General features: G+C 40.3%; 1 protein-coding gene and 2 pseudogenes across 1 annotated transcript; 2 read left to right on the forward strand and 1 right to left on the reverse strand.

Moving 5' to 3' along the window:
• The first annotated feature begins 17,255 nt into the window (after positions 1 to 17,255).
• LOC135701231 (uncharacterized) lies at positions 17,256 to 19,317 on the forward strand (annotated as a pseudogene).
• An 8,173-nt stretch (positions 19,318 to 27,490) lies between these two features.
• LOC135701216 (uncharacterized) lies at positions 27,491 to 59,065 on the reverse strand. Its single transcript, XM_065221985.1, has 4 exons — positions 58,661 to 59,065; positions 28,687 to 28,797; positions 28,132 to 28,578; positions 27,491 to 28,043 (listed from the first exon to the last, which is right to left on the reverse strand). Exons 1-4 carry the CDS (start codon positions 58,808 to 58,810, stop codon positions 27,885 to 27,887), a joined length of 867 nt encoding a protein of 288 aa, XP_065078057.1. The 5' UTR covers positions 58,811 to 59,065; the 3' UTR covers positions 27,491 to 27,884.
• On the forward strand, positions 51,265 to 52,372 carry LOC135701223 (uncharacterized; annotated as a pseudogene).
• Positions 59,066 to 72,089: the final 13,024 nt, after the last annotated feature.

Raw genomic sequence — 72,089 nt, forward strand, 5'->3', positions numbered from 1 at the left:
GTGCGTGGATTGAACCAACCATCGCACTCTTCGGGGGATTCCTGTATGAAAAGACAAGGTAAATGCTCCTTATTTGTAACGTCCTGATTGTGTGTCCATCTTCTAAACAAATTCTGGTGGTAAGCGGTTTTGCATGCATATAGCCAACCATGCTGCCAAGCGTATTATGAACACCGGCTGAGTATTACATCATGCTTTGTTTGTAATGCTGTCTCATTCCGACGGAGCATTTAAAAAACGAAGCGTGAGAAAGGGCACCGTTGAAATGGGAATGGTTTTCACAAATCAACTGACCACTTCCATTCTAGCAATTTAAATTTACCAATTTTCCAGGCATGGGTCATTTTTTAATCATGATCCAATAAAATAACCCACGAATAAATTTATTGGATTTTTATTTTTGTATAGTTTTTTTTCAGATATCTAATATGCAGTAGAAATAAATCAATCGAATTAAATCGTCATGGATGCACAGAAACTATCTCGGAAAATACATAAATAGTTTTGTATTTCCTTAAAGATCGTCGATTAACACCATAATTTAATCAATCATTGCCATTTTTGAACTCCTACCGATTGGATTTTCGCAAAACTTTAATGATTATGGTGCATCAATAAGTTTTGATTAGTTTAGCCATTACTCGATAATGACCAATTTCTCATAAAGTTTTGCATAGCTTCCTTGTACTTATTGCAGGAAGGAGTAAAATACAATTTCAATTGTTTCCCCTACACTGATATATTAAAATATTCTCATTTTGCTTAAAATTTAATCAATTTGACCTTAAACTCAGTTGAATCATATCAAATGATTACAAATTAATTATCTCTTTCTATAAAAAATCATCTTATTTTAAACCCAGTTTTATCATGGTTGATTTAAGTGAAAGTTATTTTGTTAGAATAAATTTTAATCATTTTTGATTAAATTTTAATCTTTTTTGATTGAATTTTAATAATTTTTGATTGCATATTAATATTCTAAAAGAATAAAACTTAATACTGAAAAGATATATTTTTATCTCAAGTGATTATTTCGAATTTATCATGCATGACTAGTAGACTGATGCAAAATTTGAAATGTTCGCCGACGTAATCATGGCTAGGACTGAATTAGGTGAAGCTAGAATTTGCATACTTTTTAAGCTTTTTTTGTTTTATTTATTTTTGAGTGTATGCACATGACGATTAATTTTTCATTTAAACGAGCAGTTTTTGGACGATCTTCAACCAGTGATTTTAAGAAAATGAGGCAATAAATTTCGGAATTTTTACGCTTCTTATAAATACAACCCTATTTTCTGGAAGTTCTAAATAAAAATCTCAAAATATTCCTCCATGGTAAAGTTCAAGTGGTAAGAAACGTCATTTTAATTTGCTAGAATGATCCATTATCCTCTGTCTGTACCTTGGGATCTATTTGACCCAGGTCACTTTGAAAGGCTGTAAGTTTTCTATTTATCGATTTTCTTTCGTGGCTAGGTGCGTCCACCGGAGCTCTGTAATACCATAGATTTATTTCTAAGACTAGGTGTAATCTGCTCCAAAAATCTTGAAAACGTATTTATTGGAAACATTTTAACACTCCGAATACGATGCCTCCAAATACGATGCGTGTAATGGCAATTTTGCAATGGCATAGCTTAGCCACGCTTAGCCATTTCTTGATGAATTTCAAAAATTGTGGTACCACTAGAGTTCCTAGGATCTTTAAATTATTTTGATCTTAAAAACATTGAAAATAGGGTCTTTTACTTTTGACGTAGGACTACGTCTTTGACTTCTATATGGGGGTACACTTTGTGAAAACCAAAAATGGAACATGTAACAAATTAAGAAAGATTTTGAACGTTAATAACTCAGCTGACCCTGGTCCAATTTCAATAATTTTATCACCAATCGATCAGAAATATGGCTACGCATCGATAACAATGCTTCCGAATGTTGATTTTTAACAACATTGAAACTCTAATGAAAAACTGGTAACTGTCCAGCATTGTCCAAAAGCGTCGAATTAACTAACAAATCCACCAATTATCTACATGCATATGCTGCTTCCCCAGCACAGTCGTCAGAGAGTAGTAAGTAGACGAAACAAGTCGAAGTGGCATTTGCCTCCGATCCTCGGGCGCGTGCGAATAGGGAGGATGGAATTGCGTAATATTTTGCACACTCATCGCCGTACTCAGAACCACACGCTCCCAACGACCGCACCACTGTGTGGTGGTGTTCGGTCGTCGAAATTAGTAGCAGCAGTAGCAGTGCTTTCGGCGTGTGGCGTTGAAAATTGTTCTCCAGTAACAACGAAAAGCTGCCTGCAAGCAACGAGCTGCAGAGCCCACATAAGCAACCATTAAAGGAGGAAGGAGCTGCACCGCTATGCTATGGATCGGAATCAGTAGCTCTTCGTGAGTCGCTGCGGGTCGGTCATCTATGCCAAGCGTGTCACCCTCGCTCCACACGACATACAGCTCGACAGCCTCATCCGTGTTGAACACCCAGCTCAACCATCAGGGCCACCAAAAATTTGTTAAAGAGTATTATTTGGACATTGGTCAAGGTCATCAGTTCCCGCAAGCAGCTAGCAATCAAGGCTCAACCTGTATATAGAAGGTGTGGAATTGTAGGCCTGAATATATTGGTGCAATTAGTTTTTCCTCGGCTTTCATTCCGCACGAATCGTTTCTTTCGTTTAACAAGGGTGATTGTAGTGACGTCGAAAAGATTGTTTCAATCGGCGCTTACATATGAAATTAAATTTGGATTGTAGATTTTTTTGTATGTTACCAAAATTTATGAATAGTTTGCCACTAAATGTTGAGATAATTTATTGATTATTGAATTATCACACTGTATACCATGATAAAGCAGCTTGTTTGTGAGTGTTTGCCTGTTTTCAAGCAAGGAGTTATCATAAAAAACAAATCGCCCGCTGGTATTTCCCGGCGACTTTACAAATAAATAAGTGAAATAATATTTCACAAAATTGCTTTTCGAGTGTTAAGACATCGTCTCCCGCAAAGTTTACATTTTTCCCTCTACCAACACATACATCAGGGCTAGATAGATCTCCACAGGATCTATAGAATCCACGCAATTTCAAAAAACCAAAATGCACAGCATTACGAAAAGAGGTCAGGTTTCGACCAATAGCAGATAGATTTTCATTCTAAACAAGCCAAACGGTTAAAAATATATCTACCAACCTGCTTAAATGAACATTTAGTTAATTTTCAATAGGTCACTATTGAAAAATACCAAACGTCCAACTGTTGCAATGGTGATCAAAATTATCACCGAATGTCTGAAAACAGTGCATTCCCTAACACAGACTTAAAAATCGAATTCGATGCGGTTCCACTGAACGGTGCTTATTCAATCACCGTAAGTGGTGGTGTCCAGTCCAGTACCAGCAGCAGCAGGAGTGCTTTCAACAACAACAACAACGAAAGGCTGCAGAGCTGCAGAGCTCATATGAGCAACCATAGAGAAGGAGGAAGAAGTCCCACCGCTAGGCTAGGATCGGAATCAGTAGCTCGTCGTGCTCAGCTCAGCATTACTCAACCATCACTACAAAACGGTCCTTTTCAGGACCACCATAAATTTGTTAAGAGTATTATTTGGACATTTGTCAAGGTCATCAGTTCACGCAGGCAGCTAGCTATCAAGGCTCAACCTGGTCTCTATATAAGGTGTGGAATTGTAGGCCCGAATGTATTGGTGAGATTAATCATCTTCCGACCATTTTCCAGAACACGCTGGTAGGAAGTGTTAAAAATCCATATAGAATTTGAGAGAAGTGGGAATAATTCGCTTTGGGTGTATATTCAGTCCCCAGAAAGCCAATAAAATCAAATTTGTGAGAAAATAAGCTCCCACGAGTTCAATCTCTCGAAGTTCCTCCTTTTTTACATATTCTGCACAAACGATACTTTCCGCCCCGCCCCATTCATATAATTCGGAAGGAAATCCTGTGAGGGGTGAATTGAATACACTTTAATACCAAAATGCACAAAACTTAAAAATTCATATATAACAAAAAATCAAAATACACCTTTTAAAGTCGGGGTAGATGAATCGAAAATACTCAAGTTGACAGTCCCTTGGATTCTCTTAATCAACTATCTCTTTGAAATAAATACTACAAATTTGATACGCTTACAAATAAAAAACGGAAAGAGTTAAGATAATTGATGATTGATCAATTGAAAAACTAAATGTTCACATTTGTTCCGTCCACTAGTGGTCCTACGTCAAGCTTCCGTTGGTGCTCCTAGGCACAGACCCTTCTACTTCTTTTCTTGTGCATGACGAACTAGAGCGGGAAAAACTCATCACTCTGGTTCATTAACCCTCCGTTACTCGCGCTGTTGTACTTTGTACAACACACATGAGTTTTCTATTGCCATTTTGTTGATGAGTTACCAATCGATCTGAAACCAATGAGTATTCCTCAAAAAACTTGTTTTCATCTAACCAAGCCAAACTTTGATTACAGTAAACACCTAAAAAATGCGGATAATAGGGAAAATGTAAATGGAAACCGCGTAAACTGTGACCATATTTACTACGTGGGATTTGACTTCATTGATTACAACATGGAGTATATCGAGATCCTGACCAGATAGAAAGTTACTATCTCCGACAAAGTTGTTCAGGAGCTCATAGCCTTGTCGCTGGCGGACAGTAGTTCAGAATTTTCTCACTACGTAGCGCTAGTATACATGTGAAATTCTCGCATGTGATATATCTCGAGATCCTGACCAGATAAAAAGTTACTGTCTTTCACAAAGTTTTTTAGGAGGTCAACGCCTATAGTTCAGAATTTGCTCACTACGCGACGCTAGTATACACGTGAAATTCTTATATAAAATATCTCGAGTTCCCAACCAAATAGAAAGATACTGTCTTCAGCATAGTTGTTCAGAAGGTCAAGGTTTTTTCGCCGGTGGACAGTAGTTCAGAGTGTTATCACTTGCGGTGCTACTATACATGTGAAACTCTTGCATATAAAATATCTCTAGATCCTGACCCGATATAAAGTAAATGTATTCGGCAAAGTTTTTAAGGAAGTCAAGATATTTTTGTTAGGTGACAATAGTTCAGAATTTTTTCATTATGCGGCGCTAGTATATACGTGCCTTTCTCGCATATTAAATAGCTCGAGATCTTGATCAGCTAGAAAGTTGCTGCCTTGGGCAAAGTTGTTTAGGGGGTCAAGACTTTTTGGCTGGTAAACAGTAGTTAAGAATTATCTCACCACGTGGTGTTAGTACACTTATAGCAAATGCTATATCTTGAGATCCTGATCAGATAGAAAGTTACTGTCTGCGACAAAGTTGTTCAGGAGGGCAAGGTCTTTTGGCTGGTGAACAGTAGTTCAGAATTTTCTCACTGCGCTGTGCTAGTATACACGTGCAATCCTCATATATGCTACACCTTTGGTATACAAAATTTGAAAATGATATTGAGTAATTTGCCTCCTCGTATTTCCATTCAAAATCTTGAAAATGTTCTAAAAAGAACGAAAATTGCACGTTTTTAGGACGTGTCCTTAAACTTATGATCGGAAGTGTACGGTTTTATAAATGTCTCCATGCAACTGAGCAAAAGTGTCTCACTCTCTGAGTTAGTCTCGTTGTCCGTGAATACGTTCTAGACCCTCGATAAGACATTTTGAAATTAACTTTAAATGAAAGGGAGACTCTAAACATTCATTTGGTGGAAGCTTCAGCGATATTGATCTATCTCGTCAGGATCTCGAGATATTTTATATGAAAATTTCACGTATGTTCTAACGCCGCGTAGTAAGAAAATTCTGAACTACTGTCCACCAGCCAAAAATACTTGACCCCCTGAACAAGATTGCCGAAGACAGCAACTTTCTATCTGGTCAGGATCTCGAGCTATTGTATATGCGAAAATTGCACGTATATACTAGCGCCACGTAGTGAGAATTTTCTGAACTACTCCATCAACGAAAAGGTCTTAACTCCCTGAAAAACTTTCTGAAGACAGTACCTTTCTATCTGGTCAGAATCTCGAGATATTTTATATGAGAATTTCACGTGTATAATAGCACCGCGTATTGAGAAAATTTTGAACTATTGTGCACCAAAACATAGGCTTTGATCTCATCAACAACTTTGTCGACGACAGTAACATTCTATCTGGTCATGATCACGAGATACATCACATGCGTGAATTTCACATGTATTTTAGCGCTACGTAGTGAGAAAATTCTGAACTACTATCCACCAGCAAAAAGGTTATGATCTCTAGAACAACTTTGCGAAAGACAATAACTTTCTATCTGGTCAGGATCTCGAGATTTTCCATGTTGTAACCAATTAAGTCAAATCCCACGTAGTACGGACACCGTTTACGCGGTTTCCATTCACATTTTCTCTATTATCCGCATTTTTTGCGGGTTAACTGTGAAAAAAGTGTAGCTTGTTTAGTTAAAAACAAGTTTTTTAAGGAATTCCCTTTGGTTTCATATCAAATGGTAGCTCGGCTGCAAAATGGCAATGTAAAACTCACACTGTTGTACAAAGTACAACGCGCGAGTACTCGTGTTACAAAAGTTGGCGCGAGTAACGGAGGGTTAAGAGATACATATTTGTATTATTCATAAAAGTTGTAGCTAATCATAAAACCTACAAAAAGTTTGTGCATAATTTTACGGAATTCTGTTTATGAAAGAAGTTAGAGGCAAATGAATGTAAATGAATGCACGAAATGAATGTTAATAATTGTCCATGCCTGGCCTTAACCTAACATATGTACTGGTTAGAAGGTTCCCATCTTCGGTAAAGTTGTTCAGATGGATGAGACCTATCCTGAGGTAATGAGTTTAGTTCATAGTTCACGCATCAGGTGGTGCTAGTGTGATCTTCATTTTGAATTGTTTGCCTTTACCTAACATCTTGACTAGATAGAAGCTTCCCGTCTTGGGTAAAGTTGTTCAGATGGACAAGACCTATTCTAAGTTAATGAGTTTAGTTCAGAATTCATTCATCAGGGAGTGCTAGTGTGACATTCATTTTATTTTTTTACCCTAGATAGAATGATCTCCGTCTCAGCAAAGTTGTTAAAATGGACAAGACCTATTTTGTTTAAGAAACAGAATTTACTCACCAGGTCAAGGGGTAATCAACTCTGCACACTGTGCCGAAACACATAACCGCACACCGATCGGCTCGTTAGGGCACACTTTGACTAGTATGACAAAGAATTTAATATAAAACGGCATCACTATTTTGCTGACGTTTTTTTTCTAATAGACAACTACACGGTGAAAACGAAGTGAAGTGACCGGTTGTCACTCACGGTGAAGTGATTGCCGTGTAAATCAAATGGGAATCACTTCGCCGTGAAGTGACATCGGTAATAAGGGTTTCACACTTTGTTGTCAGTCGTTGATCTACGTTTCAGGATAAAATTAACAAATCCATCGGACTAGACGATCAGTTTCCAGATTAGAAGACAAACATATACTTTGCTCGGATCTGTCTTGCAGCCATTGTCCAATTTCCTGCTTTGTGATAAATACCAGCACCGAAATCATCACCAGCAACAGAAATAACTAACTCATGCTCAGGGTCATCCACTTTTGCAACCAACAGTTGCTTGGCGTTTCCGATAGCGACAATATCGGTAATCACGGATCACATGGGTCAATTCCACAGGGTGGCCAGATACCTCCCCGGATGAGCGATCTATAGAACCACTGGTTGTTCACGCTGTTTACTCTTTCAATAAATATTATGATACCCTATTGTACATTCTTAGACAATTTAATACGTAGGCTTTCTTTAAAAAAAAAAAGTAGAAGGGTCTGTGCCTAGGGACACGAACGGAAGCTTGACGTAGGACCGCTAGTGGACGGAATAAATGTGAAGAGCATTTAGTTCTTTTAATTGATCAATTATCTATTATCTCAACGCTTTCCAATTTTGAATTGTAGGCGTACCAAATTTGTAGTAATTTTTTTTTTCAAGGAGAAAGTTGATGAAGATAATCAATCAAAATCACTTTTTTTTTTTTTTTTTTGTCGTCAATCAGTGTAGACCGTTTTACAATTGTTGTCTTAAGTGCTATTTTTACAATTTTGTCTTTGTTTATATTTTTTATAATAGAAAAAGTTAAAACATTACTTCTAGTTGACGTTATGCGACGAATTAAAATATTGCTTTAATTTAGTTTTTGTCATTGTAAAGTCAATGTTATCGCAGTGCTTATTATATGTATCCATCATTTGGTTCAAGGGTCCAAATTTGGCATAATTCGTACGATGACGATTTGTAGCAAATATATTTCTGTTTCGTAAATGCCTAGATGGTGTATATAAATTTAAGGATGACAATAGTTCTATTGAATCAATTCGATGTGATACGATATCGTTTACGAAAGAAATCATAGCAAATTCACGACGTTCTTTTAATGTTTGGATATTTATGAGCATACACCGAGCTGTGTAAGATGGCAGAGGAAATACAGTCCAACCTAACTTGCGGAGTGCATACAATAGAAACTGCTTTTGAACGGACTCTATTCTTTCTTCGTGTGTGATTGAAAAAGGTGACCAAACTATGCTGCAATATTCTAATATCGACCTTACATAAGCAATGTACAATGTTTTTATCGTATACGGATCGTGAAAGTTATAGCAGAAACGTTTTATGAAACCAAGCATGTTGTTAGCTCTGTTAATAATTGTGTTATAATGATCGGTGAAAGTAAGTTTTGAGTCTAAAATAACACCTAGATCCCTGACTCTATCACACTTTTCTACGATCTGGTTTCCTAAAGTGACTGTTATATCGGGTAGCTTTTGTTTTCTACTAATGGTAATGGAGTTACATTTTTTTATATTTAATTGTAGCAGGCTTTTTTGACACCAAGTATGGAATATTTGAATTTCTTCTTTGAATGTGATGATGTCTTTGGCATCTTTTATTTCTAAAAAAAGTTTGATGTCGTCAGCATATATTAAAACTTTCAATTTCTTAATAATGAAAGATATGTCATTGACGAAGAGAATAAATAAAAGTGGTCCTAAATGGGAGCCTTGAGGAACTCCTGAAGTGACATCAACGGGATTTGATATCTTTCCTTTGTATTTTACTATTTGATGACGGTCAGTTAAATATGATTCAAGCCACTTGAGGAGTGCGTAATGAATTCCCATTTTTTGAAGTTTAAAAAGAAGCATGGGTATGTCAATTCGATCAAACGCTTTGCTGAAATCTGTATACAACACTTCTACATGGTTTCCGTTATCCATTGCATTCAAGGAATAGTTAATTAATTCGAGCAAATTCGTAGTTGTTGAACGGCCTTTAAAGAAGCCATGTTGCATAGTAGTTATTCTGTTTTTAATTTGAAGAAAGAGTTTTTCATTTACAATCGCCTCGAAAAGTTTCGGAATGCAAGAGATAATAGCTATACCACGATAATTACGTATGTCGGATTTTTTACCCGATTTAAAGATAGGCACTAAAAACGAGTTTTTCCATATTTTAGGGAAGTTTCCGGATTCCAGTGACATATTGAAAATCCAAAATAATGGAGCAGTAAGTTCAATTGCTAAAGTTTTCATAAAAACTGGCGGAACACCGTCAGGGCCAGGACCTTTAGATGCATCTAAATTGTTTAAACCCTTTAAGATATCATGAACCTTGATTTGACTTACGCTGATGTCACTTGAAAATTCTGGATATGATTCAAAATATTCACGGTCACGGTCCTCTTCTGAAAACGTAGTATATATTTCTTGGAAGAAATTTGCAAACAAATTGCATATATCATCCGAGTTCTCACCTATCCTATCGTCCAAATGCATCTTTGAGGGAAAATTATCAGATTTTAATTTGGTTTTCACATAATTGAAGAAGTTTCTAGGACAAGATTTTATTTCAAGTTCAGTTTTTAAATTATACTCCTCAAATGCCATATTCACGGCCAAATTTAACTGATCGCAAATGTCTAAATAGTATGCCAAAGTTTCTTCACTATTATATTTTTTATAAAATTTGTGCGCTTTTTGCTTTCGATTTTTTAAATTTTTCAGTTCCCTGTTGTACCAAACTGGATGTTTTGCATGACTCTGACGTCTTCTTCTTTTAGTTGGCACTTCTTCAAGAATTATTTCAAGCAACACATTGTAGAATACGTCAACTGCACATTCAACATTTCCTGCAGTTCTTAATATTGCTTGCCAATCGACAATGTTCAATCTATTTCTAATGTTATCATAATTTGCTGAATTGTAATCAAAGATTTCATCAAATTCGCAGTCGTTGGTTCTTTCATTTATGTGAACGAATAGAGAATACTCTATTGCTGTGTGAAACATTTCATTTCTCCATATGGGACTTAACGATTCAGTCACACAGAAATCTTCATAAGTATTTGTTAATAAAAGGTCTAAATAACAATTTTGTTGATTTTTCACATGGTTAATTTGATAGAGTCCTAAATTTGCAATTTTGTCAAAAATGAAATGGAGTGTTTCATTTTCCCCAACGACTGGAAGTAAGATGCTTTCATTGTCCATATCAGAAATAAAGTCAACATTGCGTTGGTTAAAGTCCCCATATATATGAACTTTTACTTCTAGAGGGTAAACTAGACAAAATTTCTTCCGCTTTTCCAAAAAACTTATCATACGTGTCCTTATGAGCATTGTTTGGAGGAAAGTATACCGAAGCAAAGACACGTGTTTCGTCTGCTACCTGCGCGTTTACCCATACATGTTCGAATTCTTTAAATTTAGTAGCCATAATAATTTCTGAATTCAATTGGGTCGAAATCGCTATTAATACTCCACCTCCCGATTTTTTTCCAGACCATTGAAAATTGCGGTCGTCTCTATAAACGTTATAATTGTTACCAAAAACTTCTTCAAAAACTTCTTCACTTCTCACACTATCATCCCAACTTGTTTCATTAGCCATTATGACAGAGTAAGTAGAACTTAATATATTTTTGTTAATTTCATTCATTTTACCGGCGCTTCTCATGCGGTTAACATTTTGGCAATATACCAAAATTTCTGTACTGGTCTGAAGATTAGGTGAAGAAGTTGATGGTAACCTGTCATTCATAAAACTATTATCAAAATTATTTACCCCTGATCCATGTTCCGAATTTGTTTCGTTCTGCAAAGTGTTGTGATCTTCGTTATTTTCTTCCTCTATGGAGTGTGTCAGTTTTGTAGAAAAAACGAGTGCCTCTCCTTGATGTAGAGAAGTCGTCAAGTCCTGGATAATGTCGGGGTCTGCCGGATCATTGTCTTCCTCCAAGGGGTGCGTCAATTTCGTACAAAACACGAATTCCTGCATACACACGCCTCGCATGATGCAGTTGCAGCCATCCCGTTATGCAAGTGCGCTGGAACGGTACGTGGGTATACATCGCACGCCGGGTAGGGGTTTAAGATTTCCCCTCGTTGGAATTGCATCGTGGGTCGATAGTTAGCCTGCGGCGGTCTGGAAAACCGATATTTCGCTGCCGCAAGAAGCTCTCGATCAGGTGGCAGTAGGTTGTTTCTATTCTGACTAACACTGCTGCGGAAACTGTTACGGTTAGTGTTGTTGTTTCGATGATTGTTAGATATGTTATTGTTGTTGTTGTTGCCAAAATTGTTGTTGTTGTTGTTGTGGTTGTTGTTATTTTTGCTGTTGTTGTTGTTGTTGTGGTTGTTGTTGTTGTTGTTGTTGTTGTTGTGGTTTTTGTTGTTATTGTTGTTGTTATTTTTGTTGTTGTTGCTGTTGTTGTGGTTGTTGTTGTGGTTGTTGTTATTGTTGTTTTTGTTGTTGTTGTTGAGCAAGTTTTGTTTCCTTCGCCTTCTAGCCTTTCCAGCTATTTTTTGCTGTATCAAACGGCGTGATTTTCGGTCATCGTACTCGGTCCAGTCTGCCTTCCATACCTTCCTGGTACCAAGTAGACGCCACCCTGAGTCATCGTTGTTGTTATTTAATTCCACCTCCAAGCTGGGGCACGAGTCAGATGGCGATTGCAAAGGTGCAGCGCTCCGTGTTGAGGCTATATTTGCTGACAGTGACTTCAGCTCGTCAAGAATATCGAGTTCCAGCACAGAGTTAGAGCTCATGGTACAACTTGCCGCAATGTCGAGCGACAGCTGGTTCAGTTGATTTATTTCATTACTGATATTTCGGAGCTCGGTTGATATATCTGACGTCACAGTTCTCAATGACGTAGACACACTGTCTTTTGTTGCCATCATAGCTGTATCGAAAAGCGATGTAGTGTGATTTTTGAGGGCAACGACACTGCCAGCTAAGGTGCTGTTTCTGTTAATTGCAGACAGTTCATTTTTTATGCCTACCAGCAGTACCTCCAGGCCTTCGACAGCTTCGTGAACAATTCGAGGATTTTCTTGCTGCATCGCGAAACGATGTGTCACTTCTGTGTTGGTATGCAGTTGCTCCGTTAGAAGTTTTTGTTGAGCCGCTAATTGATTGAATTCTAACTTTGCTTGCAGATGCTCTTGACACGAGTCGCAGCATGGTAGAAGATAAGAATTAAAATCCCCTACTTTTTTATTGTCCTTCCTGCGTAGTGAATTCCTCTGCACGGTCACTCCTACGCAGGCTGCATGAAATGTGCGTATGCAGCCAGTGCATTTCCACATCAGCGAATCAACGGAAGAGTCAAATGAACAAATTTCACAATTCATATTGAAATGAACGAAACCAACAGCTATCGCGCGAAATTACTACAGCGAGAACGAAACGTACGCAAAAAAAGCACAGAACGCACGTGGCTAGGAACGATTAAAAAACGCGTCCAAACCGATTGACGATCGATCGACTAAAAAAAAAAAAAAAAAATCCACCCAAAAAAGCACCCCTGCTTCCAAGTTTGGTTACAAGATTACAACTCTGAAGAGCATTTTGAGTGGTCGATGAGGGCTTGTGGTTCTGAATATGGACAAACAAGCACAGGTAAATTATATTCCAACTCTTTACTGATGTAAGCTTGATGGCCCTGAAAAGGGCCGTTTTATTGAAGAGGACATCCATGGCCACTTACGCTCGGCGTGTTTAGTGTAGGTAACAGCATCACGGACCTCATTTTCCAGGAACACCTTCTGCACACCTCGTAGATCAGACCGGAGATACGTTTGACACCTCCACGGCGAGCCAGACGACCGATGACGGTTATCTCGAAGAACTTTGCGATGACGCTTGGCGCCTCCTTTATCAGACTTTTTCCTTCTTTGCCACGACCAGTCAATTGTTGCTTGTTAGGTGTGAAGGAGTGGACTAGCCACCATCTTCCTACAGCTGCTATTCTGCCGCTCTTCGCATGTCGGTCCCTTAGTCGTTTTTGTCGAAACTGATTTTTTCAATGCAAATGGTAGCTAACTACCCATATTTTCATAATACTGGATGAACTCATCAACTTTGTTCCGAAAAAGTTTGGAAAGACAGTCACGTTGGTTGTCCCATCACGTAAGAAGCAATGGTACGAAGCAAACTTAAAGCGCGATTTTTTCGGCTTACTTAGCTAATGCAGTACAGCAGCGCTCTTTTATATCTTTTCAGGTTAAAGCAGAATGATGTGCAACCAAGTGGTATGGTATTGGAGGCGAACCAGCCTAAGGCTGAAAGCCTCCTAAATAAAGCTAAATAATAATAATAACCAAGTGGTATAAAAGCTAGATAGACTTCTCCCATTATGAGTAGTTTGGTATCAAGTAGGGACACTGGCTCTTTTCCTTTTGCGTACACGGCGAATGAGAACGACCCAAATTTGAGTTTAGTTCACTCATAATCGCCAAAAAAGCAGGAACTCAGCGATGAGTAAATTTGTCTCATGGTTTCCTGTATAACACCAAAAAAATCTGCCAAAAAAAGAAGGAAATTGACGAAAATTTTATTCAGTCTCGGAGTAGTACCAATAGACTGAGTGAATCCAATCTTTACATCTCAAATTCTTCCATCGAAAATATCCGGCCGTGGCGATTCAAAGTTGATCAAGGTTGATCAAAATAATTTGTATCCCTGCTTCCAGTTTGATTACATGAGCATTTTGTGTGGTCGTTGGTTCTGAATATAGACAAACAGGCAGATGAATTCTATTCCTACTCTTTACTGTAATAAGCTTGGTGGCCCTGAAAAGGGCCGTTATGTTGCCAAAGTTGGTGATGATTTAACCTCCGAAACCAAACAGAGTGCGTCTCTGTCACTTCAAAGCGTAAATGACATCCATGGCTGCTTACGCTTGGCGTGTTTAGTGTAGGTGACAGCATCAATGATCTCATTTTTCAGGAACACCTTGAGCACACCTCGTAAATCAGACCGAAGAGACGTCAGACACCGGCACGGCGAGCCAGACGACGGATAATTTGCGTTTGGTTCTGAATATGGCGATGAGTGTGCAAAATATTACGCAATTCCATCCTCCCTATTCGCACGCGCCCGAGGATCTAAGGCGAATGCCACTTCGACTTGTTTCGTCTACTTACTACTCTCTGACGACTGTGCTGGGGAAGCAGCATATGCATGTAGGTAATTGGTGGATTTGTTAGTTAATTCGACGCTTTTGGACAATGCTGGACATTTACCAGTTTTTCAATAGTTTCTTGTTGAAAATCAACATTCGGAAGCATTGTTAGCGATGCGTAGCCATATTTCTTATCGATTGGTGATAAAATTATTTAAATTGGACCAGGGGCAGCTGAGTTATTAACGTTCAAAATCTTTCTTAATTTGTTACATGTTCCATTTTCGGTTTTCACAAAGTGTACCCCCATATAGAAATCAAAGACGTAGTCCTACGTCAAAACTAAGGTTTGCTTTATACACCTAACAATATATATATTTACAACCCAAACCCGATCATTAAACCCTTCAAACCTCCCTCTTGACATATAACAGAACAGCATTCGGAACCTCATGGTTGTTCATCTCGAGCAAATCGATCAACTTTTTTTTTTTTTTCAAAATCCCGATTAATTTTTAGGTAGCCGTCCTCAGCTTGCAGCCGATTGAACAGTTCCACCGCTGCCTCGCAGTTGTTATCGCTGTCGTACTGTTTCATTATTAACGCCATTGGTGTAGTGGTAAGCATGATTACCTCTCACCCCAGAAGGCTGGGTTCAATCCCAGTCGGCGCCGCCGGGATGTTCTGAGGCATAACATCTCTGATCACGCCTTCCTTCGGATGGGAAGTAAAACCGTTGGTCCCCGGTTCATGAGTTGATGGGTCGATAAGTAGGGTCCAGGTGTGGGAGCTGCCTTCCTGGCACGTCGGTAGTATTGGTGCTTAGCACGGAAAACAAGATCGACGGAAAAAAAAACAAACCAAAGGAAAAAAAAATTTATTAACGCCATGGACGTAGAACCACTCGCCTTTAACGCGCTTTACCGGATTTATGAGGATCCAACGGAGTTGAGCTTTGGAACCTGCTTCCGCCAAGGCTACAATCAGTGTTTTGTTCAAGGTTTTGTTGATGTTAAACGGTCCGAATCTTGGATAAGATTTGATGTTATAGGCCAAGTTTGTTTATTCGGGTGGAATTACGATGCTGCGGCAGTGATCTTAGGTTGGATACATCAATTCATCGCGCTTCGTTTTCTTGCAAAATCACAACACTAAAGTCACTAAAACTTCAGGGTTGTCAAACTCATGGGATACTTGATTGTTACGCTTCGACACAGTGATTGGAACAGTTTTCGGCACCGCTAAAACATTCGGCACAGATTGAGGTGTACAGAGTTGATAACCTCTTGCACCAGGTAGTGCTCGTGTGACATTCATATTGAATTGTTTGCCCTAACTTAACATCTTGACTAGATAGAAGGCTCCCGCCTTGGGTAAAGTTGATCGGATATACTAGACCTATTCGATAGTAAACAGTTTAGCTCAGAATTTACTCATCAGTTCGCACTGTTGCTTAACATTTTTTTAGAGATTTTCGGTTTCACTTGACAGCTTGCCTTGATAGAAGGTTTCTGCCTAGGTTTCTGCTGTCTGACAAGTTTTTAAGATCATCCAAAGCAATTACATGTCAATCATTAGTAATCCTATGTATAGAGGAAAAGAACAGTCCCAAAAATTTAAAAAGTGTGATAAAATGCACGATTCCGTCCTTGTCTGTGGAGCACTTACTGCTTCCTTATTATAAGGAATGAGTGCACTAAAGACACCAAGACGATTAGAAGGAAATTCGCACTTTTATCACCCTTTTTAATGAGTGAAAACAAGCTTATTTGTTCAGTTTGGTGTGAAGTGCGCAATTAAACTGTAGGCAATATTTATGTTTTTTTTTTAACAATATATCTTAATCAATTTAGCAAAATACAATTGCTTGTACTCGAAGTGGTACTGCAAGAAGCATTAAATTTTAAATAGATACCACCAAATAATAATCATAGTAACATACACTACACGAATGCATAGAATCATAGTTCCACGACCGCGGCTAGGGCAAAACATGGCAAAAATAGTTCACCAGTTCACTGAGAATTCAAACAAACTTATACCGTAGACAACGATAAAGTCACGCACATAGCTGGAACATTTTGCTCCACGGCAAATGTTGGCAGCTTTTGTAAACAAAGCATATCACGTTGCCAAATCGTTTGCCAATATTTCCGCAAATCTCTGTACTTAGGACTAGTAATCATTATAGTTTAGAAATCACTCCTCATGCATCGCTAGAGCATCACTTTGTTTATGTGTTTTATTTGTATTGACTCCATACTATAAACTTCAAATATATGCGGAAATTACTCACGAAACAGCAAAATCCCAAACAATACAAAACTGTGTCGCTCACATAGCTGGATCTCCTTTTCTATTATGTGTGAAAATGTAGCGTGGTTGAAAAAAACAGCTTAAAAATGTCGTAACATTAATGCCACACAGTTCGAAAAAGTAGAGTAAATTTCTTTTAAATATGATGCACATAAATTGAGCGTCACATATCATATTAGTTTTCATTATACATCGTGAAATGTTCTAATATATTTCATGAAATGCTTGTATACAAAAGCCAATCTTTGTAAACAATGTTGCTTATTTGCGTGGTATGAAACATTAGTTTACGTGGATGAATACTTACATCAAAATTAAGATTCAGATTTTTATTTTCTGTGCACGCTACAGTTTAGTTTGTTTTGGTTTGTGGTAGGTGCCGATAAAAAACGTTAATGTTTTTAAATGTATTGTATCAAACTTGTACTGATACAAGCACTGGTTAGAGAAATCAATTCAAAATGATTTTCACACTAGCACCGCCTAGTGAGTGACTTCTAAGCTGAAGTCTCTACCATAAAATAGGTGAAAATCGAGGAATGATTTAATTTCGGTGTATCATAATCTTTGCCCAGGGTTCCAAAAGTTGCACCTCCAGTTGTTCTTTGGCATACTTGGCAATCCCATCGTACTTCCGTTTGCTTACGGCCAAACGTATTTTCAGCATTAAAGAGCTCTCGACGAGATTGCCGGAACTTGCTTTGTCTGCGAAATCCTTCAGCTTCTTGAAAACTTTCAATGATTCCGTAGCCCATGACTCACCGCCTTCCCTCAACGATTTTAATATTTGAGCTAAGGCATGGTTTCCGTTCGACGAGAATTTTAAACTGCCAATCGCAACATTTTCCCATAGGACCTATAGTCGCTATATTCATAGTCTGGCGGATAGAATTTCGGTCTATCAAAAAGCGGAACCAATTCAATATATTGTAGACCAACAATTGAAAAGGTCCTATCAACTTTTATAAACCAAGCGTTGATTATTCTTTCCTCGACAATCGAACGAAAATTACCGGCATCATCGGATAGGGGAATCTTTCCCCAATCCAAAGATAGTGTTAGTTTGCGTAGACGAGCCTTGAATCACGAGAAAACGGTTTCCAAAATTTTGTTCGCAATAGCTGATGTGCTCTTTTCTGTTGTTGGTCGTGATTTGCTCGATTGGTTCCGCTATTTGACAGCTGAATTGGTTCCCGAGATTCTATCCGCCAGACTATGAATATAGCGACTATAATAGGACCCTCATAGATGGTTTTCCTGCATGCTTTGATCGTTTTTCTTGATTTGTTTTGATTATTTTCCACTTACGCGCTTGTCAGATTGTAAGCAATTGATCTGTTCCACTGTTTTCCTATCGGTTTCAGTCCGGAATAAATAGTCTGGGGAAACGTATATTGTACCAGAATTCATTCATCGATAGGCGGGTATTTTCAAATATCAGTTGTGGAATAATTAATCAAACGATTTCCTCAATTGCACAGATTGCAAGCGTATGGAGAAAAACCAAAAACGGCGTCGCTTGGAAGCTTCGGAAAATCCGGAAACAGAAAATCTGTCGCGTCTTTCCAACCCCGATGACGAGATGGAATATCCCGAAGATGGCCAAGGAGGAGAAGAACGCTTGATCTCTGATTGTGATGATGACCCGACCGTCATTGTAGATTATGAGTTGAATTTAACCGGTGAAAATCGTGGCTACGCTCAATCTATGCTGTCTAGTGGCTTGTATGGCTGTTGGTTGCTGTTATCGGTTCGTTAGTTTAAGGGTCAGAGTTCAGGAAAAGATGCAGATAAATGGGGGGTTTCAGGAGACTCTCCCGCGGAGTTTGTGAAAAACTGTTGGTTGTTGTCCCAACAGTTTCTCAAACGAGAGATCGTCTTCGTCTGCGATATAAATGGTGTTGCCCAGCTATGACAGCACCATGAGAGTGCACAAAAATGCAACCGGATGAAGATTTGATTTCAGTCGCTTCGCGTTATTTAACGACAAATATTGTCACAGGTTACATACCGTTGACAAAATCACAGCAACAATTTAGCAAAACTGGAAGAACAAAGATATTCATCTTCTCTTGCACGTGTACTCTCTTTCCGTAAATAACAAGGCAGTCCATAAGGTGGTGAAGGACACTCTTTTAGAACCCGAAGAACCGGATAGAGCTGGTGCTGCGTCCAACAGATCTGTTGGACTATTAGCTGAAAAGTTACGTCAAACGCACGGGGATGATATGCAAGCAGTGGATTTTGCATGGATGATGTGGACTAATGCCATTTTGGCTTCAGACCCTTGTCTCCACAAAAGCCTGGTGAACGAACGACCTCCAGCGCACTTGGTGAAGCTTTTCACAGCCAAAAAGCAGCCGCGATTGAGGCAAATTCGTCAGAACTTTACCGTGGCTCACAACGTCAATGCAGGGTACCACCATAGAGGTAATAGGTACCTGTTGATACTGTTGGTGCCACGATGAAATCATCTCCATAAGAGAAACATTAAACAATCTTGAAAAAACCGTTGATTGTTAGCTTCTCAAATGCGGCTTTTGAAAAAGAACATTGAAGCATTTGAAGCGCGAGACCGCTTTGGCGAATCATTTCGGATTTTGGAGCTTCTCTGGCTGGAAATGTCAGTAACATCGAAAACGTGGACCACAGAGACTAACATTTCATGTTTTCTTTTGAATTTACCATTACAATAGAACCACAACGATTGTCTCACCCCAGCAGGCCTGGGTTCAATCCCAGTCGGCGCCGCCGGGATGTTCTGAGGCATAACATCTCTGATCACGCCTTCCTTCGCAAGGGAAGTAAAGCCGTTGGTCCCCGGTTCATGAGTTGATGGGTCGAAAGGTAGGGTCCAGGTGTGGGAGCTGCCTCCCTGGCGTCGGTAGCATTGGTGCTCAGCACGGAAAACAAGATCGACGGAAAACAAATCAAAGAAAAAAAAATAAAACGATTGAAACCTAATTGATATTTTATTTCTGCATTTCATATAATTTATTAATTATTTTAAACCTATTGTCTTCAAAACCAAGATAAATCAGATCACATTCCAATCCAAACATTTGGGTCAAACCTTCCTCTTATGATATATCCACACTTTTTGAATAAATTATTCATAGAATACTTCGAGAAGTCTGTTAATACTTCCGTCACTGCTAGATCAATATTTTTATTGTGGTTCTCTTGATACGTCCTCTTCAGTTTTCATTCGATCATCCCAAACACAAATTCTATCGGATTGAGAAAAGGCAGTAAGATGACAGGAATATGGCATAAATGCCCAATGACCGGAGATAGGAAATTATCGCAGCGTCGCAATGAATTCTAGCACCATCAAGAATTCAAACAGAATGGAACCCAGGGTAGCACTATACCGTTCCAGATTCCAAAGCAAATTTTCTACAGCATTCGAAAAATTTTGCTCTGTTAAAAATCCCTTCTGTCGAGAATGCTTCAGTTAACCCTTCTTGTCCAATGAAGCATAACAGTAACATTCTGGGTTTACTGACAAACTCACCCCTACAAATCAAACGTTCGCCACTTACTCCGTATCTTTTAGATATAAGCATTGACCTATTATCAAAACTAACTTCATCCAGGAAGATTAAATTTTGATAATCCCATTTGATTTCACTCATTTCTGAGGCAAACCGGACGTCTTCCCTACGTATTTGAATAGCTCGTCTCTCGAGTGCTTTCCTGGCGAAGGAAATGACAAATATAATGGCGATCCGGAACGTGTCTTCAAACAACCGTTTTGCTTCGTTCAGATAAGGAGTCGGTTTGCAGCGATGCAATTCAACCAGCCATGTCCGCTTATCTGCACCAAATTTTTCCAGGTCGCGTTCGTATTCCTTTCGAGAAAAAAAATCCATTCTGTTGATACGTGGAAATCCATTTGGAAATGGTTGACTTATGCTTCCGATAGATAATTGCAAGCTTAGCTTCGGATAGACCAAGGAAAAAGTATCCGTAAAGCGCATGATATGCTGTATTCACCAATGCCCGCTTCTGCGAAACTTGCCTCAAGATATCAGACAAAGGTGGTACAGATAATTATCTGTACCACCATGTCTGATATCTTGAGGCAAGATTATAATCAATAGACCTGATGCAAAATACAGGATACATTAATATTATTATAATTCTCGAGTCAAAATGTTTTAATAATTACCTGCGTAATGATGGAATATTATTGTGTGTTATTGCTATTTAACAGATCATTTACTGAGACGCTGATTGAGGAAAAATAGCCTGTCAACCAGGCATGGAAAATCATTTACATTCATTTACATTCATTTACATTCATTTGACTCTAACTTTTTTCATCAACAGCATTCCGCAAAATGATGCATAGAGCTTTTGTAGCTACAACTTTTGCTCATAATTTAAATCTGTATCTCTTATACATCACGAACTAGAGCGGGCAGAACTGTTTTTCAGTGAATGTATATTACATTCACTGAAAAACAGTAGTGGCTTCTGTTCGCTCTGGTTCGTCATGCATAAGAGATACGTTAACACTTGTTAACAAAAGTTGTAGCTAATAACAAAGCATACAAAAGCTAGATACATCATTTTGCGGAATTCAGTTGATGAAAAAAGTTAGAGGCAAATGAATGTAAATGAATGCACTAAATGAATGTTAATGATTTTCCATGCCTGCTGTCAACTACGATCCTCACAGTAGTCTAAAACTTCATGGCATGAGCAATATACGTTAGATGAGGAGATGAAAGTATAGAGTTGATAGTTCCGTTAGAGTACGGCAGTGTGAAAATTGTATGTAGAGAGTAGAAAGCGAGAAAAGGTCAATTTTGAGGACGGTACGATTCTGGTTGATCAACTCCTTTACCAAACTCCCCTGTTGGGGAAGGATGGTGAGAGGTACCGCCACCACTGGCAAAAGAGGTGATCATCTATTTGCTCACGTACCTTCGATGTGCGGAAACAGTTCTATCGATTGTTTCACACTCAAGTCGTCATGTGACGTAAGCATCTAGTCGAAAGGTTTGGAAATTACAGCTGTTGTTACCTCTACCGTTGTATGTGCTCCTGTCATCGTCAACTTAACGATCTCGAGGAGAAACGGGTAGGGCAGGTGCTGCAACTGTACCTGAGCAAATCAGCGATCATCTCTTTTGTCAGTGGTGGCGTGGGGAGCACTTCGGCCAACCACCCGATCATCGCACCAGCCAGCAGAGTCAACATTCTATCCAACACCTCGATCAGTCCACCAGCCAGCGCAGTCAGCATTCCGGCTCGATACCACCCGATCGATATATACAGACAGACAGACAGACAGACAAACAGACAGAACAGACAGAACAGATAGAACAGACAGAACAGACAGAACAGACAGAACAGACAGAACAGACAGAACAGACAGAACAGACAGAACAGACAGAACAGACAGAACAGACAGACACGGCATGGAACTATGGACACGAAACGGCACAATGGATTGGATACCACGCTACAGCACAGTGGCACAGACGCCAAAGGGACCCACAAATCCACGTCCTGAAAAGAGAGATAGGGACACGCCAGGAGATGAGGAGGAGCCCAAAAAACGTAAGGTCGAGAAAGGCATCAAGGAGATGGGAGAAAATGGCGGGTGGCGTAAAGTCCAGAACCAGAAGGAGAGGAAGAAAAAAGTTGGAAGGGTTGTAGATACGACCGCAGGGTTGGCGTTGGATAACGTCTGTTATGTGTTGTACTTAATTGTGTATATTATATTTTAGGAATATTCCTTAATAACTCTTTTGCGAAAGTTTGGTGGCCCTGAAAAGGGCCGTTTTGTTGGGCTGATGTTGTTGACAATGATGGAACGGGCGACCTTGTTGGACGCTTATATAGTAGAACAGAAAATATCAGAGGTGTCAGATACTCGCATCTGATGTCTCGGTTGGAGAAAGTATAAGAATATAAAAAGATCAATCGATTTTCACCATCTTTAGACAATGGTTTACTTTTAACCATTTTTCAATAGTTTACAGAATGAAATCAATAGTTTTGAAACATTCAGCAAATTGCTAGAAATATTTCCAATCGATTGATGCCATTATCTCGTCTATCGAGAGACGTTGAGTTATTATCGTTCAAAATCTTTTAATTTTTCGTAACGCATCCAAAATGACTGTTTTCAATTTTGTACCCCCGTATGTTGCCGAAAGACGTTATCCAACGTCAAAAAAATCATTCAACCGTACAGTCCTGCATCGTTTGATGGTGCACTTCCCGAACCATCCGGAAGAAGGGGATCTTTTCGGGAATGATCGAGGTTACAGCTGTGCAAAATGCGAAATGTTATGAGTAACTGCTTGCAAGCCATCGGGAGAGAATCGCCTGGAAGAACGCTGATTCGCATAGCGCAACTATCGAAAGATAAACAAACTTTGACGTTTAACATTTTGTACACGGTAAGAAAAAAGTACCCAACGGAAAGTTCGCTTTTACCTACTTTTGACTAGTTTGTCTCCTTTTCTCCTTCTAATGTTGTCAAAAACAGAGGAGCAAAACCACCCAACAGGGGTAGTAAAGTGTGGGAACCCAACGTTGAGTATAATCATATTTACCTACTGTTGGGTACAACTAACTTACTTTTGGTTAAAAAGCCAGTGGAAAGTTCCATACGACTGCACACAAGTAAATGAAAATTACTTTGTCCCACTTAATACCTACTTTTGGGTTCCTGCACTATAGTGCCAAGATGAGTGAAAAGAACTTAATTTTGGGTGCTTTTTTTCTAACCGTGTAGGCAACATTGCCGCTAAAAAATGCTGCCATAAATCTGAACGGATTGGGATCAAACAAAATGGCTTTAGATAAATACAATACAGCCTACAAGTTTTCTTCATAAAAGCCAATTCAAACCTTATGAGTTTGTTAAGGATTTCTTGAAAGCAAAATAACTTTGTCACAAATGGCCCATAAAAATCAACTTTTATGTCTCCGCCATATTACAATTATTTCGATTGTTTTTTTTTACAATCTTCGATTTTCAATCTATATTTCCTTGGATATAACTTTATTTTAGCTAATTTAGCATGAGAAATATTTAGAATGCAAAAATCATGAGAAACAAAAATCTCGGCTAAACTTAATGATGGATTTGAAGAATATATTTTATTTTCTTAATGTAAAATAATTATTAAAATCTTCGGTAAAATCGATGTTTTCCGTGTGCGGACTCAAGTTTTTCGATGTTCTCACGTGCATTTCACACAAAATTTTAAATGGCACCTAAAACTAGGTCATTTCATGAGAACTATTTTATAATTTTGGAAATGTGGCAGGATTTTTATACGATCAGTTTTTATTTTAATTATTTTGATGAGATCGGATGGTATTAATGAATCCTTTTTTATCTTGATTGTTGTTTTTCTAGTGAACTTAGCAAGTGGCTAGGGTAAATGGCTCGGATAATGCTTTTAATTGTAACCAAATTGCTTTTATTGTGACATAAATACGGTTTTGAAATGGATTTCAATGCGTTTATCGTACAACCATTTTGCAGTAAATCAATCTTGAAGAGCTTCGAAAATACACCTTTCAGATCCTTCTCCAGGGTGGGTCAACTAGACAGATTCTAGCATCAATGAGGTTTTGGTGAATGCATCAATGGCAAAGCAATCTTGACCAGGGTTTTATGAACGTTGTTTTATAGTAGCTTTGTAGTATTTCATAAAACTTAAAATGTTACTTGGGATTTCATCAAGAGTAAGATACCCAGCCTTAAGAAAATTCACTTTTTCTCAGATGGATCAGGCAGTCAGTACAAAAATAAGATGACAGCTTTTTATTTGTGCCTCATGAAAAAGGATATTGGTATAGATGCGGAGTAGAACTACAAATAAAAAAAAATAAAAATAAAAAATTAATGAATTTTATTTCAAACCAGCCATGTGCATAGTTGGAAACCATAAGATTTTCTTATCAAAGCATTGATTCTAGTCCAAATATGGACTAGATATGGAGTTCCAAACAGTCCGTGAAAGATATACTACCCAAATTTAAAATAAAAATATTCTATTTGAATTCCTATGCTATGAATCACTGTAGTAATTATTATTTACACATAACGCAAAAGCAATCAATAGATTTGATTCAAGTTTCTATGAATGTCATGGTAGTCAAGGATCAGAAATTGAAATAAGTAAGTAATGTAACCATGTTACATTCGATATGTATCAATGGAGACGCAGGGTAATCTGGTCGTATTGGAGTTATAAGCGAAATGTCTAAACATGATGATTTCAAAAAATCGCAACTCAAAAACGAAGAAAAATACATCGCCTGTTTTTTTATTAGTTGTGTATAAAAGCCTAAATTTTCAAAAATAAAATATAAAAACGTGTTACTCCCATTGTCTACAAACCATGAAAACCATAAAAAACAAATGCAATCAAAGTTCTTCTATACAAAACTCCAATTTACAATATTCACCTTGGCTGTTGACAGCAGGAACTCCGAATGGTCCAGCGGTGGGCTCTTCGGGTGCGGGTTTATACAGTTTGAGGTAGCAATTTCTGCATATGAAGGAACTGCCATCTACTTAATCTTTTTTCTTCACCTCATGAACTTGAAGAGCTTGGGTAAGATTCCTCTTTAAAGCATTTGAAACCCACAAACAACAACAAGAACACTTAAAATTCATCTTTTATAAAACACTGGCTGTATAGAATATCTTTGGATTAACAGAGCTTTTGTTTCCTTACTGATTATTTCACTTCTAAGTTCATCCTTAAATATACCACCATGCATTGTACCTACGAACGAACACCTTACCTACCAAGTTTTCCGTATGATTTTAGCATGTGCTCTGTCTAGGTAGCTATTTACTTGGTGAAGTATTCACTTTGAATAAACAATCCTATAAAAGCAGAAGCAGATAATTAATATGGGATATGTAACTATGTCAACTATGTACCAATGGAGACGCAGGGTAATCTAGTCTAGTATTTCATTTGATATTTTAATCATTCAAATCGGTTCTATGGTTCAAAAGTTATGATTTTTAAAAAAATGCAATTTTTCGAAAAAATAGAAAAAAGACAATTTTTTTGACCACCCTAACATGGAAATGGTCACTCTAATGAGAAAATAAAAAAATACGGGTCTAATATTTTTCGATATGGAACAAAACTACCAATTGTTATGAAATTCTGAGAACGACTATATCGTTTTGCTATGGAATCGCTGTATATATATAGTTATGTACGGACCTGGCCACCACTCCTAGCAACCCAAACCCGATCCAACAGAGACACCCAGTATCAACCAACAAGAAGCTGACGCAGCACAGCACATCCGGCCGTTCACCTGATCCATCGCACCAGCTACCCACGAGGCGCCAACCGGCGGGCACCGAGGCACCAGACGACGAGTCAGCAGTCATCGAGCACCTATGGCCAGCACGTGGACATGGCGTCTTGCTTAGATAGCACATTCTAGTTAGGACCTTACGAGGTAGTTAGGTTCAGTAGGCAGTCAGGGAATTTCAATCTTAATTCAATCGTGTGAACTTCGCGAATAAATCTGTACTCTAGGACTAAGTGAATCTTTTTTAAAAAGTGAATTATGTGAAACCATCCATAATTATATATAGATAGATATACGAGGTCAATAATCAGCCGTGAATAGGTAAATAATATATTAGGAAATTTATTTCCTAAATTCTCTGCGGGGAGGCAACCCTGTTTGCATTGAGGAGCAATGAGTTGGTATCAATAATGGGTTTTTGAAGAGTTTTAAAGTCAATCATCACAGAATCCTCTCTCTCTTCAAACCGTAAGACAATGTCTACTTTTGACAAATTGCAAATTATACAAATTTTCCACCCGCAAGATATCAGACATCCACCTTTCAAGTGATTTAAAGAAAACAAATAAACCATCCATGCACCGTGTTGCTACCTAGCAATGGTCATCCGAGCAATCGCTCCACTGCCGTCTGATTTGATGATTGATTAGCCGATTAATTGATGTTTCAATTACACACGGGACCGCCTTTGTCAATTATCATTTTTGTTCCATCAACGTTTTGACGATGATATGTAGGCACCATCCGAGAGTATGGCATTCGGCGCTAGTAGCAATGCATCCGTTCCACCAATAGAAGCTATTTGTCACCACAAAAAAGAGGTCAATCCGAATCAATTGCGGACATGCTCTTTGAACCCTCTCGGATCACGACAGCCCACCGTATCTCCGTCATCTATCAGCACCCAAACCCTGGTTCGGATTATAATTATTATTTTAAAATCTAATTACCCACTTCATGCCTCGACGTTGAACAAGTGTGACGTCACGAACCGCAGAGCGTACAGAATCAAGTGTGTTGGAGTTTAATTGGTTGCGGGTGCTAACGATGATTAAGTGTCGTAATAACCATATCCATAGTCTTATGTAGTAGGTACAGTGTTGTTGATTGTTTTCGGGAAATTGGTGTCGATCTCGCGCACAGCAATTCAGTCAGAGGATGGTGGTGACAAACATGTTTCAATAAACTGTGTGCCACCACTACCGACCGATTAATTAGTTAATTAAGCAACATCAGGGTCAGGAGGAGAGCTGGAATTTATTTTCCATTCCGGGCGGTGTTATTACAAGACTTTTTACGCGTTGTTTATGGTGAGATTTCAGCATTCCTCGAGGCGGAGGGGAACTTAACTAATTCTAATTAGACTACATGATTGAGTAGTTCACGGAACGAGTTTTAATTCATATATCATACACATCTGCTTAATTTTAACTGTTGTTGTATATAATTGTTCTTACGACGCTAGCTAATGACTCCGGGTTATGACACAGATGAACTCGATCGAAGAAGAAAAGTATCTTATAGGTACTATCAAACTCTGTAGTGATGTATGTATGTAATGCTAATCTTTCGCACAGCTTTCACAGTTGATTTTTTTCTTTTTATCAAACTAGGTTTAGATCTTTTATGAGACTCATTTTTCATCCATGAAAGTATGATTAAATTACACTCAATCCCAGCAGTGCAGACCGTAAAATAAATAGGCTTTTATTTCTTAGAAATGGATGGATTAGAAAATAAGCATGTCAAAAGGGAACTTATGATTCTTAATTTTGCTTTGTGAAACAGTGAAGGAACAGCACCAGGAAAACAATCGTCACGGTTCCAATTGGTGCCCGGCTGGCAGCTCCACTGTAGCAAACTTTTCTCACCGCAATCGTTGACAGGTTGCGCCTTCTCAGTAGATTCCGGATGCTTTGGTTTTCCTACAACGGGACATTCGAGTTAAAAAAAAATGTGTCTTTTTATTTAATCTATAATAACAAAGGTTGATTTTTGTCTGGCACTGCTTACCTCCGGTGACAGTCCCATTGGCTGCCTCGAGAGCACTACCGAGAACAGCTGCCCTCCTGGCATGCTCTGGCAAAAAGTCAACACCAACTGATTGTTGATCGCCTTCAGCACCTGAATCGTTCCGGTGAACTGTATGTACGGCAACTGAACCATAGACCCGGACTGGGGCGCCGAAGCGATCCAAAATCCCGGTCGCGAAGTATTGAACCGCAAGGTGTAATCCAGCATGCTTTCCTTCTCGTCCCAGATCAAGCGAAGATAGCGAACGTTTGCCTGCTGTTGCCGATAGTTGTGCTGCTGCTGTTGCTGATGTTGCTGCTGAGCCTGGTAGCGTCGGTTTCCATCCGCATCGTGGCGACTGTGGCTTCGATCCCCCGGATATCCGTACGATGTGCCAAATCGAACTTCCGGTCCAATGTCCTGATGCTGGTTCTCGCTGGTCGCAGTCTGCGGGAGTAGAAGGACAAGCACAATTAATTAATCGAGCGATTTCGTTGCGTGTGGCAATTATTATGCAGTGTAGATTAATGGAGCAAACATGTGTTCTCTACTAACCGAATTGGTGATATCAGCTAGGTGAATCACCACACACGTGTCGTAGATCGTTTCGCCTTCTTCGCTGCCGATATGAGTGATCACTTCACTGCCGTACCATAGGCCCATGATCTGTGGGAGGAATAGAGTGGAATAGCAACGGGAGAATAAACATCAATTAATAACAATATTCGCGTCAAATCAATTTCTAGTGCTTAGAAGTGGTTGTTTGTACTTGAGCAATGCCAGGCCAAATAGCAAAGAAAATTAATTTCAGACACGATTTTCTCCGATTTGCATGAAACTTTGCAAAATTGTTTGTTATGGTAAATCAGTGACATAAGCTAAAATTCGGCCATTTTTAATCCCGTGTTTGGCGTATTCAATACTTTTCAACTAATTTACTTACTTAAGGGGGGAGTACACTTTGATTTTTCAAAAAAATGCATTTTTTTGGGCTTAAAATGTCTCTTGGGATGTATACTTTAATTTAGAAAAGACTCCAAATCCGCCAGAATATTCCTTACCGCTTTACGAAGTGATTTCCTAAAACATGTACCGGCGCGCTGAGAGAGCATCTTTATCTTTAAACGCGTTTATCTCGAAACGGGGTTTTTCAAACTGGCGTGGGAAATAGCTCTAACCAGTTATTATCAAATTTGGATATCGCCTAGGTTTTCTTGTTCAGAATTAAATTCTGCTTAGAAATACGCAACCACATTTTCGATTTTGTCAAAAACGGATTTTTAATCCACGATTTTGTAAGCATTTTTAGGGTGAAAAATGAACTTTTTTTTTTCCTAAGGCCACAACTTTTTAAAAAATTAATTAAAAAAAATCGGAATACGTATAAATACTGCTGCGATGTCCTGCCGGATTCCAATCCAGCGCTTGCTTGCAGATTTCGTTTCCGCCCCCTCGAAGTGTGTGGCCGACCCACCTCCACTTTTGCTCTCGAATTTCTGTTGCTATCGGCTTCTGATGACATCGACGATGGAGCTCGGCATTCGAGTTCCAGTTGTGAGGCCACCACGCACGAATTATATACCGCAGGCATCGGTTGATGAAGACCTGCAGCTTTTGAGTGTTCTCCACTGATACACACCACGTCTCGCTGGCGTATAACAACACAGATTTCACGTTCGAGTTGAAAATTCGGATTTTGGTGCGTTGACTTATCTGGTTGGATCTCCATACGTTTCGTAAGCTCGCAAAGGCAGCCCTAGCCTTCTTGATTCGTGCACCTATGTCGCTCTTGGTTCCGCCGTCCGACGCTATTTGGCTGCCAAGATATAGGAAACTTTCGACCTTCTCCACTGCTTGCCCCGCTACCGTAAAGTTGGAAGGGTTGCCCTTGTTGATATCCAACGATTTGGGCTTGTTGACGTTGATGGTGAGACCCACCGCAGAGGAGCGTTCGGCTAGGTCATTGAGCTTACTCTGCATATCAGAGCGCCGTTGTGCTAGTAGAGCAACATCATCAGCCAAATCGAAGTCGTTGAGATGCCAAAGCAGCCCACGGTTCGGTACACGGTCAATTGCACCTACCATGATCTCATCGATTACGATGAGAAACAGTAGCGGTGATAGTATACATCCTTGTCTCACACCAGCCACTACCCGCATAGGGTCGGACAAGGCTCCGTTATGCAGAACTCTGCACGTGAAAGCCTCATACTGCGCTTCGATGAGGTTGACGATTTTATCCGGGACACCCTTGCGTCTCAGGGCGCCCCACAGATTCTCGTGATTGAGACGGTCGAAAGCTTTTTCGTAGTCAATGAATACCAAATAAAGGGACTCTTGGAATTCATTGGCCTGCTCCAGGATGATGCGGAGCGTGACAATATGGTCCACACAAGATCTTCCGGCACGGAATCCTGCCTGCAGCCGTCGGAGAGTCTCGTCGATCTTCTCCTGTATCCGATTCAGGATAACTTTGCAAAGAACTTTGAGAACAATACACAGTAACATGATGCCTCGCCAATTGTCGCACACAGTCAGATCCCCCTTCTTTGGGACCTTCACTAAGATGCCCTCCATCCAGTCGGTCGGAAAAGTCGCGGTGTCCCAGATATTACAGAATAGTTGATGCAACATTTGTGCGAATAGCATGGGGTCAGCTTTGAGAATCTCCGCTGATATGCGATCGACCCATGGAGCCTTGTTGGATTTCATGCTTCGGATAGCTGCTTCAATCTCCTGCAGTGATGGGGCCTCGGAATTGACGCGAGTGATGCGCCGCACCCTAGGCGGATCATGCCGAGATGTTGATGGCTCGTTGGCCGTCGAAACTTGAAGAAGTTGTTCGAAGTGCTCAAACCAGCGTTTCAGCTGGTCAGTGGGGTCGGTAAGCAATTGTCCAGTCGTGTCCTTCACTGGCATCCTCGGGTTCATCCTTGCTCCACTCAGGCGTCGTGAGATATCGTAGAGGAGGCGTATATCGCCAGTGTTTGCGGCTTTCTCCCCTTCGTTGGCCAGGGAGTTCACCCACGCTCGCTTGTCCCGTCTGCAAGAGCGCTTGACTTCCTTCTCTAGAGCCGAGTACCGTTGACGGGCTTCGTTCTTGGCTCCTCTGGGTCTCGCCCGCTCTATCGCGGCTTTTGCTTCTCTACGCTCCTCAATCTTCCGCCAGGTTTCATCTGTGATCCACTCTTTTCTTTGGGTGCGCAGCTCACCCAAGTTGTTATCGCTTATTTCTATAAAGGCATTCTTGATGGCCGTCCATTGTTCTTCTACGCTGCCACCTTCTGGAACGTCCGCAGCTCGAGTCTCAAGTTCTTCAACAAAAGACCTTTTTACCGCTGGATCTTCAAGACGGCGTGTGTTGAACCGCCGCCCGAGTCTCTCCTCCCGTCGCTGGATCCGCGCCATGCGTAGGCGGATTTCGCCGATTAGAAGGTGATGGTCAGACGCGATGTCGGCACTGCGTTTATTCCGGACATCAAGAAGGCTCCGTCTCCATTTTCGGCTGATGCAGATGTGGTTGATCTGATTTTCGGTATGTCCATCACGTGAAACCCACGTGACTTTGTGCACTGGCCGATGGGGGAAGAGCGAGCCCCCGATCACCATGTCGTTATTGCCACAAAATTCTGCAAACAGCTCACCGTTCTCGCTCATTTCGCCTAGACCATGGCGTCCCATGACACGCTCATAGTCCGTGTTGTCGGAGCCGATCTTCGCATTGAAGTCGCCAGTGTAGATCTTGATGTCACCCTTTGGACTGTAAAAATTCTCCTTGTCCTGTAGCTCGGCAGCATCGGTTGGCGCATAACATTGGATTATGGTAAGGTTACGAACCCGTGTTCTAAATCTGGCAACGATTATCCTATCATTAACAGGCTCCCACTTGATGAGCGCAGCACTTGCCTGGACGCTAAGTAGGAGACCAATTCCACGATGGCGGGGAGCGTTTCGAATATCAGAGTATAGTAGTACCTGTCCCGACGGCAGTTTGTGTTCTCCAAAGTTTGGCCAATGAACTTCACTCAGTCCCAGGATTTCTAGCTTCATGCGTCGCGCCTCGTTGGCGAGTTGTGCCAGTTTACCCTGCTGGGCTAACGTCAATACATTCCATGATCCAATTCGTGTCCGTTGTTTTGCGCTAAAAGTCGTTGCCGTTAAATCAGTTCGATGTCTTTCTCTGTTGGTTTCTGTAACAATTGTAAAGGTTTCAGAGACAGTAGGTGGTTGGCCTAAGGTCTCCTATCCGCCGTGATGGTGCTGCCATCTTAGGTGTAGCTTCCGGGGAAGAGCATTTCTTATTCAGCCGCTGGATGCCAGTCAGACGCTGTTTGAGCCGCACCTCCATAGTGAACAGACACTCGGGTTGGCGAAGCATTTCCCCTATCACCGTGCTATGGCTACCGCGCCAGTGTTCGCGTCGCACCTCCTCACTCTGCTATTGTCGGATTGACAACATTGCCCAGGCTACGCCAACCAGAGCTGTGTCCATGTTTCAGCTGGCAGTCTTTTGTGATCATGTGACTCGTGGAGGCATGAGGTAGGAACTTGTGAAGACCGGAGCTAGGTATATCGCTCCTTCCAGATTGTCACTCACCATTTTGTAGCCCAACTACAAATCATATCTCGAAAATCCGGAGAACTTCGATATTAGGGCGTAATTGATTTTGTAAACAAACATTCCAATCACCGATTTATCGCGAATTAAAGCTCAATTTCAAAAACTAATAACACAGACAGGTAGAGGGATGATTCTAATTTAATTTGGTATAGTTTGTTTGCGAGATTAAGCTTTCAGTCGTGAGAAATCGGTGATAGACGTGTTTGTTTACAAAAGCAATTACGCCCAAATCTCATAGTTCTCCGGAAATGTCACTTCCAATCGAAATGGCGTCTGAGACAAAGTTGTAGGAAAATATACACGGAAAAAAATGCAAGTAATTTTGGGTAAAAATCCAAAAAATAGTGATTAAAACTGAATATTATTTTTATTATATTCTTCATTAAGAAGCATATACAAAATGCTACCTTCATTGGCGTAGCTAGAAAATTTTACTGGAGGGGGCCTACACAGAAAAAAAAAGTTGTTGAATATTACATCCAAACTGCTGCAACCAGGTCAATCCATCATCGGTTGTGTAATATAACGTTGTACGATGTACATCGATTTTGCGAACAAAATTACATCCAGTGATGTAATATTGTATCTGCTTTTTGCTATGACATCATTATTTCATACATCAGCTTGAATTACATTGATCGATATTACATTTTTTTTTGCTGTGTAGGGGGGCCTGTGGAATTTTTTGATTTGTTAAACTACGGTTAAATAGAAGCTCTGAAGCTGCCATTCAATCAAAAGGCGTCAACGCTGTTTGTTATTTTGACGTAGACTACGTCTTACGGGAAGGTACTGGGGGTAAATCGAAAATCTAAAATTGCGACCGTCACGAAAAGATGTAATTTTTTGAACGCTACAAGCTTTGTAATTTATAGATGAAATTAAAATCCGAATACACCAATCGATAGGAAATACCTTTCGTAAGCTGTTGCAATAAACTTTTTTTTAAATTTTTCATAAAAAAAACTGTTTTAAAAATGGACAAATAAAAAGTGATAATTTTATCACTGTTTTCATGAAATAAACGTTCTTCCCAAACCCAGTCCTCAAAGTCAAGTACAATTTGGTTGCACATCGTGCTGCTTGAATCAGAAAAGTTATAAAACAGCGCTGCTAATGTGCCTCAACTCAGATCGATTCTTTACTCGACTGTTGAGCTGTTCAGTCCGTATTTTTCGCTCGAGATCTCGTTTCGATTTTGTTTCGTTTTGTGCTGTCGCGTTGCGCCGTGGAAGTGTCGCCACCTTCTCGTGTTCTGGCAAGTTTACTTGAACTTGCAAACACGAAACAAATGGTGCGTAAACGTGCCAATGAGCCAGCAGCGGGCCCTTCAAATAAGGTGCTAATCAAGCCCAGCGCGTCGCAGGATGACGCCGGAAAACGAGTACTGCAAGCCAACCAGTATGCAGTACTCCCGAAAGAAAATGGCGATGGTGACGCCGTTCCCATTGCAAGACGAGAGCGGATTCCCCCGCTTTTCACGCCGGTGAAGGATGCTGCCAAGCTAGGTGCCGAACTGGCAAAACACAAGCTGCTGCCACGCTTCAAGCTTTGCAGCATCGGTACCATAATCATGTGCTCCAGCCTGGAGGAGTACAAACAAATAGGATGTTTCTTGAAGGAAAACAACGTGGACGTCTTCACGCATGATCTGCCATCGAGCAAGCCACTGAAGGCGGTTTTGCGAGGATTACCGTCGTTCGAGGCGGCTGCGGTGAAGTCCGAGCTGGAGCGGCTTGGGCTCCAACCTGAGGCCGTGTTCCAGATGAACCGCCTTCCATCAACAATACCAGCTTCCGTGACCAGTTGTTCCTGGTGCACTTCACGAAGGGATCCACCAGTCTTGCGGCTCTGAGATCCAAAATCCGGGACCTGTTTCAGGTCATCATCAGTTGGGAGCATTACAAACCCCAACATCGTAATGTTACGCAGTGTATGAACTGCCTCTCCTATGGCCATGGCACCAAATACTGCCATATGAAGACAAACTGCGGCAAGTGTGCTGGAACTCACTCAACTGCGTCCTGTGAGCAAGTTGATGACATGGAGCCAACGTGTGTCAACTGCGGTGGAAACCATCAAGCCTCCAATCGCGGATGTCCCAAGCGAGTGGAGTTCATTAATATCCGTCGGAAGGCTACAATCAACAACCAGGCCGGTCGCCTCCGTAATCATCGTTCGCCTCCTGTACTCACGGAAGTCCAGTACCCAGCTCTCCAGCCCCGTCGACATGTTCCGAACCTAGCCCCGCTTCCGCTCAACAACCAACAAGCCAACCATGCGAGTATCTAAATGGTTCCCAACAGTCGGACAGTTCAGCATCGTCTCGCTGCTGCTGCGGCCCAGTCAATTCCAGGTTCATCCACCGCCCCTGGTTTATCATACGCTGGTGCTGTCTCAGGTGAACCTATCGACGATTCTCCGTTTACCTCGGAGGAACTTGTGACGCTCGTGGCCGAGGTCATCATCATCATGCGCACCTGCAAGACTCAATCTGAACAGCTACATGCTGCCCTGTCCCTTGTCACTAAGTATGGACCGTGAAGCCATCAAGATCGTAAATTGGAATGCTTGCTCCTTGAAGAACAAAAACATCGAGTTTGTTGACTTTCTCAACGAACGGCACATCGACATAGCCGTTATCACCGAGGCTCACTTGAAGCCCGAGCTGAACGTCTTCCTTCCCGACTTTCGGCTCATAAGGCTTGACCGCACCAGCTCCGGGGAAGGAGGAGTGGCCATCGCTGCAAGACGGAACATCAGCTGCCGGCTACTACCAAGCTTCCAGCTGAAAATTATCGAAGCCATCGGAGTTGAGGTGAGCACATCGCTTGGTCCAATCACCATCATCACGGTCTACTGCCCCAAGCAAACCAACATTAGGGACGGTTCGGCCGCAGACCTCCGAAGAGACATCATCAAGCTAACACGACGGCGGCAAAATTTCGTCATCGCTGGCGACCTGAACGCCAAGCATCAAGCCTGGGGAAATAGTCGGCGAAATCAGAACGGCACAATATTATACAACGATCTGCAGCAAGCCCACTACAACATTCTGTGTCCGGACACTCCCACCCGGTTTAGTCGATCCGGAGCTCATGCCGCCATCGACATCTTCATCAGCAACATTGGCGATAACATCTCCCAACCTATCGCCTATCAGGAACTGAGCTCGGACCACTATCCGGTGGTGGCCGAAGTAGGTTCCTCGGCCAATAGGTTTCAAGTTTCCCGGCGAAATTACCATCGTGTCAACTGGCAGCAGTATCAGCGCTGTGTGGACACAGCAATCGATTACGACGTCCTACCGGAGTCGTACGAAGAAGTCGATCAGTGTCTGCAAGCCATCGAAGAGGCGATATCCCGTGCCAGGGAGCAACACGTACCAGCATCCAGACAGGTGAGTCATACTCTGAACCTTGACAGCCCAACCAAAGAGCTTATCAGGCTCCGTAACACCATTCGTAGGCAGTTCCAGCGTTCTGGTGACACAGTCGGAAGAAGTGTTAGTTTGTTTACTAAAATTAACTGCCCATTTTGTTATGGCAAGTTTTGCTATAAGAAATGCTCCTCGTGTTTATTAAGGAAATTCACATCAAAGGTTGAATAATTGAGTAGGAAATCAGTTTGGCACGGCATTTGTGACCAGCATACACCTTCCGGTCGTATAAAACAGGTCAAAAACTGTCCAAATCCGTAGATAAAAATTTTTGTTTTGAATTTCTGTATGGCAAAATAGTGAACTTTTCGTGAACATTAACGGCAAAGAACTCACCTAGGGGCATCCCACTCTAAACTATAGCTCTAGTATCAATTAAGTATTTCCAAGTATCTGATAAGTGTTCTTAAGTATTTTTAAGTATTTTAAGATTTGATTTTTTTAATCGTAGTGACCGGTTACTAATGTAGTTGTTTGTTTTTGTATATTCCGTCAATGTATTTCTTTTAATCACGTAGTAAAGCATAATAATACTAGTTTCAATATGTTTTAAATTAAATGAAGTAGTGTGATCATGTTTATAAGTAAGTATTTTAATTCTAGTTATGAAATAGTTCATCAACAACATTTTACTTTCAGCGAACCAGTTAGAGCAGGGATAGTGAATTATTTATGATTTCGAACTGGCTGTTTAGTACGATATCAAACTTTTGAATTAAATTGCTTAGCTGGAGGTTAATGGTGCCATTGTCGTCCGAACTCGTACACTCCCGATCATAAGTTTAAGGACACCCCCAAAAAAATATGACAAATTTATTATGTTCATATCTCTGACATGTTACGTCCAATTTTCGTTCTCCTTAGATCATTTGAAAGGTATTGAATGGAACTTTCCTCGTAGACAATATGTTCAATATAATTTTCAAATTTTGTGTGCTAAAAGTTCACCCAAAGTTACAATATTTTTCAAAATTTACTCTGAAGAATCGTGACTGATTTTCTCAGAATTGGGTTGGCCACATTTCGAAATAAAAGTTATGCTATACCATTCATACCATTCAACGAATATTGAACGTAAAATGAGAGATCATTCAACAAAACATATTTGCATGGTTTTTTGGGGATGATCGGTAGTGTTACTAGATTTCAAACTGAACTGCCAAAATAAAAGCGTATGTTGAATGTCAATTCGGCTAAGAACTATCAGCAAGCTGCATGATTTTGAAATTCTTGACTTTAAGCCGGCCAAATATGCTAGGACTACACTGGTTATTTGCCAGAGGCCAATGAAGCATAACTACCAGCAATTCGTTGTGCTGGTGGGCTCGAAGTTAAACTAATTGCAATTGTCACTGGTGGTCGTATCGTACCGCGTTTTGATAAATTTATATCGGTAAAGATGAGTTATGACGGACTGGTGAGGGAGTTGAGTGAGTATCCTGATAGCAACCGAAAGCTTTATGTGAAATCAACATGAATTTCTCACTTTTACCAGTAAGTAAAGATAAGAAAATAATAATCTGTTCTGTAATTATAATGTATAACAAACAATTGATACACCAAATAAAACGATTTAGTTCCAACACGTTACTTATTTGTACCAATTTCACGTAAAATAATCCTAAGTTAAAATGTATGAATTTATTTCAAACCATTCCCCAAACAGTCCAAATTAAAGTGATAGAATCAATTAGAGAACGGTTCTGAGATTAACACGGAGCGAATATGTTGGTTTGACCATGTCCAGCCTTATTACGGCTTAGATCTTATTTTGGGCCTAGTAAGCACAACCCGCCCTTTACATCTATTTTAAGAACGAAGTTTTGCACAAAATGGAATATTCTCACTGCAGATGCCTTCCAAATTTATTGAACTTTCCGTACGTATCGTAAGATTTGATAAAGAGAAACACATTGTGGAGATAACTCAGCCTTCGGATTCTAAACTCGGCCTAACGCATTGAAACGCCATTCAAACGCAATTGAATTCACTCTTTTGTTTTTTGAGAATAATGGGTGCAAACATTCATATCACACTTTCTTATTGACTTCGTTCGGTAGATTTGGAACAGAAGTATCGTATCAAACGCATAATTGACTTGTTAACGCCGTAATCATGGTTTGATTTGATGTTTTCTGCAAAATAGGCCCAAAATGGGCGATTAGGCCGAAGTAGCTCTCTACCCTAATAAGCTTTAAGCAGGAGAGCATCGAAGGTTCCAAATCCGAGGAAATGTGATTCTCTTCTTATTCGGTGGCAATCTATAGGAGATGTGGCTTTACGGATGGTGCAGAAAGCTTTCACAACTTCTTATTCAGCTTCAATCAGCGTAAAGGCCTGAAGTTATCGTCCAACGGTCAAGAACCTAATGGATGAAAAATCCATCTTTATGGAGACATGGTTTTGGATAGAAACAGTTGCTCAGGGAATTTGCTTCCACACGCAGTTTCTTCCACAGTAACTTTCCAAATAGTTCCTTATTCTTCCTTTGAATGACATGTGAATCGGTTTGGCAATGTAATATTTCTTGAATCAAAATGGTCTCCTCCTCGATTCCTACAAAAAAGGAATAAATTAAAAAATAATACTTGATTTTTCTAAATACGCACACACAAATTCTCCGAAGACACCGGGTAAATAATCGAATGAAATCTGTCTAGCAACGGAGGTGACAAACTAGCGCTAAATATTTCTTAAGTATTTTTAAGTATTTGCAGGTATCTTAGATATCAGTAAGAACTTTCTGAGTATAATGCGAGAAATACAAAGTTTAGAGTGGGATGCCCCTAGGAACTCACCAACACTGGGAGACCGTGACTTCCTGCCCACCTGTCATTGATCAAATCCTGAGACTCTGCTATGTGAGCTTGAGCCTCCAAACTAGCTGCTCCCTGTAACTCCGCTGGTGAAGAATCCGGGACATTAGCAGGCAATGGAGAGAAAATGACATTTTCATTAAGTCTGAATCACCTTCGAAAAAACCCATTTTTTTTTAACAGCAAAGGTACGCTTGAACAGTTTTAAACGGTGGTACAGATGCAATAGCGCTGTCTTGGACATCCGCAGATCAAGAGAGTCATCATTCAAGTGATCCCACACACGTTCTAACCTCTCTCTACACACGGCAATTTCAATTTTTGGATCTCGTTTGTAAAGGAAAAAACCGAATCAAACCTTCCGATTCTTCCCGCAATGCATTTTTGAGCTTCCTACGAGATACGCTCAGACTACGCTCTTTCTCTTTCAACAAATTCCTAATTTCTAGCTCGAAAATAACCTCATCATGTGTCAAGTAGATAACGCACATTTCTGCCTGATACTCAGCGTCCATATTCATGGCTGTATATGTAAAATTAATAACAAATAACCGAGAGTGCAAAATCGAAATAAAAAAACACGCCACTTGCAAAAGCCGTTCAACACGTCGTTACACTTGCAATCGATGGTAGATAGATATCATGCAGTACAGAAAACAAAAGAAACAGAATTGAATTACCAAAAAAACAACTATTGTCTCTCGATTGACCCTGAAATTTGTGTGTCTTCTATCGCGCAACGTGTTATTGCTACTATCACGAGATCTGCTATCAGCACGGGGGGAGGTAGCTCATCGATTCTTCCGGTTCGCCTCCTAGCATCGTGCTATAAGGTACCAGGCGATAACCAGGGTAGTTGATCGATAGCTCGATGACGACATTTCGTTGGCGTCTGCAATGGGAAATTCTCATAGCAGGCGTTGACGATGGGACGTTGTCGAGTTGTGGAATAGCAACTATCGTGGTAACTCACCGATTACCTGTCGATCTGCCAAATTTGGAAAGACGTCTGCATTGAATTGTCTCATATAATAATATTCCGCCCGCTATATCACAAGAAATTGCGAGTAGCTGAGTGGAATGGAGATAAGTTAAGCATTGGGTACAGGACCAAGTCTCCCCTGGGTGGTGCCAGAAGATGAGCGCAATAGAATCATCAAGTTGCCATAAGGCACGGAATGAGACTATTGCATGGCTGGGTAGTCAAAGTCTTCCATTCGTTAGTCATTTCAGGTGGATTAGAACAGGTTTAGGTTTAGGGTGGGCGTTGGCCAGATTTGGATTTTTCAGATATAATCCTAAATAGGACCTAGATAATTTAATACACTAGTAACCTCAACTTCTGTCACAATGTTTCATTGTGACTAATCAACACTCAATGGGTAAAATATCAAATTTGCGGTAAATTTGAAAAAGGGAACTTGGAGTGTAGAGCGCACTGCCCACTGGACGATTCTGAAGCCTGACCAAGTGAGTGGGTTCCGGGTTTATTTGATTGTACGTCATTTCCAAGTTATATATAGATATATTCATACCATTGGCATTTTGTATTTGAGATAAGACAGAGACAGGATGCGGAGGGCCCGCTTAGGGGGAGCGTAACCCATGTTATGGCTTCCATTTATTAAATAGTTCAGATAGGCTGGAAATGATAGGTTCATGGTGAGAAAATGTACCATAGGGTGCCCGTTCACTGATCAAAATTAGATTCAAATCGTCAGGCCCTGCCCTGGAATAAGAGGATTGACGATGATTTGTCAAGTTTCATTTTGCATTTGCATATAATTGTAAGTTTAGGTTTGCTTTTGTAATTATAAGATAGATAGTTTTCCTCAATTGAAACATTGAGTTGTATAAACTTGACGAATCATACCTCTAAAATAGTAGTAGTTACAGTGCCGCATTATCTAACAACCACTGCCTGCAACTAATGCTGGAGGGGTCGGCAGGGCTGATTACGGATCAAAACTAACATAACTCTAACACTGAAATGATCCCGAAACTAACGCTCATTCATTGCACTTTGAGTCATAAAGTAGTTTTATTTATTTTTCTACTAATCTATCTACACACTTAGTTTTTTCTACCGAGCTCGGCTGTGCGGGTCTCGGCGGGGAGGGTTCCGCTGAGATCTCGGCGGGAGTGACATTTGATTGAGGTCTCGGATAATGCCTTTTCTAATAATCTGCCTACGTTTCTTTTCTTTGTTATCTACTTTATCTCCTTTTTTGACTGAAAGTCACAAAAAAAATTATCCCCTTTTTATTTTTCTGCTCTTCTTTCCTCTTCTCTTCTTTTGTTTTGTTTGTTTACATGTAACTAATACTAATATCTCCTTGTTTTCTCTCTAATTTGTCTACTATGTCCCACCATCACGATGAGAGATGAGCTACCGTACATGATACACGCTCATATACACTCCCAAAATAGTATGCCGCAAGTAAGTATATCACAGAGGCAACTAGAGATCCAGAAACAAAACCGATAACGCTGAAGATAATGAGCTGTGGTGATTTATATGACTATATAGTATTATTTATTTATACTAACCTAAACACAACGTGGGGTGACCCAAATCCAAACGATCACTAACCAAAATAATAAACTTATCTTTTTTTCAGCAGGTGTAATTTCGTATAGTTCTGTTTCTCTCTTTTCAGCAAAACAACAACAAAAAAACCTCTATAACTCTTCTCCATTCTTTTAATCTCCTACTATCCCCTATAAATGTATCGGAAACTAGTGGGACTGTCTGTGCAAACAGAAACAGGCCTGCTAGTGGAAGAAGGTCGTTACGGTCTAGCATAGGCCTACGGCCAGGTTTCAGTAGGTACACACTCGCTTAACGACAGATTAGTTTACAGTGGTCGACCAGGGTGTGTGCTGATAAATTACAAAATTACAATTACATCATTATTTCATACATCAGCTTGAATTACGTTGATCAATATTACATTTTTTTTTTGCTGTGCACTACACCACCGGAGCCAGCAAAGTTCAACAATCCATCGTTGCTTATGCCTTTGTTGTCGTTTGGAACCAGTTTTGCGAGGTAGGCGACGATTGTGCGTATTTCTCGCGTAACTTTTGAAAAGAGCCTATTTATAGCCTGAACAATACGTAAAGAGCAAATTGAAACATTGAACGTCGCGTGAAAGTGGAACTTAATGAAGGCCTAAGTACTTTTTCGTAGTTTTTAGTTTTCAGATTTGAAAGATCGTCGGTTACAGTGGCCTGCTTACTGAGCAGAAAAACGCGGTCTCAGGTCCTTACATATCAAAGAGATTTATGGTAAAATCGCTTGTGTATCGTGTATTTTGCGAAACTCGTTGTTGTCGTTGGTTCCGGGTTTGAATGGATACAAAAATTTGAGCAACGGTATTATGTGATATGAGAGGCTCGGTGGCCTTAGAGCAACCGTTTTTGCTTACTGAGCAGAACATCATGAGTCTAATCTCAGGCCCATCCACATTAAAGATTCGTCAATCGTTTTATTTGTTAATATGACTACATGGTAATAACAGCAACTCGTTGATTAAAAAGGTGCTCGTCTGCCTAGTGGCAAACGTTTTTGCTTACTGAGCAGAAGACCGTGGGTTCAATCCCAAGCTCCTTCGCGTTATATGATCGTTAGGACATCAATTCAGCTTATCGTTTACCAAAACGAACCCTGCTGCAAACCCAACCCTCTTATCCAACATCCCAGTGATTCCTCGTGGAAGTGCAGAGGTGTTCTCGGCTTCCATCAAAGCGAGTGTCATGTCAACACAATCCTTCCCATTCCTTTCTTGACCTGTGTTCGGGCGCGGCCGGCGCTGGTATTGCCTAATTTAAGATCACCAGTTTTTACACATTGAGGATGATTGCTAGTCCCAAGCATCGTCTATTGGTTCTCTGTGTAATTACAGCTGATCTGGCAATAACAGAGTAGCAACCGTGGGCGGTCAATCAAGCTCAAGCTCAAGCTCAAGCTCAAGCCGGAGTGTAATTTTATTTTAAATTTATAAACCTAACTCCTACAAGCAATACCTACTAAACATTTTTGATAATTAATTTTTGATTATCTATGGGACATTGCAGATATGTAACAGTATCACACCTTGATTGTTACATACACCCTACATGATTCGTCTATTTGACAGAAGGGTTTTCACATACGTCAAATCAGATACACCGGTTTTTTGTTTTGCAGTCGGCAGCTCGAAAAGCATTGAGGAATTGTCGATTGGTTGGTTTATTTACATAATTACCCAGAGTTGTGAAATAATATCGATGTTAAAAGCGGAGATGAGAGGGTCACCGCAATATCTGCTGTCAGATGTTATACGTTTTGTGTTTTTCGTATTAAGAAAGCGCTGGTCAGATTGGTATGTGAAGTTCAATATTAAAGTCAAGATTAAAGTTCAATTTTATTAGAATACTTTTGAAATAATAAACATGTTGCTCCCGCAAATACAAAAATAAACATACAAACTTGACGCATTTGCTGATTGATAGTGGTTGCTTTGTTTTTTCCAGGGTTCTGCATTTTCGTAACAAAGAAAAGAAAATGAACTCTCCGCAAAATCGCTTCATTTCGAGCAATATCATTTTCGTGTAAGTCATCGTGTTTCTTGTTATCGATTCACGATGAACATTCCTCTTTTCAAACATGACAGGACTATCACTTGTTTCGTTCGTCTAGTGCTTCAGTTTATTTCATTTGAAGCAAAAACTTGTTTCAATTGACGCAATGAATGACTCGAAAACTGCTTCCTTCGTTTTTTCCACTTTCACTTAAATTCGGGGCTCATTCGACTTGTCACGACCTGACGGCGCAGGCATCAAAATATAGTATCCGGATAGTATCCGCACAATATAGGTTGCCGATAGGGAAGGCATCCAGATTAGGTGTAGTAATAATATATTATTTCATATTGAACGAAAATTAAATTAACGAGGCCATTCTGGACTCCAACATGGCGGCCATCGGGGTCAGGGAAAGTCTCAAATACCCCACAATATGGGTATTTTTGAAACGAGGACGACATGAAGGTGCGGAAAATCGATATTCGACGTTATTTTGGAATCCAAAATGGCGGCCATCAAGTTTCCTAAAACGCGTCAAATACCCTACAACATGGTTAGTTTCAGAACAGGGACAACGCGTAGATGCCGAAAATCGATATCAGATAGCTTTGGAATCCAATATGGCGGCTATCAGGGTTCAGAAAGTGTCAAATACCCTACAATACGGGTATTTTCGGAATGATGACAACGTGTGCATGCCAAAAATCGATATTCGATGCCATTTTGGAATCCAATATGGAGGCCATCGGGTTTCACAAAAGTGTCAAATACCCTATGATCTGGGTATTTTCGGAACGGGGACCACGCGTAGATGCTGAAAATCGATATTCAATGCCATTTGTAGGCTATTTGACACTTCTTCCTCAATTGAATTTCAAGATGGCGTCGTCAAGATCGATTTCTAGCGTCTAGATGTCAGCCCGATTCCAAAAAAGACGGCGTGACATCAATTTTCGGCATCTATGTCTCATCCCCATCCTGAAAATACCCATATTGATTCCCGGCTTCTAGACGTTACCCGGATTATTAAAAAAAAACCGTTTGTATGGGTATTTCAGGAGTGATTTGAGATTTGGGCGTAATTGAATTTGTAAACAAACACCGATTTCTCGCGAATAAAAGCTTAATCTCGAAAACTACTAACGCTATGAGGTACAGGAATGATTTCTCTATCATTTGGTATAGTTTGTTTATTAAATTGAGTTTTATTTCAAGAGAAATCAGCTATGTTTACAAAAGCAATTACGCCCAAATCTCAAATCACTCCAGATTTTATGGATTACAAAATAGCGTCGTATATTGATTTCCAATCTCCAGACGTCACCCCGATTCCAAAAATACCCATATTGATGGGTAAACAAACTACCCAACAATGATAAATTTTACAACCACGTGCACAGATCTATGCGCACACGCTTAAATGAACCGAGTGAACAATCAACAAAAGTCATAAAACCTGCGCGAATTTGGATCAAACAGCTGCGCTTCAATGCAAAAGTAAGTTCGTTTGACAATGAAAGAAGAAATGAACACGAGTCAAGCCAAAACAAACAGCATGAAAACCGATCGAAAGTGGTTCCGTTGATGTTGACGGCGATCTGCTCGAAGAGAAGACAGAATGACTTTCAATTGAAAGTGATGGTTTAGAGCTTCATCGTCACTTGAAAATTTTCGATTGAAAGGGACTTTGTGGGGCCCTGGTTTTTTCACATACGACGCTTCACTGTGAGCGTATCTGCAGTGTTTGTGTTATCATCAAATTTTAACAGTTAAGTCATGTTGACAAAAAAAGGGTGTATCAACACCATTTTAAAAACAATGAAAGAAGGTTACATAGGGCTATAATTAATGTTAATGGATCATTAACTCGTAGGAAAAGCATGTATTTTATATTCGGTTAGATGCGAAATATCGATTTGTTTATTTTTGCGACTTACGTCCTTTTGAAAAGTTCTGCTTGAAATAATCGCTCGTATATGGTGGACGTGGATGGTTCCTGCTATCGGAGAGATCTGGTAAACATCAAGCCGCGTAAAGAACCAGTAACAAGCCCTCTCGTCCCGGTTTCTGAAAGCTGTAATGACCTGACACCCAGACAACAATTAGAACCACCAGCACCTACTGCGATGGAAATCAACGATGAAACAACGGAAACAACACCGTAGACAACAGTTACTACTCTCGCTGAAATGCAATCAACTGATGCATCCAACCCGATGCGTGGAAGTGACAGTCGGGATAAGTCGATCAGTTGCAACATACCGAGCAACACACCCAACAATAAGACCACAGACGCAACAAACAGACCGAAGCGTGAGAGAAAGTTACCAAGCAAATATGATGACTTTGTTATGAAAGATTGATTTGTTTTAAAAGAAGGGAGGATGTTACATTCCGGTATATATATATACATATTTGCTTCACCCCCTTCACACCTTTTTACTACTATCTTGATTCCCGCTCCAGTCAGTATAATAAAGCTCTTTGTGAAGGGGCCTTTTACTCTGAACCATATACGAAACAAGACCGATCGAAAAATATTGGGCAATTGTCAAGCGAAAACTTCGAGGATGCGGTAAAGAAGTGACAAATATACAACAAATGCGTTTAAAGTGGAATAAGTTCGCCGGTGTAGTATCTACCCTGTTGAGAGTAATTAATGATTTAGAGTGTAATCAATGAAGATACAAAAAGAGGCTCGAGATGAGAGTCCAGAATAAAGAGCTAGGCTAGTCTAGCATGAGCCGTTGAAAGAGACGGAGTTGAATCCAATCTACATCGTTGAGAGTTTATTTAAGATAAGAAGAAAGATTGATTAACACTAGTTAATCCTTAATAATTAAACAAATCACATAGTAGTGATCAGTTACCGTTCATAACAGTGGCGACGACGGAAAATTGGTAAAAAGTTATAGTGAAAAGTACAGGTAGCTCAAACGGAAGGTACTTCCAGTGTGAGTCAGCGTAAGTACTTGTAGAGTTTCCTTGAGCCTAGCAATTCAAGCGACTTGTAAATCGGCAGACGGGATTTACTTGATAATTGTTTTGATAAAAGAAGCAATTAGAAAGCCTGTTGAGTCATTTAAAAGGCGAAATTCGCTACGAATATATATATATTAACATTGAGAAATAGTTGGATTTATCAGATAATCATAGCGTGGTTGTAACACCATTTTGTTTTTCATTTCTTTTATTTCACAGATTGTAGTCAGAACAACGCGCTTTGTTCTCACGATCTTCTCTGCATTGCGCTCGGTGTACCAAGTCAAAAAAAAATACTTCCGTATGAGCGGCAACAACTGCTCAAAATATCAAGAAGAACGTGAGAGTTGCTGTTGCTGCTGCTGTTGTTGTTGTTTTGTGTGTTGCTAGTGCTTTGGTGAGTTTGCTGCTATTTTGCTACCATCCGAGAGAAAGTGAATGAAGCAGGCATAGGTGAGAGAAACTGGTGCGGTCTTACGAAGTGAGAACTTTTGGAGTGAAAATCTTATGTCGTTTTTGTTTTTGCGGTGTAGCACTGGTGTAGTGTAAGCAGGAATAAGCGCGAGTCTTTGACAGCTCAACATCATTTGTTTGTAAACAAAGGTGCATCCTATATCTACACCCTAAAATATTTCGGTGTACGGCAGTGTAGCACCGGTGTAGCTACACCGCAAAAACGAAAACGACATTACTCACTACTCACATTTCAACCTGCCGGTTGTGAGAAGCACATCGCAGCAACCGGTGATTGACTACAGCACTAACAGCAGTGATTCTAATTAGAAATTGAACAGGGCATTTGGATTGTCGTGAGCCTGGTGTAGGAGCGTTGATTTAATTTTAACAGAAGTAGACTACCGTCGTCGTTGGAGCTTCAGTTGCACGTTTGAGGAAAGAGGTACATGCTGGAAGCGACAATCGTTTTGGAGACGAATAAAATATCGAGACCTCGTGGCTAACTACTCGGTGAGACCAATCTGCAGCAACCGTGAGTAGAGTTTTGATTTGTTTTCTTTTATTTTGCTAGCTACAGTAGAGGCATCGAAATGAGTACGCCTGGTATGATTGGGTCGATTGACCAGTACCAACGGCATAAATCTTTTACAAATTATGTGGAGCGATTTGAAATTTTGTGTAAGCTGAATAAAGTGTCGGACGAAACTAAACAGTCCTGGTTTATTTCTGTGAGTGGAGATGAAGTTTTCGAAGAGGTTAAGTTAAGAAGTAAGCACAATACCGTATGATGAGATGATAAAAAAATTAAAAGCACGTTTAGCCGGCTTTAATGAATCGCTACGAATTTTACAATCGTTTACAAAAACCTAATGAGTCAGCTGAGAATTTTGTGCTCGCGGTTAAACTTCTTGCAGAAAATTACTTTCGGGAATTTAAGGACGAAGCTATTCGTGATCGTTTAATTATTGGCCTGCGTGATAAAGAACTGAGGAAAAAATTACTTATGGATGATGATGTAAAATTAGAGACGGTGGAGAAAACAATCATCAGCAGTGAAAAGGCAGAAAATAGGGCTGAACACATGGATGATTTTGGTGAGTCGAGCAAGGTTCTATCGGTTAGGCAGCGATTAGGCAGAAGACCCAACGATTATGATCGTAGGAGAGATAGTGACAGACCTCGCAATCGCAGCTGGAGTCGTGATCGCAGTAGGAGCAATGAACGTAGTAGGAGTTACGATCGTAATAGAAATCAAGATTATCATGAGAATCGAGTCAAGAACATTCATACTAGTGCAGTGTGTAATTACTGTAAACGTAAGGGACACATCCGCAAAAATTGCTACTTTCTGCAGAACAACAACCGGGGAAAATCCGTTAATTTCGTAGAGAAAGAGGAGATAGTAGAAACTTCAGTTACTGATAAATTTAACAGAATTCGTGTTAACGAATCCAGTGAAGAAGATTCTGGAATCAGTTGCATGATGATTGGTCGCATTAACAGAGTATCAGAAGCATGTTTCGTCGATGTTGTGGTTCAGGGCATTAAACTATCTATGGAAGTAGACACTGGTTCAGCAGTAGCGGTTATCAGCGAAATCCAGTACCAGCAAGCTTTTTCTGCGATTCCGGTTTCTAAATGTGACAAAACGCTCGTGGTAGTTAATGGTTCAAAAATCGCTGTAGTTGGAGAAATTTTAGTTGAAGTCGTTTTGAAAGGACTTAGCACTGAAAGGAAACTGATTGTTCTAAAAACATCTAGGGATTTTACACCGCTTTTGGGTAGAGATTGGATGAAGGTGTTCTACCCTAACTGGAAGGACCAATTCATGCAAACTTCAGTAAACAAATTGGATATCGCTGGAAATTCGGAACAGGTACGATAAAGCAAAAATATTATAAGGTGTTCAATAAAGACTTTACAGAGCCAATTATAGGTTTTGAAGCGGAGCTAACTTTGAATTCAGAACAACCGATTTTCAGAAAAGCGTATCATGTGCCATTCAAAATTAAGGATAAGTTTATGGAACATTTGAATATGCTGGAGAATCAGGGGGTGATCACTCCCATTCAGGCTAGTGAATGGGCTTCTCCGGTCATAGCTGTAATGAAAAAGGATGGAGAAGTTAGAATGGTAATTGACTGCAAAGTATCGTTAAACAACATATATATCCCAAATACTTATCCTCTTCCTCTAGCAGAGGATATTTTTGCTTCTTTGGCGGGTTGTAAAGTTTTCTGCTCTTTCAACTTAGCTGGTGCATATACACAGTTGAAATTGTCTCAACGTTCAAAAAAGTATGTAATCATAAATACAGTTAAAGGACTCTACTCTTATAATCGATTGCCCCAAGGCGCTAGCTCTAGTGCAGCTGTCTTCCAGCAAGTGATGGACCAGGTCCTCAAAGGACTGAATGGGGTTTGTTGGTACCTTGATGACGTGATTACAGGTGACGGATTGTTGCCTTCACCAGACAAAATCTCAACTATTGAAAAAGCAAAATCTCCTGACAATGTAACAGAGTTAAAAGCGTATCTCGGTTTAATCAACTATTACAACAAATTTGTGCCAAATGCTTCCAGGAAGCTAAAATGTTTGTACAACCTTTTGAGGAAAGATGTTCCCTTTGATTGGATCAATGAATGTGACAAGGCTTTCAGAGAGAGTTAAGAAAACCTGTTGAAGGCCAACTTTCTCGCTTTCTATGATCCAAAAAAACCTTTAATAGTTGTCATAGATGCTTGCACCTATGGTTTAGGAGGAGTGTTAGCACAGACAGAGAATGAAATTGAACGTCCAATATGTTTCACTTCATTTTCATTAAATGCGGCGCAAAAAAAAGTACCCAATACTACATTTAGAAGCTTTGGCTTTGGTGTGCGTTATCAAAAAATTCCATAAGTTCCTTTTTGCTCAACAATTTAAAGTATTCACTGATCACAAACCTCTAATAGGTATTTTTGGAAAAGATGGGCGCAACTCAATATTTGTAACAAGGTTACAGCGCTACGTGATGGAACTTTCAATCTACGATTTTGTGATCGAGTACCGTCCCGGTTCTAAGTTAGGGAATGCAGATTTCTGTAGGAGATTTCCACTTGATCAAAGAATACCAAGTAGTTTGGACCAGGAATACATAAAAAGCTTAAATTTTTTTTAATGAATTACCCATAGATTTGGCGTTAGTTTCGAAAGAAACTCAAACGGACAAATATTTGGCTGAAATTATAAAGTTCATTACATTTGGATGGCCGAAAAACGTTTCAACGCAATATAGGGACTTTCATGCGCAAAAGTCAAAATTAGAATTGGTTGATTATGAATTGATGATAGAAGATAAGGTTGTAATTCCTTATTCTTTGAGAGAAGGTGTTTTGAATTTATTGCACACAAACCATCAGGGAATGGTGAAGATGAAAACTTTGGCCCGGAGGACAGTGTATTGGCCAGGACTAACCTCGGACATAGAAGATTTCGTTAAATCCTGCGATTCCTGTGCTAAAATGGAATTGGTTACGCAACCAGAGGCAACTGGGTCTTGGATATCAACTACTCGCCCTTTTAGTCGTCTGCATGCAGATTTATTTTACCTGTGAGGAAACAACTTTCTTTTGGTTGTTGATAGTCACACTAAATGGCTTGAGGTCGAATGGATGCGTACAGGTACGACTGCAAGAATTGTAAACAAGAAATTCGCTTCAATATTTGCAAGATTTGGTCTACCTGATGTGGTAGTCACCGATGGTGGACCACCATTTAACTCACATGAATTTGTTGGATTTATGGAGAAGCATGGCATTAAGGTATTGTGGTTCCCGAGAAATTCTAGCAAAAGCTTGATTTGCTCAGCTGTCACTCTTTTGTGCGCAAGGGTATGTGACTGATAGTTGACTCGAACGAAATCTTATATTGCTTCAAAAATTGTCTTTAAATATTGACGTTACCCTTCTTAAAGCTTCAACTCGTTATTACCTATATATATTTCGGGCCAGTGAATCATAATTTCACATAAAACAGTTGCAAATCAACAAATAAAAAAAATTACTTGCAATCGTACATAGTCAACAACCCATCAGTTACCCTTCACCAAACAAAACAAAACAAACTGTCAACTCATTTTTCCTAGCGGCTTCATTTGATTTCTGCTGTGCCCGTTCGACGTCGGCTTTGAATCGCAGGTAAAATATTTTTCGTATCAATTCAAATGAAATGCATTTCATAATAAGTGTTTCTTTTTCAGATGTGCCATCATGCATATGTCTCCAACTTTTGTAGGACTGGAGGGACGGGAGGTTGACTACGAGGTAGAATTTCTGGAGGAGAAAGCAGAAGCAGGACCATCAAATGTGCAGCAGGCAAAACGATCGTTCCAGGATACACTGGATTCTGCTTCGCCCGGAAGCCCTGGAAGTGAAAGTGAACAAGCGGAGCCAAAACAAATATTTCGATTCCCAGCAACTGTATTCATCAGAAACTTCAAGGGCCACAAAAAGGTCCTTCTGTGGGAAAAGTGCAAGTGAACTGTGAATCAGCTGAGGAGGTAATGCAAGCTGTATGGGATTACTGTGAAAAGTTCATTCGCAGAGAGGCCGTGTTTGAATCACTCGCTGGTGGAGATGCTGATCAATTTTCCGTGCACTGGAATGATGATTTGAACCCAGAAGTCGGCGATATGGATAAGTTCATCTCCTTCCAAGATAAAGCCTCGAAACGCACGTTTAAACCATTACAGTTGCTAGAAAAGCCAGACAAAATGCAGAAATTTCTGAACAGAGATATTAACGTGTTTGTGCACATTTATTCGGAGTCGGTGACCTCAGCCGCTATGTACGAAACACTGCGAGTGCAGCTGATAAAACCGGAGGAGCGTGACCGAGCAGGAGCAGCATCAACCAGGCAAACAGTAATTTATCCACTGAGTTGAAGGAACTCTACAAGCTATCCTACATTTCATCGGACATCAACTGGTCTGTATGGGCTTCGTACTTACTGACCAAAGACGCGCTTGAACGAGAGGAATTGAAGTTGCGAGGACCTCCCCAACATCTGATACATTTGTTCCAGACGGTTCCCTCATGCTCTCAAAACGTGCTGAATCACACTCGTCAGGATGTATGCATTGCCCAAAATGTTAATTCAGGGTATAAACAATTGTTGGATGGCCTTCAAGCAGATTTGGACCAGCTTATGACATATGCTAAGGCGATGCAATTGCGCTTGACCGCATTGCAAACGATGCAGGCAACTAACACTTCATTGCTAGCAGATGTGTCTGGCAGTATTGCTGTATCTGAAGATAGCTTTGGGCAGAAACTCGCCGAGGAAGTGACCGACTGCTTGGATGTCGACCATCAATAACGATTTGCTGATCATGATTCCGAACGATTCCATACGCATTCGGGACGACCAACTGATTGAAGCTGTTGCTTATTGAACATCTCTTTGTTTTGAGTTTATGAAATAAAAAAAGGTGAACAACATTTGATTATTTGATTTATTGTTTATTAATCCTTATTACGTACATTCTCAAATCCCAATGATTCGATATTTTGACTTAGTCCGTTTGCCGGATTGAATTTCCCACCTCGCAGATATCCGCATTTGCGGAATACACGAGTGCAGTTAAAGTTCGTGAATGTATTTAACGTCGCAGAAATGGTTGTTGTGAGATCCGAAGAGCTATTTTCTACGTAGACACGTTGTAGTTTTTTCTTGCAGTATCCAAAAATATACTCGATTGGATTGAAAAACGGTGTATACGGAGGCAAAAAGATAACATGGATTCCCAATGACCGGAGGTACTCAACTATTCGTCGATGGCAGTGAATTCTAGCCCCATCCAAGATCCAGACCGAATTAACTCCAGGGTGTCGATAAACTTCTCCACTGTTGGCAAAGCTACGACAACATTCAAAGAACTTTGCCCTCGTGAAAGTTCTTTCCGTCAAGTACGTGTTCTTCATTCCTGTCTGGCCCAAGAAGCAGAGTAAGGATACTCTGGCTTTGCGGTTGAATTCACCCCTGTAAATCAATTTTTCGCCGACCTTGGCGTAGCCTCGATTCCGCAACATACCTCTGTTGTCGATCGATACTTCGTCCAAAAAGATAAGGTGATGTAGGTCCCAGTTTATTGCAGCCAGCTCATTGACGAAATGACAAATCTGAGATTCTTGAACCTGGATCGCCCGACGCTCTAGAACTTTCCACGTATATCCTTGCTCGTGTAGTATTCTGGAAACAGAGGACGTACTGATGGAGCAGTTGAAAGTTTTCTCAAAACTATCCCTGGCCTCATCTAAGAATAATGTCGGATTTTTTTTTAAACTGTTCGATTAACCACCGTCGTTTCTCTGCTCCAAACTGCAAGGACACTTTTCTTCTCTCTTTGCGAGCCACCAATCCACTTTCGCGATAACGTTTTATCCAGCTGCTAATTGTAGTGTGATGCTTCCCGTACATTTTTGCCAATTGCGATTTGGACAAGCCCAGGAAATAGAACCCGTACAGCACGTGATACTTCGTATTGGTTGATGCATGTCGGCCAAGTACCTCTTCTTTAATTCGATACATTTTGTCAATGTGAATAGAACAAACTCGGAAAATTTGCTGTTCGATACGGATTTTTTTTGACGTTTGTTTGTTTACATATTCATCAAGATAGCTGGCGCACAACCCGGCGCGCAACTGATCGGCGCATAAGTTGTTGGGCATTATGTGGATTTTTCTTAAGAATCACAATATTTAAAAGTCCTCCTTACCATCCCGCCAGTAATGGTCAAGCTGAAAGGATGGTGAGGGTTGCTAAGGAGGTTCTTGAAAAGTTTTTACTTGACAATAAAACCAAGTCTTTAGAAATTGATGACAAACTAAATTTATTTCTAATAAACTATAGAAATAGTTGTTCTGGAAAAGAGGGTACATTTCCTTCCGAGAAAATGCTCTCATATAAGCCTAAAATGTTGCTGGATTTGTTTAATCCAAACAAAACGTACAAACACTATATGAGAATTGCTGAGCAAAATTCTAAAAATCCTGTACTAGAAGAAGAGAAACAAAAAGCACCCTCAAATGTACCTCGGAATGATTTGGAATTAGCTTGTGGCAGGGGATAAGCTATTTTATGAAAATGTTAATAAATTTCCGAGATGGCTGGAGGCTGTATTTGTAAAACGAATGTCTGATAATGTTTTCCAGATTCTGATCGGTAAGCACAAGACGAACGCGCACAGACAACAGTTGAAGGCTGCTTACGAATCCAAGCGAAACAGAGCTGTGGTACGCCTTCCAACCAGCACAACGAACAAGCGTAAGAGGGATTCGATCGAAGATGAAGAAGATTTCCACGGATTCTCGGACCTCCCGAGACCAGAAGACATCCACGAGAGCAAGAAGGTCAGACGAGCTAGAAGTCCCATCTGCACGCGGTCGAGAACTGTGCAACTCAGCTAGGCAAGACAAGGCTGAGGCTGCATCTTCAACGAGTTGAATTCGATGTGTTAAAATGAATTGGATTATTGAATTGTTCAACACAGTTAAGCAAGAACATGCTGCAGCTGCAACATCAACGGGATTGAATTCGAAGTGTTTTGAATTATTGAATTCTTCGTGTTTATTTATGTAATTGGAAATTTAGACTGTTTGTTTTTTCTTAAGAAGGGAGAACAGTAGTATCTACCCTGTTCAGAGTAATTAATGATTTAGAGTGTAATAAATCAAGATATAAAAAGAGACTCGAGATGAGAGTCCAGAATAAAGAGCTAGGCTAGTCTAGCATGAGCCGTTGAACGAGACGGAGTTGAATCCAATCTACATCGTTGAGCTTTTATTTAAGATAAGAAGAAAGATTGATTAACACTAGTTAATCCTTAATAATTAAACAAATCACATAGTAGTGATCAGTTACCGTTCATAACAGCCGGAAACGTGTCACCAGCGACTGTGCAGATCATGATGGCATCGATCACAAGTAAAGTGCGACAGTTCGTTCGAAACGGTGAAATGTAATAACTTGTTATATATCGTTTGAAAGCTGAATAAATACCCTTTTGATTGACGTTTTGATCAACCGTGTATATTGTTTAATTCTTAAGTTATGATCACTTGAATGCGTCCAAATTTACTTTGAATCGGGCTTTAGGCTTGTGCAGAAATTATAAACATTCGAATATCTAAATTATGTGTCTGATAGTCAAGCAGCATTACATGCTTTAAAATCAGCAACATGCAATTCAAAACTCGTATGGGAATGTGCATTGTCACTTCAGAAATTGGCCTGTGGAAACCAATTGAACCTATATTGGGTTCGTAGCTACTATGGAATTGAAGAGAATGAAAATCCCGACACGTTAGCCAACAAGTCGTAGAACCAGAACGAGGCATTGAAAATTGGATGGAAAATAATTGAGTTAATACCCAAAATTAATGCTCACAAATTGAGACTTTGAGGGGTAAAAACTATTTCAAAAACGATTTTCAATAGTGCTCAAAAGATTTTTTTTTTCTAAAATTGGTTATTTACAAAGTTAACTCAATTTAATTTAATTTATCACACTGCATTATGAGTTGAATCATATAAATATGAAAAAATCTGATTATTTGGAGCACCGTGACCAACGTCCCCTAATTTTGGTTCGTTAACACTGAAAAATGAAATCGTTGCCAAGTATAATGTCTGGGTATGATAATCTTTCGGTTAAAACAATAAAAACATTTTTGGTCAAACTTTTCTTTTTTCCCTTCATTGTGCAATGGTCACAATAATGAACAAACACGGAAACACAAACAATGGAAGAGTCACGATTGAGCTTTATGCAAAATGCAGTTTGACAGCGTTTGCTGCCAACTGATGGCGATTGTTACCGTTTTGGTTCCTGTACCCTATTGGTTCACTTCGAGCGAGAAAAATCAGGAGATAGCGAGAGCGAGGAATAGGGTATATGTGTGTTCATTGTGAATTCAATCTGTATGTCAGTTTCTTGTATGCAATATTGTCTTGTTTTGAATGTAAATATAATTAAATGTGTAACGGTCCAATTAAATATTGTAACCCAGTCACACCAACAACACATAACACATAACACATAACGGGAAGGAGTAAGGATGAAGGTGGGCGTTGGAAACAAGAGAAGGATATGGACAAGGGGTGTTGAAAAAGTGGGAGGGAGGTGGAAATGGGCTTAGGTCAAGGGGGAAGCTACTGGGTCAAACTGAAGAGAAGGTTCTCTTTCACTTTAGCCATTGCACGAGATAGATCGATCTGCCAAGTTAAGTTTCTTAAAAGTTTTGAGAGAAGTGAAAAATATAGAGTCGCCAACAAATACCGGTGAAACTACCGAATACAGAGTCAGGTAGGACCCAATTAATACCCGGTAGCGGAATTCCCAGCCCTAAGACCACCTCTCAAATTCCCCTCAGGACCCATTAATTACGGGCTAAAACCACGAGGGCGTCCGTTAATACGCCAACACCCGTGTAACAAGCGTCCATCGGTTATATACCGACGACCACTGGGAGACCACCGTCGATCACCCGATCGAGTCCCAGTACAACATCCGTCGTACCACACGGTGATAACCGTCGAGTACTGGCATCCACCGTGAGCAGTCCGTACATCCGCCGCCGAAAAACCCCACCCACTGCAGAATTCCGTCATCGCTGGCCAGCCCTACACACACATACACACTACAGACACCGAAATCGTAAGTAATAAACGAGTGAAAAGTGATAAAGAGGTGTTTTGTACTTTTGATCAGTGTCGACAAACCAGGAGCCGACCTTGAAGCTCCAGGGTTTCAAGCTCGAGCTAGCCAACAAAAGAGGCGAGTGTAGCCCACCCCAGACGATCTCCGTGGCTAGACCAGAGGTTAGGGGAATCCCTTTTAACTAGCCCATCTGGCTAGCCATTAACACGATGAATCGATTATTTCTGCGCAGCCAACATTCTCGAACGTACTTAAATACATTCTATTTTTTTAAATTTGCTTTTAAAGGAATTTGAAAATTTCCTGATAAGTTCAGGTTTTTTCAAGTAAAATAAAACTCCAAGGTTTTCCAGGTAGTATACACTCTGTCAATGTAGGCACATACTAATGCAAATCTTTTCAAACATTGCAGAATGAGCAATACCAAATTAGAGCACCGCCAAGATTCTCCATAGTGCAATCGTACAAATGCAAAATATAAAAATGCAGATTATGGGCAATTACAGTTGCAGCAAATAATGAATCGCTCATAAATCAACACTTGATCGTGAAATGTACAAATAATACTGACCTATCTGGTGGAGGATACATTTCGATGATCATTGCTAATTGCTGCATCGCTTTGTTCGGTCGTATAGTGTAGGAACATGTATGGATGTGGTGCAATTCACAGATCGTTTCATCAATATCCCTAGACCATAAACTCATTTTATAAGACAGTATGCGTCTACCAACGCGACGAGTGATTGCACATTCATCAAAATCAATTAAATATGTTTAGTGAAAACCAATGGCTACCGGTGCGAATAGCTGGATACTGCACATGTGCATCCTATTAACCGACTGATCAAAATGAAGATCACAAGTTATTTCCGTCGGCAAAGTGTGACATCATTCTTCTGTAATAGATCCCGCAGTTAAATCATTCATTCTATCATTCTTAAAACAAAAATACATTCATCTACTATCTGCAAGCTGCATAAACGGCTCCTCTCTCCCATTAACGAACAATTCCCTCCTCCATGAAAGCGAGAGCCTCCCTATCACAAACTGCGCCAAATCGTTTAACGCTTCAGTACGTCCACATAAAAATACAACGTAACGAACAACCGAATGGCAATTGCGCCCTCGACGGAAACAACTCGGATCGGTGTTCATAAACAACATAATATGAACCAAGTAGACTCGAATGACTTCATCATTTCCCATCCCAAATGGGCCTGGTTAGGGGGTTTCAATTCAATTAGGGGAACTGGGGGTAAGTCCAGTCCCTTAAGCATTAAGACTATTTTAAATAAATATAGAGCTAATTTGGTTATCTTTCCCATGCAGGGTCCATGTCTTGACAGTTTTGAATAGAAATTGTGAGGTAGCAAGGTTATTTAGTTGATAACTGTTTATTATAAAAAGTGACAAAAATTGACGTACTTATGCCGGGGTAAGACCGGCACTCTTTACCAAACGAGCTTTTTGCATTCTAAAATTTGATTAAATTATATGATTGCGAGGATTAGGATTACACTTTAAACTGGTAACTATTAAGAATTCAGAATTCACCAGTGCTCCTCCGTCTCTGGCTCGCTAAATTGAATCTTAATTAGTTAGTTAATTTTTGCAGTTTATTTGAATTGATTTGCAGTGTTCAAAAAAGTTATTCATGCATGAGTAGATCAATCTAAGTCCCAGACATATCCGATGTTGAGAAAAGTGTGATTTTGTGACAACCAAATTCACCTTTATTTTCCCAGCATATTTAAAAAAAAATCATTATTAACACCAGCAAGGTAGATGCCTGGGTATGTTTTGTTTATTTTTTTAGCATTTGACAGTTCATTGTGGGTCTAATTGTTGCACTAAAGCTGTTATGGGGTTCCCGCACTTTCCCTAAATACTTCCGTGCAAAAATCATATCCATTCTTCAGCCACACCGTCACCATCCGCTTACTTGCTCGATATCCAATCCGGTCTGGGGATTCAAATCGGTGCAATACTGCGCCGTTGAAGAGCCTCGATTCTCCTGAGACGAGTCCTGCAGCGCCAGCAGGCTGCCACCCAACATCTGCACCATCAAAACCATCAACCACTTCATCTGCATCTTTTACACTTCCGGTGAACAACTCGCGAAAAAACAACTAACACCTTCCACTCACTAACCCCCGAAAACGATCACCACACTCGCCGGACCGGGCTGTTATTGTAGCCTAATTTAATTAAGTTTCGTTGACTGATTTTCATTCACCTATCGTCACTTCTTCGAAAAAGTGGCATTATTTTTACCAGCGTTGTGTGCGTTCTCACTTTATGTACCAAATCAAATCTCTTCCAAGTAGGTACTTCGGAGAAGCAACCGAACCGTTCAAACTGCGACAGTCGACTGAAAGCACCGTCGATTAGAAACTATCACCGAGTCGCCCTATTCTTCTGGATTGGTGTGTTTCACTCACATCGTAAACACGCCCTGCCGTTGCTGCCTTCAATTTCTGCGTAGTTCTCACTCGCAGTTCTCAAAGTTTTCCCGCCATCCCCAGTCCTCTATAATACTGGCAGTGGGTAGTAAGTGCGCATGTGACTCACCCAAATATATTGTTCCCCCCAACCCCCCGTCAACGCTTTCAGAGTCCACTCACGCTGTCGATATGGCTTGATGGTCGCTCTACTGACGGCTGTAGACAACAAGCGAGTCGAGTGCAGCATATTTCCCATTCATTTGTTTCGGCAGGAATTCTTTTCGTTTTGATAATACCTACATTGCTTCAACACTATTTACGCCAGCAACGTTTAACGCATCATTGGTTTTAGTGATAAATGCGCATTTACGGGGAAGGAAAGTGAAATACGTTAACAATTCAACATGGGGATTGGGAGACCGCATGAGCTTTTAATTTGATTCGAGTGCGTAAATGCTTCAATTTTTCATAATACAGTCAGCTCTCTCTCCCTCTCTTACTTGATCTTTCCCCAACTCGATCGAAATTAAGGCTCCTTCGACAGCTTTTCCCTACCAAATTTCTAATATTTACCTCCGTTCCTTCAATATCGCGTTAGGCTACTACCCCTCGTGCTGGAAGTTAGCTAAAGTCATCCCCATTTGGAAACCTGGGAAGGATTCTCCTTCAAGTTACCGACCCATCAGCCTTCTCTCAGGGCTATCCAAGTTGTTCGAAAGGGCAGTTTACAGCCGGCTTCTAACATCTGCCGAAGAAAGCAACATCTTACTCGAGGAGTAGTCTGGTTTTCGAAAAGGTCGGTCGACCGTCCACCAACTGATCCGAGTAACAAACATTCTTAGAAGGGACAAGGCTGTTTCTAAAACATCTGCTATGGCGTTGTTAGACGTTGAAAAAGTGTTTGACAATTTCTACAAGTTGCATCGATACGTTCTTCCGATCTTCCTCGTGAAGATCATACAAAATTATCTATCGGACAGGACGTTCCAGGTCTCTCTGAATGGCCGGATGCCTTCAACATCGGTGCAGGTGTGGCCCAAGGAAGTATCATTGGGCCCATCCTGTTCAATCTATACAACTCCGATAGTCCGGCTCTCCCTGATGGTGGATCGTTGTCTCTATTCGCGGAGCTCTGACTACCAAACTCCAGAGAGGCTTGGATGTCCTGTCTGAGTATTTCAGAGGCTGGAAGATCCGTATCAACGTGACGAAGAGCCAGGTCATAGTTTTTCCACACTCAAAATCCCCCAGACTTGTTCCGTCTTAGAATAACAAAATCTGCCTAAACGGCACAGTGGTAGAATGGTCCAAAGAGGTAGTCTACCTCGGACTGACTCTTGACAGTGGGCTGCTTTTCAGGGAGCACATTGGCAAAACGAAAACCAAGTGCAACATTCATTGTATCCACATTTCACAAGCAAATCATCCTTCCCGTAATCGAGTAGGGTATGCCAATATGGGAGAGTTGCGCCAAATTCCATAGCATAGCATAGCATCCCAAGTAGCATTTCTTGTTTTATTGCACTCTATTAGTGGTTATTGAGATCAATTTCATAAAACCGCCAATAAAATTAATAGCTCCAGCACAACCTTTTGATAACCGCTATAAGATCGTCATACAGCTTAGTGGACCACCCTTGATAAGGTTTATAAAGCATGTTTGAGAATTACAATAAAGCTGTCTTAAAGCCTTTTGTCAGGAAGCCTCATACTCTATAAAAGGTTCTCATATCCTCTATAAGAGTAATATGGTATCCAAGCAGTTTTATGATGCTTTGGTGAAAATAAGTTATAAAGCCAATTTAATGTTTATTGCATCAAAGCAACCGCCATAAATTAGCTTGTTGTTGTTCTGTTCTGCTGAAACTTTTTTTTTCCAAATGGAAATCTTTAGCGGTAAAAATAGGTTTGAGTGTTGGTGTCAAGATCACCATGCAATCAATTTTGTTTCATGGCGACATTAGTGAAAATCTTAAAGAAAATATATTACTTTTTAGAAGTTCCAAAACATATGCGCTTGAAATATCATCGTGTATATTGAGATAATATGAGCGTTAAATAAATGCGCCTCCAAAATAATTCAAGTTAACAAAAAAGATTGTTTCAGAAATCAAATGAATTTGATGGAATCACCTTAATTTTACAGAAAATAGATCTCAATACACAAATTCATACCAATGCACACTGGAAATCATTTCGGATCTCTTATCTAGCCATTATTTTATTGAAATTTCTTGGATTTTATTCCAAGGCTAATGGCATTTTCATAATGACAATATGGCGACAGAGGACAGCAGGCAAGAAAAACATCAAGCGCAATTTCTTAAAATGTCTAATGCTTACATTGCACACTGGGTCAGGAATGCAACCTAGCGGAGCAAAATTTATAACTTCGAAACGGAGCATTTCCGCGACTTGGTGTCTTCGGCAAAATTTCTCGTCATAATAAGGACCATCTATTGACATAAACAAATAGTTCAAAACTCTTCCGCAAAGATAGTGCCACAATCTTACTTCTTTCTCTGTCGTTTTGGAGACTTTATGTCTTAGGCAAAGTTGTTTATCTTGACAAAATGAACAGCTCTTTCAAAGACGTTAAATTTCCACTGTCTACTGGTTCCAAGTTATATGGAGTTAAAGAAAAAATGTCGAAAATATGGTTTTTTCTGTTTCGGTTTTTTTGCTTACAGCTTTATAATTTTATATTTTTCTCTTATGCAAATACATTAAATAAATAGCTCTTGTGAAGAAACATACTGGATTAAGCTTCAAATTTCAAAGATATTGTTGAAAAAACGAGAAAAAAAATACAATTTTTGAACATTAATATCTCCCAAAGCGCAAAAAATCGCAACCTGACATTTTCAGCAAAAATTAAGCAATACTCGATTAACAAAATATCAAAATTTGAGAGAGGTATATTTTGGTGATTTTTTTTAGATTTCTTCATTTTAGTGGAACATGATTTTTTTCTATAACTTTTTTTAATGCATTGAATTTGTGTTTCGAAGACTTCAAGACTTTTTCAAAGTTGGTTATCTTGATAAAATAAACAACTTTTCTTAATACGTTAAAACTTCACAGCCTACAGCCGTTAATAACTTATTCACAGAACCGTTTCTTGATGTCGTATTGGATGCTAGATAAAAGCTTCTTTTATCGATTTATGTGCTGAAAATACCTGGGAATGTCTTTACATGACCGTGAGGATGCAAAGAGAAAGTTGACGAAGCGAATCTGTCAATATTACTTAGGACCTAATGTAATGTTAAGCTTGAATTCATTTTTTTTTTATTTGAGGGCAAATGTATATTCCTATTCTACGGGTGCAACCGATGAATTTTACAAACATTTAGAAAAGTTTTGAATGGTACATTAACCTTTATGAAAAGTTATGCTTGATTTCAACCTTTTTGCCCTAGGACTGTTACCATTCCATGCATGCGAGCGAGAACGGAAGAATCATGGAGATTGCTGACGTTTTTCTTACGCACACTACGTCGCGTATACGTATACACGAAATGTTTTCATGCTAACAATTTTGTTGATTTTCTTTGCGCTCCGCTTGGAAGTACCGGAAAGTTGTGATTCTTTTCTATGTTGTAAAAATAAACCACCTATTTACATTTCTGACAAGTTGCAACTGAATGCTTATAATTGTTTTAAAATAACTGTTTCATGGCCAACTAGTTTTATTGCGCTTACTTATAAAGCAACGAAAGGATATATTTTTTGGTTTTATAAGGGCAATTCATATTACTTTTTTTTATACTTCAAAGCAAGCATAAAACCTTTCATAAGTGAAAATAGCATAAGCATCAGTTGGTTTTTTAATCAGCTTTATAGGGGTTTTGTAGATAGCTATAAGAATGTTTCATGACTTGCATTGTATATGACCGTGATAAAGCTGTAGGTAATGGTTGCAGCTGCAATAAAACCTTTATAAATTTTGTATATAGCCGAGCAGCTCTAGATTTGTTACTTGGGATAGCATAGCATATGCGATTGCACAAATCGTAGGTGGATATATAATGATCAGCTCATATATTCCGCAAAAACATCGACGGATCCCCCTGCTCCGGGATTGGCCGGTACAACCGGTGAAGCTACAGACGATTCTCCGCTGTCAACGGATGAGATCGTCACACTGTTGGCCCAGGCCATCATCATCAAGCGCACCTGCGCAACAAGAACACAACAGCTCCAAGCTATCATCTCCTTCGTCGCTAATTATGGACCGTGAACCCATAAAGATCGCCAACTGGAACGCTCGCTCCGTAGGGGCGAAAAACATTGAGCTTGCAGACTTCCTCCGCAAGCACGACATCGACGTGGGCCTTCTCACCGAGACCCACCTCAAGACCGGTGACAGCTTCTGGCTGCCCGACCACAGCATTGTCCGGCTTGATCGCACCAGCTCCAGGGGGGGCGGTGTCGCGGTCATCATCAAGAAAGGCATCAAGTACTGCACCCTACCCCACTACCGCACTTCCATCATCGAGGCCGTCGGCGTTGAAGTGGAAACATCGACCGGAAACGTCCGGTTCATCGTTGTCTACTGCCCCCGGCAATGTACCGTTAGCAATGGTACAGCACAGCAGTTCAAGAACGACCTTGCCATCATAACCCACACCAATGCCCGCTTTGTAATCGGAGGGGACCTGAACGCCCGGCACGAGGCCTGGCGGAACTACCAGCAGAACCAGAACGGCCGCCTGCTATTCGACCATTCCCAGCATGGTCTCTATTCCGTCTGGTTTCCGGACGAACCAACCTTCACATCACCGACGGGCAACCCATCGACGCTGGACCTGTTCTTGGCAAACACCAGATTAGCCAAGCCGGTTGCCGTCAACGACCTGAGTTCGGACCACCAACCGGTGCTGACCGAGCTGGGCTACAACGTGGCCCCTGCACCGTGCCAGCGGAAGGACTACCATCGAGTCAACTGGGTCCAGTTTCGACGCGTGGTCGACCGCCACATCGACGACAACCCACCGCTCGACACAGTGGATGACATCGACCGGGCCCTGGAGGGTCTCCATCAAGCCATATCCGTGGCTGACGAAGAGTGCGTTCGACGAGTTCCTGTGAGGGGTAAGTTTCAAGCAATTGATTCCCACACCAAACTCTTGATTCGGCTCAGAAATGTTCGTAGACGCCAGTTTCAGCGGACTGGGGATCTGCAGCGTAAATACGAAATGGTCGATCTGAATCGGCAGATCGCTTCCAGAATGGTCTCAATCCGGAACGAGAGTTTCGGGCGGCTCGTTCAGAACCTGGACGACCGTTCCAGACCATTCTGGAAGGTTGCCAAGGTGCTGAAGTCTCACCCCAAGCCCATTCCACCACTTAGAGTCAATGACGAACGGCTTATCACCAACGAAGAGAAGGCCAATGCAATTGGGGAGCACATTGCCCAGTCGCATTTGCTTGGCTCTACAATCCCAAGTCCACTCGAGAACCAGGTTGTGCAGTGCGTCCAGACGTTAGATGCCTCCCCTTGTGCCGTCCCTCCAGAAGAACGGATTACAGAGGAACAAATTTGCTCAGCGCTGAAACACAGTACGAACATGAAGGCTCCCGGGTTTGACGGAATATTCAACCTAGAGTTGAAAAATCTCAGCGCGAGGGTGCACTCGCTGCTGGCTGCCATCCTCAACAGATGCTTGGAGCTGCACTACTTTCCAAGCATCTGGAAGGTGGCAAAAATCATCCCGATCCGCAAACCTGGGAAAGACCCTTCACTACCGTCAAGCTACAGACCGATTAGCCTGCTCTCAGCGCTGAGCAAGCTGTTCGAAAAATTGATCCTCAGCCGACTAAACAAGTTTGTGGAGGAACATGACATTCTTCTTCCGGAACAGTTCGGGTTCCGTAAGGGGCATTCCACCAATCATCAGCTAGTGCGGGTGATGAATAACATCCGGAGTAACAAAGCTGTATCCAAGTCCACAGCCATGGCCTTGTTAGACGTCGAAAAGGCGTTTGACAATGTCTGGCACGACGGACTTATATACAAGCTTTGTAACTCCAACTTTCCACCATACCTTGTGAAAATCACCCGTAACTATCTCCAGCAAAGGTCGTTCAGGGTGTCGTTGAATAGTTCCCTTTCGGGACAATTTCCGATCCCAGCAGGTGTTCCGCAAGGGAGTCTGCTGGGACCACTGCTTTACAGCATCTACACGTCGGACATCCCTCCTCTAGGAGACGGTTGCGTGTTCTTCCTGTTCGCAGATGACACCGCGATAGCCGTCAAGGGTAGGATGCCTCGTGAAATTACGAACAAGCTCCAACGATGCCTTGACACCTTTACTGATTATGCCACCACGTGGAAAATCAAAATCAACACCTCGAAAACCCAAGCGATCATGTTCCTTCACAGACAATCACCAAAACTTAAACCGTCTCCCTCCTGTACCGTAATAATGGATGGTACAAGGGTCGAGTGGTCCACTGATGTTACTTATCTCGGGATGTTGTTCGATGAGAAGCTCCTGTTCCGCTCGCACATAGAGAAAACCCTAGTTAAGTGCTCCGCCTTGGTTAGGTGTTTGTATCCGCTCATTTGCCGCAGATCCCGCCTCTCAAGGCAAAACAAACTGGCTGTTTACAAACAGATCATAGCCCCCGCGATCTTCTATGCCGCCCCGGTGTGGGAATCGTGCGCTCAGACCCACAGGAACAAAATCCAGGTTGCACAGAATAGAGTGTTGAGGATGATCCTAGATCGTCCATTCGACACAAGAATAGCAGACCTCCATCAAGAGGCAGAAATTCCCAAAGTAGATTCCAAAATTGATGATATGACAACTAAATTTATTCAAAAATGCAATCTTTCTGAACATGCTTTAATAAGCAATTCGTACATAGTAGGTTAAGTGTATATAGTAGAGTAGGTTAGTTTTAAGCTGTAAATAGTAGTATTAAGTAGTTTCTCTTCAAATTCTAAAAACAAAACAAACCAATCCCACCAAGGTGGTCGACCGTGTACTAAGTCTAGGACTAATTCTGTAAAACAAATTTTGAATTTTGCCCATACCTAAAGATGAAGAAAGCAATTAAATCACTTAGTAAAAATTTATATGGTAAATCGTCCAAGTTAAACTAAAATAAAGATCATTTAAACTAACTAAAAAATTCCGCAAAAACATAATATGTTGTCGCAAAAAGGATACTTGGGATTAATATCCTTTTCCCATACCATGCAATCTGCAAAACAAACCTCGCATTGTATACCTGGCTACGTCCTTACAATCGCAGGGGAAAGGTAGGAATGTTAATTCAACATCTACTTAAGAAGGTGCAGGGAACCCATACTACCTTCATAGACGTTACAGGAAATGGAAATCTTGTTAGTAGGGGAAGGGGGATATAAGGATGCTCTATTCGACAATATAAAGCAGTATAAACATGAGATAAATAATTTATATAAATACAATCAATTATATGCTTACCTTTTTAATATATTGAAGTCATTTCCTTTCATACACCCGTTCATTCTTTTTCTTCAACTGAGTTTAAAATGACTGAATCGATGGGTTCAGAGCAAACGTAACTTTTAAATAAAAATGGTGCGAATCTATCAAGTATTACCATCATTATTGAAATAAACTTTATTAATAAGACAATAAAGAGATAGAGTATTATATTGTATGCCTTAATCATCTAACTTTACTGCTCATCTGAATCAACTGACTCATCAATATCATATATCTCCTCGATTTTGTTTGTCATTTTCTCTCTGTCTCTGGCCAGATCCTCCCATTCTTCCACGCTTAGATCCCCAAATCTTTCAACATTTTGTCGAATTATATCGAACCAAGTGAATGATGGTCGTCCTATCTTTCTATAATGCTTTTTATATTTAGCAGCTAGTTTCAGCAGATGATTATCGTCCATTCTGATAATATGGCTCCAAAATCTCATTTGAAGGGCTCGAATTTTTTTGGTCACGGTTTTCCCTCGTAGAATATGATTCTCATTTGGCCTTTCTCCGTCCATAGTACAACAGCTCGCCAGTTCCGCTACTATTTGTCTCTGGACGTGCGAGTGTGTTTGGTGATGACTGAAACTTGGGTTCCAAACGTCATTGTAGGAGAAATGATGGTGTCATACAGTAAGTTTCCAATCTCCACACTTGGCCTGTTCTCTTTCGCAAATGCAATAACAGCCTTAGAGGATTTAATGGCTTTCTTACAGCGTGCTTTAATAGTTTTGAGGCGGTGTAATCTATCAGTTATGGTCACTCCTAGGTAGCTGAGTTCCTTTGAAACCATGTAAGTACAACCATCAACAACTAACGATGTTGGTGCTTCTCCTCTAGGTGCCCTAACAACAATTTTGGTTTTTATGGGATTTAAGAACAGGTTTACCTCCTCAAGATGTTTCTTCAGCACCGGAATGATTATGTTCAGCTGTTCTTTACTACATCCAATAATCAAAATGTCGTCTGCGTACACTAAAATGATGGAGTATCGAATATTGTGTACCTGATCCAACACGAAGAAACCATGTAAATCTGCTTCCGTCTTTCTGAGGACCTCTTCCATGATTAAATCAAACAAATACGGTGACAATGGACATCCTTGCTTTATGCCAATTCTACGATTCTCCTGTGCAGATTTTTGTCCATCCCAAAGCGTTTGGTATGTTTCCTCCCGGACGCATTCAACAATTCTGGCTATTAACCCTTTTGGAGCTCCTTTCTGTTGCAAGATCCTTGGGAGATCTTTTAAGGAAATTTTGTCGAACGCTTTCCAAATCACCAAATCATCTCCCGCATTCCACTTTTCTTCTAACACTCGTTTTACAACAAAAAGATGATCCATTGTTGATCGCCCGTGTATGAATGCTGCCTGATGATGGCCGATTGGGTGTGTGCATCGAATTAGTTCTTTTAGTATCCAGGAAGCATACATTTTATATCCTGCGCTGCTCAAACAAATTCTGCGGTAGTCATTTGCATCCTTAGGATATGCAGATTTTGGTATTGGAACTAATAATGAATGCCTCCAATGAGCTGGCAGCTCATTCTCATCCCATACCCGTTGGAGAACTTCTTTGAACTCGGTGATTGTATTTGAGTTTGCATATTTAATCAGCTCTGCGTTAACGTTATCCAATCCTGGTGCTTTGCCATTTTTGCTTTCCCTAATTATGATATCCAAGTCTTCAATATCAGGTACGTTACAGGAATCTGAATCCATCACATTGATTTTTTCCGGCAACAACCCAAGTAGCAATTCAGTAACCATTTAGCATCCACTCTGATTTATGATGGTTTTATAACGGCAATGAACAATCCATTTAGTTTAAATATAGCATTTTAAAGTGTAAAACATTCCTGCTTTTTGCTGTTTTAAAAACCTTTTATAGTCTGGCAAGAAAGTCAAAAACTGTCTTGTTTTAAAAAATAAATTTAAAACAGTTATCAATCCCTCCTTAAAACTGTTCTATAATTCAAGCATAAACGTTATTAGCAATTGTTTATTAATGTCATTATAAAATACTTTATAAACATGTTCTATCATTATAAAAGCAACCATAAAACTATTAGGTTTTGCATTAGAGAAAAAAGCATTTTTTGTTGCTTTTTAGCCTTTTTAAAAAGCATCATTAACCCCCCAATTACTTTGTTTACAAATTGAGCTTAAAAGATGGTTCCTCATAGTTACTAAATGCCAAATCTATGACAAGGAAATCTCGAAGGATAGACGAAGTAGGATGAAAAAATCAAGTCAATTTCAGATAAATTTACTTCCCATTTTACACCACCAACGACTGACCATCTGTCGGAGAAGAGTAAAGTGAGCGGGGCCCTCGAACTCATAAAACATTGTCTAAAGTTGAAAAACATACCAGCCTTCTCCAGATCTTGCGATGACAATCGAAATAACAACCGACAGCAAACCACTGAAACTGTTAGTTAGCGGAGATCAGCTGATTTCCGATCCAAAGCAGCGATTTTATTCGGCGAAAGACTCTTCGAAAATTTTATTCAACCGTACATCTCTGCATCATTGGATGGTGCTTTTCTGTAACCATCCGGAAGAAGGGGATCTTTTTCAGGAACGATTGCGCTTCCAGCTGTTCGAAATGCGAAATGTTGTAAAACATTATCGCAAACTATCTGAGTAACTGCTCACAATCCATCGGGAGAAAACCGCCTGGAATAATCCTGGATCTCACAGCACAACTATCGAAAGATAAACAAACTTTGACGTTTAACTTTTTGCAGGCAACTTTGCCTCCATAAATGCTGCCATTAATCTGAATGGTTTAGGATCAAGCAAAATGGCTTTGGATAAATACAATTCAGCCTGCAAGTTTTCTTCATAAAAGCCATTTTAAAACCTTATTAATTTGTTAAGGAATTCTTGAAAGCAAAACAACTTTTTCACAAATGACCCATGAAAATAAACTTTTATGCCACCGCCATGTTACAATTAGTTTGCTTATTTTTTTACAATTTTCGATTTTCAATCTATGTTGCCTTGGATATAACTATATTTTGGTAAATTTAGCAATGAGCAAACATTTAAATGCGAAAATCATTTAAAAAAATGTCGGCTAAGCTCGATCTGAAGAATATATTTTTTTTTTTCAATGTTAAATAATTGGTCAAATCGATGTTTTACGAGGGTGGACTTAATTTTTTCGATGTTTTCACGTACATTTCACATAAAATTGAATATGGCACTTAAAACTAGGTCACTTAATGAGAACTATTGTAATAAATTTGGATATTCAACAAGATTTTTATACCATCAGTTTCTATTTTAATTATTTTGATAAGATCGGATTCATAAATCCTTTTCTATCTTGATTGATGCTTTCCTAGTGGATTCAGCATGCGGCTAGGGGAAATGGCTCGGAAAGGGTTTTTATTGTTGCTAAATAGCTTTTATTGTAGCTTTCAAATGGTTCTGAATACGTTCGTCATACAACCTTTTGCAGTAAATCAATCTTGACGAGTTTCGAGAATACACTCTTCAGAACATTCTCCAGGGTGGGCCAACTAGACATATTCTAGTCTTAATGAGGTTTTGGTGGATGCATTAATGACAAAATAGCCTTGACCAGGGTTTTATGAAAGTTGTTTTATAGTTGCTTTGTAGTATTTCATAAAACTTAAAATGTTACTTGGGAACAAATCACCGTCTTCTCCAATTTTCCACTTCCGCATAGATATGTTTGGTTTCCGTATCCTATTATGTTTTTTCTATGTTTTTTCATGTAATGATGAGCTCTGCTAATTCGTTCACCAAGCTCAAAACTTTTCAGATTTTCAAAAAAATAGCCTTTGATCATTTTCTTCTTTCATCTGTGAAAAATTAGTCTTAGCATCCTTCAACTGTTTTGCTACATTCTGGCTGTACGGATGCATTTTGTTTCTAAAAGACCACTTCTTGACCTCCGCCATTGCTTTTCTACGAGTAGGTGACAACGGTATTTTATGCAATTCAGATATGGTATTATTAGCTGCCTGATTTAGCTTTGTGACAAGAGAATCCCATGCCTCCGAAATATTCTCGTTTCGAATATTTTTTCTGAAGTTGTTTAACGCATCATGGTAATTTCCCTTAAATTTGTCGTTCTGCAACAGTTTCAAATTCCACTTGATTTTCTTATTATATGAGATATTTGGGCAACTTTCATAGATGTTTATATAGCAAGAAAGCATTTTATGATCAGTATCAACTGATGAGACCCAGTTGGCTTGAATTTTCTTTAAAAAAAAAAAAAAAAAAAAATCCGCGAATTGTTTTTAGTCATAACATGGTCGATCTTACTTCCTCTGGCCCACGTTACTAATAACGATTTGTTTGACATTGTGCTCCTTAGAGCAAGATTGTGTCTTCGCAGAAAGAATTTCAATTGTTCACCGTTACTATTTGACTGAGCATGGCCAATGAATTTCCCAAATAGGTTGGTATCTTCATCATCTATGTCATCCCTACGAATGTGGAAACAGAATGGTTTGTGTTTTAGCTGCATTGATACAAATCTTCCAGCTCTTAAAATAGTCGGACAAAACATCCAGGCCTGATTGTAGTTTACTCGCCAGAGCACGGATCACTCGACCCTTATAGATGATGGAGGTGTCATCTGCGAACATTGACAGGATACCACCACCCGGCAGGGGAGGAACGTCTGACGTGAAAATGTTGAATAGGATAGGCCCAAGCAGGCTACCTTGAGGGACCCCTGCATCAACGTTGAACGTATCAGAGGAGACATTGTTCAAGTAGACCTGGAATGATCTGCCCGACAAGTAGTTTTTGATGATCTTCACGAGGTAGTTCGGAAAGTTGTATCGATGCAGCTTGTACACTAGACCATCATGCCAGACATTGTCGAACGCCTTCTCGACGTCCAACAATGCCATGGTAGATGTATTGGAAACGGACTTGTTCCGCTTGATGATGTTAGTAACCCGTGCGAGTTGGTGGATGGTAGAGTGGCCTTTCCTAAACCCAAATTGCTCTTTGAGAAAGATGTTATTATCATTTGAAAACACCAGCAGACGGCTGAGTATCAATTTTTCGAATAGCTTCGAGATGGAGGACAAGAGGCTGATGGGGCGATAGCTTTTGGCACTGGTAGGGTCTTTGCCAGGTTTGTGAATTGGAATAACTTTGGCTAACTTCCAGCATGCAGGGAAGTAGCCAAGCATTAAACACTTGTTGAAGACCACTGCAAGGTGCTTGAAGAAGTCAACACTCAAGTTTTTCAGCTCGAGGTTGACCACTCCATCGACACCAGCGGCCTTCATGTTCTTTGTTGATTTAATCGCTGCTATCACCTCATCAGCCGATATTCTACTTTCGTCAGGGACAACTACGGGGGTGGCAGCGACACTAGCCATTGCCTGTGATACTGGAGGCTCGTGGGGACTCACCATGGCGTGGCCAAGGTTAT

The sequence above is a fragment of the Ochlerotatus camptorhynchus genome, unplaced genomic scaffold (assembly GCF_037179485.1).
Source record: "Ochlerotatus camptorhynchus isolate MF236.1 unplaced genomic scaffold, CSIRO-AGI_Acam_v1.1 ptg000151l, whole genome shotgun sequence".
In the NCBI taxonomy this organism is placed as follows: domain Eukaryota; kingdom Metazoa; phylum Arthropoda; class Insecta; order Diptera; family Culicidae; genus Ochlerotatus; species Ochlerotatus camptorhynchus.

Bases quoted from the DNA above. Each gene is read 5' to 3' on its own strand.
- LOC135701216 (XM_065221985.1), bottom strand. From the start codon at position 58,810: ATGCAGATGAAGTGGTTGATGGTTTTGATGGTGCAGATGTTGGGTGGC. The intron at 28,798-58,660 runs GTAAGCGGATGG...TTCCTCCCACAG, and splicing joins CCGGATTGGATATCGAGCAA to ATCATGGGCCTATGGTACGG. The intron at 28,579-28,686 runs GTTAGTAGAGAA...CTACTCCCGCAG, and splicing joins TAGCTGATATCACCAATTCG to ACTGCGACCAGCGAGAACCA.